The sequence below is a fragment of the Haliotis rubra genome, unplaced genomic scaffold (assembly GCF_003918875.1).
Source record: "Haliotis rubra isolate DU_JTF1 unplaced genomic scaffold, ASM391887v1 Scf8, whole genome shotgun sequence".
NCBI classification, from domain to species: domain Eukaryota; kingdom Metazoa; phylum Mollusca; class Gastropoda; order Lepetellida; family Haliotidae; genus Haliotis; species Haliotis rubra.
In genome coordinates this window covers 997,499-1,069,587 of record NW_025767523.1, presented here as the reverse complement: position 1 = coordinate 1,069,587, position 72,089 = coordinate 997,499, and the positions used below count along the sequence as shown (strand labels likewise).

Sequence of the window (72,089 nt, the reverse complement as noted above, 5' to 3'; positions counted from 1 at the left end):
AGGTATTTTATGTTTGTTCTTTAAATTATTCATTTTGTAACAAGTGTTCATTTCTATCAAATTGCGAAAATCGTCGGGCAGTAGTTTGTTTGTTGTGACTGCATGTGGTCGGTCGTCGGACTGACTGACTGAGTTTGGTTTTAGGCCGCTTTTAGCAATATTCCAGCAACATCACTGCGGGGAACACCAGAAATTGGCTTCACACATTGTACCCATGTGGGGATTCGAACCCGGGTCTTCGGCGTGACGAGCCAACGCTTTAACCACTAGGCTACCCCACCGCCCCGGTCGTCGGAAGTACGTCAGTGGAGTTACTGCCCACGGTGGTAGAAAATGTGACATGCATGATCGTTGGAGAAGTTTCGGCTGTCCGTACCAAAACAGGGGTGTATGTCCTTTTTGACTTGACTTTAATTACAGATAAAATCTCTTACATTAAGACACAGAATTTCCGGTTGGACTCTATCGTGGATTCAAGAACGTAGGCAGGGTTGCTTGAAGACTTTCGGCAGTGACAGAATTTTACCCATTCGTGAGTGCAGTATCAGCATTTTAATGGCAGGTTAACGTCATGTATTTGACCGTTTGCACTACTGTTTCTTATCGGTAAACTGCACGTTTACTGATTTTACAATTTCATTCAATTCTGCATGCGCTGATTTCAGGGTTGATCTATGCGTGTTAATTTGGAAGTCACCTGTTAATAATGATATATTTCGCTGTCCAACTATTGATTACGTCCAGTGAAGCTGATGTCCTTGATATATACGGTTAACTACGGTCAGCTATGTTTAACATTATGTCTTTCGTATATACGTATGCCTTGCTATTGTAATGGCAGGAGGATCTATACGTATGCCTTGCTATTGTAATGGCAGGAGGATCTATACGTATGCCTTGCTATTGTAATGGCAGGAGGATCTATACGTATGCCTTGCTATTGTAATGGCAGGAGGATCTATACGTATGCCTTGCTATTGTAATGGCAGGAGGATCTATACGTATGCCTTGCTATTGTAATGGCAGGAGGATCTATACGTATGCCTTGCTATTGTAATGGCAGGAGGATCTATACGTATGCCTTGCTATTGTAATGGCAGGAGGAGGATATACGTATGCCTTGCTATTGTAATGGCAGGAGGATGCTATACGCAGGAGGATCTATACGTATGCTTGCTATTGTAATGGCAGGAGGATCTATACGTATGCCTTGCTATTGTAATGGCAGGAGGATTTATACGTATATCTTGCTATTGTAATGGCAGGAGGATTTATACGTATGCCTTGCTATTGTAATGGCAGGAGGATCGCCTTCGGTTAATTGTACACTGGAATGCGACAGCCAATAATAAGACTCGGTCGTTCGGTAGGTTTGTTATGGCCCAACCTTTCTCAAACACCATCTATCAAATAGAACCTTGCACATATATTGTAATTGGGACGTATCATATTGTGTCAGTTATTGTGACAAGTAGTCAAACAACTTGTTCCTGTTTCATATAAAAGGGTGTGAGTCGTATGTGATATATAGTCATGGTAAATATCGAAGGAAGTTGAAATTATGATAATATACTATTTGGTTAATCTGAATCACGAGCGTTCTAAATGTAGCTGTCTATGGTCATCTTTTGTGATTTCAGATAAGGCGTTTAGAACAGTGTTATAGCATATAACAAAAGAAATATCACAGAAAAGGTTATGTTAAAAATCGGTATTAAGTTCTATCATAGACGGACGGATAATCTTCATTTTCATACAACAAAGGCTAATATACAAATCAATAATTTAATATGATCCTTGGGTTATTGCAAGTATACGTGATGTCGATATACATGGTGGAGTGGAGAGGGACACTGATTGTTTGTATAAATTGGAAAAAGTCGATAAATGCCTCACAGTAGGACTATCCGTTATTCTGTCTCATTTGCTTCCTATAAGCACATTTGATATGTTACTGTTGCCATGTGCAAACAGCTGCTTAAAATGCAGTGTGAAAACAACGTCATTATATCGTATGTCCGTCCTATTACTGAAAGAACAATGAAACTTGAGTATTTGTTCTCAAATAGATATATCTATATATTTCACTAACGGGAAAACGTAAGTGCAAATAAGGTTCGGAGAAATTCTTTATACGTGACATTTGCTGACGCAGGAAATGTTAACAAGCTCAATGATTCCCAAAGCATCCAAGCACTGACTTCTTAAATCGATAATCCTCCTTCTGTCAGTGGTTAGTCATTTTCTTGTCGAATACCCAGACAGTGAAAGGGTAATTCAAATTGAAAATCTGTCTAGCGGTCTAGGTCCTAAACACTTGATTCGGCAGCAAAGGATATTATTACCGCAAAAACACCATCTCAGATTATATATTTATTGATGGTTTTATCTGATTTATATGCCAACTGCTATCGTTGTCGAGGATCAATTACCTCTCAATCATCCATTAAAGTAGTCAGGCTATAGAACGTTTTTGTGAAAATAGATTGGAAGTAGAACCAACACCTAAATTACATTTCAGAAACATTTATGGTCGAGTTAATGGTCATTACTCAACTGTTGAAAAAATACTATACAGGCGTTCATAATATTGTTCAATAGAGAATCATAAGGACAAAGTAATTCAAACTTTTGACGATAAACCATGAAATGAGAGAGAGAGAGAGAGAGAGAGAGAGAAGTTTATTCAGTAGTATTTGGGCCATAAGGCCTATGATACAGTTGACTAATACAATTTAAATTACACTTGATCATAAACATTTGAGTTTCATATTGATCTTATTTTGAATATCTCATTGAGATAGATAGCTGTTAGATGCTGTACATTACTATTTTGTGACATGAAAATTGCCTGAATGGTTAGTGGGCCTCTGTAGACTGATTGTAGCTTCTGTAGATATAGAGTTCTGGCTTGATTATACTTGTCACAAACAAAAAATACATGGTTCTCATCTTCATTAAGGTTATGATTACAAAGTTCACAGATGGGGTTGATTGCCGTTGTATCTTTATTGGTTATTAGCTTGTTTATCTTGAAGTTTGTTAGCGAAGCTCTAAATTTGAAGTAGACTCTTATTAGTTGTTTGTTCCTGATGTTCGTGATATATGATTCTCTTTCCAGTGAAAACTTGAATGAAGCGTAGTGGGTAAGGAAACTTGAACTGTTTATCTCATTTTGGTGTGATATATCTTTGAGGCGCTGTTTTAAACATGATAAGAAATTATTTACATCTCCGACATCCTGTGAGATCCATACATGTGAGAATCCTGTCTTGAACAATGTTTCTCTAATATCAGAAATCCAGTTTCTTTTTCCTACATCATCGAGTGATTTAAGCATTCGGTAACACTGGTGTGCGTGGCGATCGGTTGTCATTCGTAGAACTTTTATCCAATACTTGATGGCCTTTACTTTTGTTGATATATAAATCAAATGTCTTCCAGTGTCGCCAAGAATTGCCTTGGTTGAAGCAAATTTTCCAACTTTGAGAAGGTGTTTCAAGTAGTTTGACTGAACTTTTTCAATTGAAGCTGAATACTCGCATCCCCACAATTCTGCTCCATAGAAGAGTATTGGTAAAACTTTAGTGTCGAATATCGTACATGCAGTTGAAAACGTTATTTCTCTATTTTTCTGTAGGAATCTATTTATTGCGAGGCATGCCTTACTAGCTTGCTGTGCGAGAGTGTCACATGCTTTTGTCCATACCAGTCGTGATGAGAAGATAAGTCCAAGGTATTTGTAATAGGTAACGGTTCCGATAGGCAGTCCTTTATAAGTCCATTTTTCATTCTGTGCTAGATTTCCACCATTTCTCAAAACTATAATCTTGGATTTATTAAAATTCAGTTGTAATCCTGATTCTGAGCAGTAGGATTCCAGTGTGTTAAGCTGTCTCATCCGCAAAAAAGTAGGAGCATCAACCCATGGTTGTATAACAGGATGATAGGTGGTCAGTCCCGCTGCATTGTTGATCGTCGATAGAGTCTCATGATGTCAAGGAATGGATTGTCTGGTCCAGACACTATTATCATTTACAGACTGCCGTGATAGAGCTTGAATATTGCTAAGTGATGGTTAAACAGTAGACAAACAAAAAAAATAATTGGGTGGAGCCGGGATCTAAACGTACAATCACATATTTTGTTTCAATGCAACGCTATTCAACACAGTACAATGCCTTATGCGACTTGGTCACCGGTGAACAGTGTAGTGGTGGTTTTCAGGTGTGCCCCTGTCCTTGGACATTTTGGACAAACAGAGCGTTTATTGTTCTATTTTGTCTACGTAATGTAGTTATTGAATGTGATTCAGATGTATGAGTTAATGTGAAGCTGACAATATCGGATATGAAAATTTCAGTATTTCAGTTGAGAAAGAATATTATTTTAGTCGGATAGGGTTCTGCAATGAACCTCGTTGGTCAGGAAACCATTAATCAGTAAATCACACATCAACAACTGTGGGTACCATATGTCAATACTAGTATATGAAATAACACGACATTACACACCGCACCGCAACCCACCCCACCGCATCGCATCGCATCGCATATATCTCTGCGCACCTGATTAAGCCAGACCCTGTTAATCGTGAAAGTACGCCCTACGTTTTATTACTACCGAGTACTTCATGTCTACAAATCCCAACCCTATTCAACTCTATTCAATACCGTTATACAGTGTCCGGATCATTTTACTGGGAAGAACATGTGCCAGAGCCCTGTGCCAGAGCCCTGTGCCCTTTGTTTGGAAGGTCAAGAAAGTCTGTCTGGTGAAGTGCTCGGAGTGCTTGCCCATGGAAGTGCCTTTAAGACGATCTTCTACTAGAAAAGCACCGGAACCCGCGCCATTCATGTAATTGCTTCTCGTCTTAACCTCCAACGCTGTTGTTCTTTGAGCACACAATAAAGACTCAGGAACGACGTTTGAACTTCAGGCTCAAGTGTGAAGCAACATTTAGGAAATCCTTAAGGATAATTGTTTCTTGAAAATGATGTTTGATGCGATTCAAATCTATTTACAATTGTAAGGGCGAGAAACTTGATTAGGACTCTTTCACGTGTAAAGACGTATAATAAGAATTTTGTGTTCTTGTACACTTCCTCATTCCTGTTGTCAAGGTTATACGTAATTCATTTGAAGATGTTTTTGAAAGTGCGTATGTTCACCCACATATACTGACTAAGCTATTTTACAGACTGAGTAGTCCTAATTGACATATTCAGATTGTATATTAAACATTATTCGCTCATTTGCATAATTTATTATCATTTATACCCTGATTCCGAGCTGATGAAATGGTTAATGTGACTGAAATATATATGTATGGTGTTTGTATGTGGTGTATATATTTGCAGAAGGTAGGCAATTGAGCAGCTGAATATGTAGACTTAACCAAGCCCTCTTTTACAACCATATATTATTTTTCTATGTAAAGATTACACCATATACATTGTACGACGGATCGGTCACGTGACCGCAAAAACTGACGTCCATAGATGTTTGACGTTCATAACATTGTAAACATTCGTACAGTTTGGCCTTCTTTATATGAAGGTTACACATGTCCATAGTACGATGTTGACTCTACTATTGGCATGTGTTTATGAATCTCTATCAAATAGTCACGTCTTCAGGTGTTCCGGAAACGTAGGTGTACCCTGTCTCACCATTGATGCCCACCACAAACACATCAAAAACAGATCAGTTTTGAAACATAAAAATTGTAAATATTGAAAAAGGGGAAGAGGGACCTCGTTTTTGTCAATTTCGGAAATACCCTTCACACATTTTTTCTAAAACATCTTTGAAGCTTTAAGGCTCTGAATCTTTTCACCGATCAAAAGTCGTTCGAGCAAGAGTGGTAAGTGCCTCCATGAAATCTTCGGGAAGGGAGAATGAACGACTGTGTCTTAAAAAGTGACATGTAGAGAACAAAAACCAGGAGTTGGGATATTACATTAAATGAGCTCTGCGTGTTAGAAATGAGAAGCCATCTTTCTTGTCATACAGTTTGTTAGGTTTCAGTCTCTCCGAGTTTTATGTATTGCTCCACATTTATGACTATGCTATTATGATCATTGTTAAAGGAACAGATCAACAGGGCTGGAGCACGATCGATGACCCATACGACTTGCCGAAGCGTCCTATCGACAAATTTCACATGAATGTTATCAAAGAAGAAGATAATAATTTCACCTTTTTTCTCAGAAAACTTCAGATGATATTTCTTTTAATTGTGGGGAAACCTGCACTGAAATATTGATGATAGTGATGGAATTATTATCAAATGATATACAGTTTCAAACAATAGTGACAAATGCCCCGTTGATCAAGGAATAAAAATGCAGCTTTCCCCAAATTTCTCTTTGAGGTTAGTTTTGCACCAAGGTGTTACATCAAATGTTTTGATACAATTAACCATACCGTCTTTATAATATTGCTAACAAATCAAGCAAACCATTATGTATCAACATAATTTTACATGTATTAAATGTACTTCATAAATTGCCCTTTTAATGAACATTATATAATACCTGGCACAATTTGCCAAAGTGGACACAGGTACGTTGAGGGGGGGAGGGGGGGGGGAAGGGGCATTAATACGGATATTGAAAGCCAGTTCGGTAAAATGGTGATCGGATGTATACAATTATAAAACAACTGAATGCCAATGTGCATTAACATGGAGAGTTCTTCATACCAATAAGCACTGCAAAGTCTGAACAAGCCTCAACTTTTTACAAACCATCGAGATGCAATATTGCATTATTGCTGACTGTGTGCAATGCAACCTTCACTCTCGTGTGCTGCAAGGAGCCGCTTACCATTGCGAAGGCCCGTGTTCACAATTGCAAGGGTACAGCTGTTCATCAGATTTCAAACAGCGTTTTACGACCCTTGTCCAAACGTTGCTTGGTAAGGGCTACACCATGCAAAGCCTCAGTAAAACATTCAAAGACACATGTGGTGGTCATTTGTCATCAACTGACAAAATCCATGTCTGATGCAATTACCGATTTTTAGTTGTGCCAAATGTTCCCGCATTTTTTTCATATTTTTTCAGATAAACATTTGACCTGCACTTGGACTTTCATGTTGCTTGTGCCACCGCTGAGAAAATATTCCGTAATCTTGTCATAAAAAACCAAAATGATCTTTCCGGAATCGTAGAGTTTACTTTTAGCTGAGAGGTCGTATGGCTCTGAAAAGTGTTGTGTTGCTTTTGTTGCTTGTATTGCTCTTAGTTTGCTTATCGTTGTCTGACCTTAGTGTACAGACAGTTTCTTTGAATTAGCTTTGAGTATCGATGTTATAGCCCGACTCCTTCAAACGCAATATAATGGACGGATATGAATAATTTTCTGTAATAACAAATTACCGGCAACGGTGTCGTGCCTTAGGCACAAATGGGACCAAAGCAAAATGTCGGAAGATGTAGATGTCTAGAAGATTTCCAGCCTCACAATTAGATTTTGTGACAGGATGTTGATGTTTTTGGCGGGGTATTAATCTCCACAACCTGCTGCCATATAATATCCTCCTACGAACAACCACTGTAAGATCCAAATTTTAAATAATTTCTTTCATTCAGAAAAAGATAATCGTTCCTTATTCTGACATCAATTCTGTAAAGCACAAAGGAAAAACGTAATCAAAATTAATTACATAAAGGAAGGCAAATCTCTTTGATGAATATAAAGCCGGGATATATTATCAATTATTTAACCACTTGTCTGGAATGTATGTTAAAACCGAGAGATGATCGATATCAGAGAGAATATTTGGCACAAAAGCAGGAAACTAGTTACACAATGTTATACCATTCAGTGAATCCCATGTTCAGTTGGTATGATTTCATTCTGAATATTATATCAGCTACCGAAACTAAAGTTGCTTTTGTTAGTATCCAATTGCAAATATACTTCCTTGGTTTAGGGTTTGTACATCAAAATCTTTAGAACTGCGTCCCTGTCATCGGGGTTTAGGCATAGTCATAGAGTCGGTACAATACTCGGTGATTTATGAGTCATAGTTAATCAGTCCGTATAAAGAATTGTTTTTTCTGAACCTTTTGAAACGTGAAAATATTCACACGAACTTTTTCATTTATGAACATGGTTGGACATATCATACCCGAGCTATTACATCAACAAGAACTTGACGCTAACTCATTCAAATATGTTTTGCCTCGTCGATTTATTTCATGAACTAATAACGATTTCTTCATCCTTCAATCTTTTAACATTTAAAGTTTTCAAAAACGCAAGTTTGACGAAACGGATGACAACTTGCAATTGGAACCAGATCATCGACAACATCTTATTTGACTACACAATTAAGTCACCGTAAACAGTACGATGAGAATTACTGAGTCAGAGCTGACGAGTACTCTCACCAATTTATATAGATGGCATTCTTTTAAATCACCGACACAATAGTCTGACCATTTCACTTTATCTGGATTCATGAGTACCAGTTTCCACAAGTGTTCATTCAACGAATAAAGATACTCAAACTAATAATTATGGCACCTAAACTCAAATTGAATCATCTCAAACAACTGTACTTTAATAGCAATGTACATCATAACAAGTTTCAACTAAAAGTATTTATGTCTTGGAATTATTTCAGTACGGACTTGTAACACGTACATGTAATTATTTCAATACGGACTTGTAACACGTACATGTATCTTTTACTCTTTGGTCCGTATTGCCGTCTTCGCAATCCTTGTGGTCAGATTATGTTGAGAACATCATACAGAATTAAATTTATAATGTTTTTCTTTGGAATAGCTTCAGGCATATCCAGGAAAACAAAACCTGACATTGTCCCTGTTTTATAAATCTAATGATATCATTAATGTCGCTGAAATTCGTCACACTTTTGACACTAATGAGTATGGAATCCCAGAAGTGACATTGTCGCGTTGTCGCATCGTCGCCCTCCCAAAAACAAGCAAAATGAGGCCAATTAACCAAAGCGCGACAATGCGACGAAATGTCAGTCATCGTTCCCCTTTTTTTGATGAAATCGTCATAAACACGTCATAATGAACAATCATGCTTTATGTGTACCGCATCCATCAACATATACAGTGTACGTGCACATTAATAACAATTTGCCAAAAATGCAATAAAAAGATTACTATCTTCTCGCTTCATAGTTTTAAAAAACATTTTGGATAAATACCATCTAACCACCATTGAGTCCTGGAGGGGTTTCAGTGAAGAAACTACCTTATGCTTTTATTGGAACTGTCCCTGAAGCATTATTTCCTGTATGACCATGACTATGTGAGCAATGTATGTCTGTAGTCGAAAGGGGTGATGTGTTACCAGCTCTCCGAGATTAAATATTTGATTTACCTTTGATGTGAGCTACCTTTGTTGTGAGCTACAATGTTTATGCAAAGTATTGCAAACTAGATAGTGCTCGGTTTCGAGTACATCATGTATGGAGGTATTACATGCATGTAAACACATGGGAATATATATTGCACAGTTCTATCTTGTTTAGACCTCACTTCAAATATCTTACCAAATATATACTCGTTGCATTGATCTAATTTGGATAAATGTATAATTAACGATACAACGCTTTGTAGCTTCCAACGCAGTGTCTGTTTCTGCAGGTCGAACATTCGGTTATAATCTACCGAACAAAGAAGCAGAGTACTCATTATAAATTGTAATGAGACACAGAACATGTCACGTCATTGTGAATTTGAACTTTAGTTTAAATATGAGTGTGTCATTTATAAAACAAGATAATTGCTAAATCAATCGTCGCGTAACAATTTTCCACGTGTTTAAATGAGTGTCACATATCGTTGTTGCATATTAGTTTTCGAGTTTCTAAATGTTGTTACTCCGCATTCACCGATCCATGAAAAAATAAACGATAGAGCATTTTCATTAAACATTGTTTACAAGAAGGTAATCGGACAAATCAGCAACATGTTTCATAATCGTCCATCGCCACCGTGTAATGATAATGCAATCGTCAAAGTAATTGTTTGGGAGTTCTGCTCCGAAAATGAACACAACCCATATTTGCAGTATAAATCTAACTTCTTGTCATGGATAAAAATCTTTAAAAAATGAAACCTCTACATAATCCAAAGACACCATTTCATGACTAGATTAATCCGTACAGCACGACGTTTTGGGAAAATTATTCAGCGGTTTAAGAGTTCTGCTCCTGAAAAGGAAAATGGACGTTTTCCAAAGATGGGAATATAGCGACAAGAGGGATAAGAGCAGCAGCGCCCTTGGACCATGCAAGAATACTATGTTGGATCGTATCCCGGATTCACACTGATCGTTCGTATGTTCGGTTTGTCAGCATCGTATCCGGACTGTCTACTTACACAGAGCCCATATCTCAGTGTCATACCAAGCACTAGAAGCAATATCGAGACCCAAACAGGGACAATAGATGCTGGATCATGTAGGACCTTTGGAATCCAAATCCACTGGATCCGACTGGTAGAAGGACAGGGTACAAATTGAAAAAAAATGCTTTATCCTACATTTCACCTTAACAGCTATAATTGCAGCACCTCCAATTAAATATTCGACTGCTGTCATTGAATTGGACAAGGTTGTGAATAAATGAAGGAAGGAACAGACAGCCCGCTTAACTTAATAACACACCGTTGCTGCCAGACATTGCAGTTCAGTGGTCAAACAGGAAGTCATTGACCTTTTGGATTGATGGAATTGCATTCGGGTCAGTGACCCTCTTCCCTAAAATATTTAGATAAGTGAAGTCGTGGAGATTGAACATTTGAGGCTTCCATTCTTAGCCGTCTTTAATTTATTCACGTGTGCGGATTTCGATCAATTTTAGAATTAGTTGTGTTTAGACACCGCGTCGTACAGCTGTAACACCGCTGAATGCGGCTTTAAACAAACAAATACTCACAATATCGTCAGAATTGAACAATAGACTCTGCTTTTGGCAGAGATTTCTTGCGGATGTGGAAAGGGATTTGTCGTTTCTGTTTTATGGATGAAGCTTGAGGTCTGGTTGCATTACACCAATAGTTTGCTCACACTTTGTAATAACAGTGAAGGAATCCACCGTCGTGATGAGCTGAGGCTTTGGACAAGACTTCACATGAAAAATATTGATATATGACGGATTTGTAATATGACGAATATATGCGTTTCGGAGTATATTCCTTCATCAAGAATATGACGTTTTGAATTATATTTACTCATCGGATTTCAAGTGCATATGTAATATTTCGGTTATGGTTAGGTGAGTCTTCATGTGGTTACGGAAAGGTGGTAAGGGTGGCCACGTGGTTAAAGCGTTCACTCGTCCCGCCGAAGACTCGTATTCGATTTCCCATATGGGTACAATATATTAAAATCAAGCCGTTATATTGCTGGAATAATGATAAGAATTAGATAAAACCATACTAACTCACTCACTCTATTTTAGGAGAAGGCTTTGTCGCTTTTAATGTAGTTCACCAATGCGTTATGGCTAAAACTTGTATAGTTGTTCTGATGGGGCTCGCTGGTATCGTTGAATGACATGTCTGGCGGGATGTCACTGTATCTCAAACGCATGGAACATTCCTAGTGATATACATCCATACCCGACATTTTTGGCGAGATTTAGATGTAACCGTGATGGCTGCTACGTGTCCGTACATATTTACCGTACATATTTATTCGATTCTCTCCCTAGTCGTAAAACAACGCATGATAGATTCATCAAGGTGCATTGATAATATGTTCCACTCTCAACAACAACCCCTAGTAACCCCAACCCACCCAAATCAAATTGGTGACCCTGTTGATGAAGTGTCATCTTGCAGCCTACATTGTGGTATAGAATATCAATGGATTGTCTGGTCGGAAAACGCGAATGTATGCATGCAGCGTTATATAAGAAACAGGCAAGTGCGCTGCCCAAACAAGTCAGCATATTCATCGAGTCGCCAATAGGACGTAGGATATCACTGTCAGATGATACAATGACAACATGGGTATGTTTCAAATTCCTAACGGTGTTCGTGAGATCTAAACATAGAACAAGACCGTAGTTCTCTTATTATTCCATTTATCTTTATTCTTAAGTGCAGATCGGAAATTAAAGCTGCATTCTTCTTCCTACTACTGCTTCCGGTGCATTGAAAGAGCGGAAGTGGGATAGCGTGAGGTTGTCAAATAAGACCAATTACCTCCTCCCTAGCCTGGCCACTGCGGCTGACCAGCTGGACAGGATAGCGACGGCTTTGGAATGTAGCGACGTGGGATAAGGGATGAAGGCACACAAGAGAGGCTTTGTCCATGAGTAGTACACTTTATCTGGGATTACATCGTCACTCAGATGATACCTTAGGGCACTGGGGATTGGCAGAAATCAAATAGGATTCTAGTAAATGTTTTTCATTTAGGTCGGTATCTTCTAGCTTCTTTAAACCTAATTCTCACCACAAAAGCAATTGACTCTTGTCAACTCTCATGGCCAATTATGTGCGTTTGCGTTTAGTAACAAACACAGACAGTAAAAATGCGCTCTAGACAACATGTGATAGCATTTTGATTGAGGGTACAAAGTGCATATATGTTATTGTTGATTTGACAATTGCTAGTTATCCCCTGCAACGCTTTTTGCGGGGGTTATTATTTGGACTCCGTCAGTCCGTGCGTCCGTCCACCCGTGCACTTTCGTTTTTTCCAGAGCAGAACTATGAAACCATTCAATGTTTCTTCACCATACTTTGCACATAGATAGGTCTGGTGGTGAACTGGTGTCTTTTGGTAGGTTTGGTTTTCTGAATAAAATCTTTTTGCGTTTCCATGGCAACAAGTTTGACTTCGACTGATATGGGTGGTAGTGCGCCTTTCTGGAGCAGAACTTTAAAAAAAATTCAATACTATCCTTCCACTTTAAGAACGGTATTCAAGAACCTAATAGCATAAATCAACAGCACCACTCTGTTTTCCAGTGTCAACATTACTGAGGTACATCAAACCATAGAAGCACTCAAGCAGTCTGTTGTTGATACAAGCATGCTAGTATATGAATAGTTTACACATATATGTTTTCGTTATATCAATGTGACGAAAACTGTAACATCTGACATAGGCATAACTAGTTGACATATTCAGGAGTATTTTACCATTGCGGGGGATATTGATGGCTCTCTTCTTGTTTAATTTCAAATGAAAGTAATGCTTAATTACGATAATAAAATTAATCAGTTCGAATTCGATGTAAAACGGGTGAAAATAGTTGACAGATCAGACATAATGACTTGGCGAAATTGAGATAAATACTCAAGATCAGCGAATCCTGTCATTTTATCGATCCCAAATGGTGCCATTTGTGCTTTTGAATATCATTTATCGCAGACACATATAACACACTCCAATTTGTCCAGTTTGGAGTATAACAAGCTTATTGTAAACTAAGACTGCTTTGAATCACGGAAAGCGCAAGGTGTTGTCCGAGACTTTGTAACGTACAGAACTTTTCGCTTCTTTTACAACGAGGTTCTTTAACAATAAAATTTGTTTGATACATGCAGTTTGTGTAAACTGTGAGTAAACAAAATATTGTTTCATATCTCAACAAGACACAGTATCAAATGGATTCGTCACGAAACTACATTTCATGTTCCCTTTTTGACATAAGAAGGAGGGAGGCGCATAAAACCGTTATGCTAACAAATGTGTCGAGGTGAGAATTCGCTGAGTGTCTAATTCCCTGTGGTCCATTCATATAACATTCACCACCATTTGTCCTTCACCCCCAATGGATTAATACATGCATCAATCCATACTGGTTATGACCTGGCGTTATATTATTATAAATTATGTATTCACGAGTAAACGAACTGTTCTAACACGAATATCGATGTTAAAAACGTACGCTAAGATGGTATTATAAACAATCACGATTTTGTCCAGGATAGCGAAATGAATACCCCATTTATATAAAAATGTTAATTAGTCCTCAGATTCCCGCATTCATCTTGCCCTCAAAATATTGTCAATATTAGTCGTAGGCGTGTTCTTACTTCATGAATTTGACTGATGTCAACAAGAACAACCAGACAGTTTTGTTGGGCGACTAATGAATTGTTATTATTTTGAAAACGATGTCTGCAAAAACTGTCTGTTTGGTGGTAACAGGTGTACACCCTACTCAAATACACATCTATGTCATGCACTTACCGGTGTAATGGCTGTTTATTTATAATAATTATAAGTGGTCTTCGGGCGAAGGAAATGTGTTGACATTTAATTACTGTATATTTACGATGTAAATTCGTTCAATATTGATTTTAAATTATGTCTACCCGAAAGTGAGTGTGAAATAATTTTCCAATATTTCATTGCACTAGAAATACAAGTAAACATTTGAGATAAAAGAGGCAGATATGAGTTTCGATAAGTATGGTTACATGGTTGCCAACATCGATAGCTTCAATTAAGTCTGACATGTGTAATATATTTATGGTGTTTATCTCTTTGAATTAATTGTTCAAATAAAAAAATGTTACTGTTAAAGATAAACATGTGAACAATTTGGAAATTAATGTATACATCAGGCGTGTGTGCGTGCGTACGTGTTTTTTATGCAAACAACAAAACCATTTCCATAACCATTACCTATGGACCTGATAATTCCAGTGATTGATGTTATGGCCATCGTTCCAATAACACGCAACCAACCAAGTCATCGACAGTCGTTCCTTACAACAAGAACAGGCTGTTGGGGACGATTCTGGACAACCACGAGTCCCCATGTTACTTTACGAAGTTGTATCATAACTGTACTGACATTCGACGGACTCTCTATTGAGTTCTTTTCTATACTACTGCATACTTCATGACGTCACTGTTTATCCTTAGTTGCTGTTGGACAACACCATAGTCACCCAGAAGTGTAGGACCTTTTCTCTGACAGATTAGGTTCTTTACAAATTGTTACATAAGTCGAGCGGCACTTGAGCATTTAATGAAAAGAAGCATAAGACTTTGCACATTTTTTACTGATGCATAGTGAACATTTTCAGATATGGAGGCACTCTAAATACTTTTATTTTGCACATGCGCAGAAAGTTTTGTTTGTTGTTATCGCCGCGTTCAGCAGTATTCCTGCTTTATCGAAGCGGGAAGCTTTTATCATTATATGCACATTTTTTTATGTAAACTTGATCTTAGCTGCTTCGCCACATAGATGTTACTGTTTCGAACAAGAGATCAGAAAGGAGCGAAGCACCTTAACACATTTTAGTTAATCACAGAGGCATTATGCAAAATACATTACATATGAAAGACTTGTGGTTAGTTTTAAACGGAACACCAAATTCATACTTTAAAAACTTGTGGTTAATTAATACCGAGCGATTAAAAGTTGCCAAAAGCCGTCTGCTTCACTCTCGCCCGCTAACGAAACCCCAGACAGGTTACGTAACTCTGTCGCCAGAGGCACTGCAGCGAACCGGAAGTGACGTTATTTGAGGGAGGATTTTCAGTTAGTTGTATATAAAGTGTGTAATAACCTCGTCATTTTGGAAACAAACCTAAATAGCAATTATTCTCAGACTGGCAGATGTTCGATCGGAACAGGGCGCCACCATTTTCAAAAATCGTAACGTCACGGGCTAAAATCTGTTCGAGAATAAATGAGATTATGGTTTGTTTTCATCAAGAAAATCAAAACTGCTTTCTACTCGTAGTTACATATGTATTTGAATCATGACCAAAAGGATTTTGCGTGACACAACTTGTAAAATAACGATTTCTTCCATGGAAGCGAGGTGGGGGTCGAAGTGACAATATTGCCGGATACATTTCTTGTTACATTCACGTGGGTAACGTCCACTCACCACTATGTAGATACTATTCGATCTTCTTCCTGTAAACTGCTGAGCGAGGCTGATAATCGTTTTCACTATCGTCTGGCTCGAACAAATAAGGCCTAGCGATGGTTTCTTCGTTGAAGATTGAATGGAAAGATTGTCGCCGTCTGAATTACTTCCGGACATGTCAGAGTCATGTTATGCTTTGTACCGAAATGCAAACCCACTGAATTAACCATATTTAAATCACTTGACATAATTGCTTTAACACCCGAGTAAAATGGGGAACAAAAGCCAGACCTAGCCAACAGGTAACCCTTATGACAAAAAGTGATTTGGACCGAATCGTCTATGAAAAGAAGTTGTAACTCGGAAGCTGGGCAAAGCAGGTGACAATTAAATGACAGTAGATTGTGAAAACATAAAGCCTTCATTTTTCACAATTGCCACGATTTCAGGTTTAGACGAACCTGTAAACAAGATAATTTACCCCCGGAAATGTATATGAACTCTACAGCGCCCCTCACATGCATATCTCACATTACGTCACGGAGACGCGCCCTTCTGTTTGGTTGAAATTGCGTTCGCGGGAGAGAATTGTGCACTGTTGTCAAAAAGGTCGATTTAAGTTAATTAAATGTCGAAATAAGTAGTTTTTATGACGGGGTTTCATTTATAACGATGCCAGTAAATGATATATGTATTTGTACCCCCCTAGAGTATATGTGATCTTTAAATTGACATTTACATAAACGTTTAATTTTAATCGTTTATCTGAGTTAACATTATGACTATTCAATATAAATAAAACGAACAAAAGTTATCACCGACAACACTTGACCACAATTAGAAACAAAGGCGTGTGTGAGATTTATGATAATTATTTACAAACGTGCATCACGCGACAACTGCGAAATGATCAAAGCTTTGTAACTGTTCTGTTGTAACTATACTTGGTAAAGCAAAGTTTTTCACCAACATATCAAGACGCGAAAAATCATTTTCCAATAGTTTCAGGGATATTCATTGTCATGCTGGTCTTGCATTTGTCGCAATTAATTAAGAAAGAGTCGGGTCAAAATTAAAAATTACACAAATCAGAGATCATTCAAAAAGTGCATAAAGAGTCACATAATGAGACAGGAGTCAGGGTACACGTCATCAATAGCGAGTGTGATTACCCTGGGCATCCATACACGCCAACACATGTCACCACATTAACGTCGTCATTTGGCGGATGACGTCACCGGGAATCCTGTTCCATGAGTCCAAGAGAGTCTGTTCAAGTTCCTGTCGGATCGCTAGAGATGGTACACACTATCTTAGCTGACGATCTCAGAGATGTTCAATGGGGTTCATGTCTGGAGAACGCGCTGACCAAGTCAATACGTTGACGTTAACGTTTTGCGGGCATTCTCGTTCAATTCTGGCAATGTGAGGTTGTTGTGCTGCGTTGTCGTGCTGCAAAATGACTCCTCTTGGCTGTTGTTGAATAAGGGGCACCACAAAAAGTGTCAACACTTCATCCCTGCATCGTTGGACATTCAAATTTCCTCGGATGATAACCAGTCGTGTGGTTCTCAGGGCACATATGCCGCCCCTTACCATGAGGCCTTCTCCATCGAACTTCTTGAACTCGGTTTGGCGCAAGTTGCCCTCCTCTACGTCGATTAACTCGAACTCTGCCATCGTTTCTTAACAGACTGAACCAACTTTCATCTGTAAAGGGCACTCTCTCCCAGTCACGTCGATGCCACCGACGTTCAGTTCGTGCACATTGCAGTCTGCTTTGACGGTGTAGACGGGTCAAGGTCATTCCATGGAAGGGGCGGTAGACTCGTATACCAGGCATACCATATCGTAGAAGGAATGTTCGTCTGCTGATGGCGTGTCCTAATGCTGTCGCCGCCGCCATTTAACTTGGTGTCATCACCGGTTTTCAGTGGTCCGTTCGCATTATTTTCGGAGCGGTGGGGTAGCCTAGTTGTTAAAACGTTCACTCGTCACGCCTAAGACATGGGTACAATGTGTGAAGCCATTTCTGGCTGGAATATTGCTAAAAGCGGCGTAAACCTAAACTCATTCGATGTATTTCCGCAGTTATTTTGCCCTTACACTCGTACTCGTGAACACATATACAAATTCACCACCTGAAAATAACCTGGATTAATGACAAATGTTGGCGAATGCTATATTCTCACCACATCTCAGCACAAAAGGATTATTGTTTGGGATAGTGAAGACTGGGTGTACACTTTACCGCTGACGTTTTATAATGATATCTCCGATACCCGTGCTCCCCTTGTGGAACTGCAAATGAAAACTGGAAATGGCATTAGAAATGACCCAGTTATAAAGTCAACTCATGGAGTGACACTTAGAAGTGATACACATGAGGGGCATGTCAACTTCATTTTTAGATCAAGTACACAGCATTTCAGAGTATGTGCATACTCTTTCATCAGGTGAAGGGAGGCCAAGGATTCATGTCTTATCATTCGGGTCTTAACAAACAAAACTTGGGGCCCCCTAGCCATAGCCACAATGACTGTGCCTCCAGTCATACATTCGTTAAAACGGCGGAAAATACCTTCACACAGGAGACTGCTATTGATCTCAGTCAGGCCTTGCAACAGCTTGTCATTTAGTTGACTCAGTTAGTAGAGGGCCATGTGGAGATGAATTCTCGGCTATGTTTAGAACTTCAAGTCCAACGACATCCACACAGGTCCTGATTTGTCACGCGATGCAGAATTAAATACGTTTAACGGTTATACCGTGTTCCTGATCTGTCGGAATGAAGACAAATGGGTCTCCTTCCAGTGGATTGCAAGACAAAACGGATCTCTTTATATTCATTTTACCCTTAGTCATATGTCATGTTGCAGTAGACATCGGGAACAATCCATAAAATGTCAGTTTATATTGTAAATAAAAGCGACAGTCGTGTAACCGTTTTGCGACTTTCACTGATATATATAAGACAACTGACAACAGACATGACTTTGGCGTCTAAATGCTTAAAGTCTTTACTTCTTTCTTGATCGCTTTGATTAAACATGTTACTCCATAATCCTCCGTGGGTGATATACGGAGATATCTTATATCTGCAAAGAACAAATTAACAGCAAGGAAGATATAAGACTGGTTCATTTCACGAGGAACATTGTTTTTCATGACGTCATTCCTGTCTGGTTCAGACTCGATTATTTACAGACTGCCTCAATATAGCTGGAATATTGCGTTAAACAACAAACAAAGCAAAACAAACACAAATGAAATAACAAGCCAACACCCTGTTCACAAAATGGACTTCATGATCATTATTCAAATACAGGAAAACATGTTTAAAGCTGGTAAATGTTTTTAAGATTCTCGGGGAGGTTGAGAACAGTTTTGATGTATTATATAAGAAATAAACGAAGCGGGAAATGTATGAAAAATGTGTCATCATATTGAAACATTATGTACTAAAATAACTTCTAGTATTATGTTGTTGTTTTTTGTCCTCAGGCAAATATATCCACTTTACACATTTTTGAAAGGATTTACAGCCTTTGATTAGAAACAAATAAAAAACGGATTCAAAATGTAGCAAATAATTTAGTAAATATTTCAGATATTTTTCATAATTTCAAACACATTCAGTTCCAACAGTAACGCTTACTGCCAAAGGATCAAACTATGATCAATACCATTTGAGTAAAAAGGCATAAAACATAGTGATCTGTGATTTGAGTAAAATTGAATCAAAGCGTTGTAGCGTCATAACCTGAAGCATAAAAGGTGACATTTGTAATATTAACTGACAATTATAGATTAAAAGTAATTACCACATCACTTGAAACACATAATATGGTTGCTTGGTGTCGTTTAATGCCCATTTGGATAAAATATAAATTCACGCTGTAATTAGAATTTATTTCCCAACGCAACTGCTGAGGAATGGATTCATTTTACCATAATTTCATCATGGTTGACATTATAATAATCTTTGAATTTGTTCAAATATCAACTGAAACATTAATGTATTTCTTTAAAGTCTATTAGGTCCTTGTTCGTACCAGTTACAGCTTACTGTAACAGCTTATATATTTTTAGAAAAATAGATTATTCCTTAAAAAGAACTCACAGATCATGGTGATTTTTTAATAAAAATAAAGGTTAAGTTACTTTCAGCACACTTCCTAATCCATATATCTTTGAGAGATAATCGGGTATTATAACAAGCATTATCTTGCATTCTATTTTTAAATACAACGCACATATCAATACATGTATATAAACAAAGGCAATTGCGAACTAAAACGCTAGGGGGTATCTCTTAGTGAATGAAGCCTATGTCCATAACACTATCCCGAACTAAACGAGCGAAGGAAGTTGAGACACTGCTTTGAACAGTATTCCATTAATTATTATTATATGGGTATTTATATAGCGCTATAGTCCATCCCATCTGCATGCTCAAAGAGCTTTGTTTTTTCGTTCGATCACTGGATGTCAATCTCAACGGCACATCGTATTGTTCATTCACATCTCCCTGGGGATCATACAACTCGTGCAGCCACTAGCGCACCAAGTTAATGTGGCTTTCCCATCCTTGCGAGGTACCCATTCACAGCTGGCTGGACTGGGACACATTGTCGCAGTACTTTGTCCACGTGTTACTGCACGTTGCTATACCCGCAACTAGGTGTTTGCACGTATTTATGTGGCCACCATCTGGTCATATACCAACGGATTCGTGGGTCCTTTTAAGTGCACAGGGTTGTGTACTGTACACTAGGGGTTGTGACATCATTGAAGAAGTCTGCACACAAAGTTGACTCCAAGGTTTTTACGTCAGGTCACAGGTGGCCTCGATCCCGGTGCCTTAAACTCGCTGAATCACTAGCCTGGCGCCTTCGACAGCTCGCCCACCACGCCCCTAATAGCACTGCGTGTCTGCTTAATGAGGGAAAACAGTCCGAAGTGATGCAGGTCTCATGCATTTAGCAGTTCGGTGGAGCCAAGGAGCACGACTGCGCAAACAATGAGTGAGTGAGTTTAGTTTTACACCGCAGTCAGCATATTCCAGCTATATGGCGGCGGATTGTAAGTATTCGAGTCTGGACCAGACAATCCAGTGTTCAATAGCATGACTATTGATCTACGCAGTTGGGAACCGATGACATGTGTCCACCAAGTCAGCGAGCCTGACCACCCGATCCTTTTAGTCGCCTATTACGACAATCATTGGTTACTGAAGATCGATTCTAGCCCTGATTTTTACGGGTACTGCGCAAACAAATTGAGATGTGCAAACAAATGACATGTTTCTGGCGTACCCGTGGAACACAACCCTGAAGAGCGAATTTCGGCACCTGAGACGACAGGACCAATAGAGTCCCTCCTTCACACCCTGACCACCCGATCCCGGTTGCTGAATATCTGCTAATCGGGATCTGCGCGGGTCTGTTCCTTTCAGACGTAAGGTGTGTTTATGATATCCGAATGTATCACACTAGCATATCCATTTCTTGTTTGTTTTAATTTCAGCCACTGTCAAACATGGGTGTATATTTTTGTACGACAGTGTAGTTCAATTGACTTGCTGGTGTTGAACACGATATTGGAAATGCACCCATACGTGGTATACTTCAAACCATATGTATTTTCACTCTTATAACTAAATGTTCTTTTGTCAAGATTTACATCATACGTAATCAATTCACATTACTGTGTATGACTAATATGGTTTTGTTCAAAACCATCGCAATGTTCATTCAGTGACAACGCTGCACCAGATGGTAGCAACATGTGTTAAGCTTCTGATATTTACAATGTCATTCATTGTCACTGGCTGGATAGATATTCTATAACGTGAATGTAAAACACATGGAGATGGGGACTCACACAGTGCACCAAAGTATGGAAGCGAAAACAGATCTTCAGCGGCAGGGCCAAGGACTTTATAGTAACATTACTTTAGTTTGTCTTTGTGTTTGTTAAAAAAACAGTGTATATTGTATTGTTCTGTTCGTATTCTGTTTTGGTTTTTCTTTTGTATAGTTTGTTTTGTTGTGTTTATATTTATGGTTTCTTTTTTTTTCATTTTTCTTTCTTACTTTCTTTTTTTTTGGGGGCGTTTTTAAATATTTATTGCTTGCGTTCTTTGATACAATATTTATCAAGTTAACGTATTCATTCCAAGAAAAATGGCTGAATCAGCGGATATGGTTTTCAGCAATATCAAGTGGGAACAACACCCTTCACACATCTGTATCCATATAGGAAATCAAACCTGACATTTAGGGAGACGAGCGAACGCTGTAACGTTGTGTCCTGTCCCATGTTTTAGGAAGAGAGAACAGCAGAAATATCTACGCCATATTCTCCGTGAGTGACTTTCCATCCAGAAAGGAGTTGCCCTGTCGCATTGTCGAAAACAAGCAAAAAACTACAACATCCCCAAGCAAAAGCGTCTCACCAGCTGCCATCACACAGTGGCATAAAACAATTTCAAAACATGTATCCTAAATTTTTGTGACTGTTATCGTTCGTTTTTCGTTGTCTCGAAAAATATCGTGTGATCGCATCACTCCCTGTCTCGGCTCCAGCATGTTGACAGTAAACTCTTTCAAAGCCGACACGTGTAGAAACTAGGAGAAGACCCGTCCGAGTTGCTCTGGCATCTTATATTCCCGCAGCTCCAGCCTGTCAGCCCAGTTCAGAAGTCAATATCTTCAGACGTTACTTATTGAATTTTTCATCCTGCCTTCTGACAGGTTTAAGCTTACTTCCGAATAGGACATGAAACAATTAGGACACAGCTTTATGCTGAGAACTGGTGCTTCAGATGATGAATGGATTTTTTACCCCAAAAAACTAAAACACTGGTAGCAAGGATGAATAGATGCTTATTAAAAACTTCACTTCATGTCAGTGGTTCATGATCATAGTTGTTTGTTTTTTAACGCCGCACTTTCAATATTCCATCTACATAACGGCTCAGGATTCATGTAAGCATCATCACACTGTGCAAATTGGTGGCAAATCTCACCACTGCAACGGATGGTCTAGATGTACATAGGGTGATATCAGTCCTTTCTGCGTGTCAGAATGCTACCATCATTGGCCTACTGAGACTCTCTCACACAGTTGAATATTGGTACGACGGGACACATGTTTCACTTGATATCATCAGTGCATAGTTAAACATGTTTCATGTTTCTTGATTTTGTCAATTGGAATTCGTTTTGACTCATGGTAGAGATAGAGATTTTGAAAAAAACACACACAACGTTCCGTTCGTCGTGTCCATGTGATATACCATCTCATTGATTGTTATTATCATTTGTTATTATTATTGGATATTTATATAGCGCACATATCCACGCACTAAGGCCCTGGTATTTTCCCCCGATCATTGGATGTCAATCTCAACGGCACATCTTATTATCAATCTCAACTCCCTGGGGATCATACAACTCTTGCTGCCACAAGGCGCACCGAGTTATTGTCATCCTTACAAGGTACCCATTCACAGCTGGGTGGACTGGGACACATAGTCACAGTACTTTATCCAAGTTTATTGCACGTTGCTGTACCCGCAACTACAAAAAAGTAGGTGTTTGCATGTATTCATGTGGCCACCATCTGGTCATATACCGACCCCTAAAGATCCGGGGTAGAATAGGTCTTCAGCAACCCATGCTTGCCACAAAAGACGACTATGCTTGTCGTAAGAGGCGACTAACGGGATCGGGTGGTCAGGCTCGCTGACTTGGTTGACACATGTCATCGGTTCCCAATTGCGCAGATCGATGCTCATGCTGTTGATCACTGGATTGTCTGGTACAGACTCGATTATTTACAGACCGCCGCCATATAGCTGGAATATTGCTGAGTGCGGCGTAAAACTAAACTCCCTCACTGGTCATATACCAACGGATTCGTGGGTTCTTTTAAGTGCACAGGGTTGTGTACTGTACACTAGGGGTCGTGACAACACTGAAAGAGTCTGCACACAAAGTTGACTCCAAGGTTTTTACACCCGGTCACAGGTAGGCTCGATCCCGGAACCTCATGCCCGCTGCAACACTAGCCTGACGCCTTAGCCAGCTCGCCCATCGCGCCCCCTAAAAACGTAATCCTATAAAACTGACAGCAGGCTGATTATGATGTAGCAGGGTGTACCGATTCAAAGTTTTAGTAATGGTTTGACATGATTTACCATACCCACACTCTGTACCTGGCGTTATTTTTATATTATTCATCAGCATACACTCAATTTCTTCATACTCACACTTGTAACACATCTTCTCAAATACACCTTCTGAGACGCGTTATGATCGTGTCTTCAACAACCCATGCTTGTCATAAGAGGCGACTAACTGGGTCGCGTTGTCAGTGCCGCTGACTTGGTTGACACATGTCATCGTATCCCATTTGCGTAGATTAATGCCGCCATGCAGCTGGAATATTGCTGAGTGCGGCGTGAAACAACAAACAAACAACACCTTCTGAAATCCATTTTACAGTTAATATATACTCCTCAAAAGAAGTTAAGGGTCACAAGTATTTTGGAATATAATTAGAAGATATGGAAATAACCAATTGTGACAACCAATGACAAAACAAAACCTCAAGCTCTTAGGAAAAGAAAACACAAAACAAAAAGTTCATTGTTAAGGCGCAACTTTATTCCACAATTCATCGAAGTCAAGTACCCCAAAATCAGAGTTCACACAAAGCCAGAAATCTTTAGTAACTCGTGTAGCCACCGTTAGCATGGATGAATTCCTGACCCTGTTGACACATGCTGTTAATTAAACGCCTAAAATACTGTTGGGGGGTTGCTGTCCATTCTGCAACTAGTCGTTGACCCAGTTCTCGGGGGTTGATGGCAGGGACGTGATAAGCTTGAATTCTTCGTCCTAGCTCATCCCAGGCATGCTCAATTGGTGACAAGTCGGGTGAATAAGCAGGCCACACCATGTGCTGAACGTTCTGCTGCTGCAGAAAGTCTGTCACCACCCTGGCACGATGGGGTCTAGTGTTATCATCCCGGAACCAGGCCGGAAATGGCATTACCAGAGGTTGGATAATCTCGTTGAGATATCGAAGACCAGTCAAATTCCCATTGACGATGTACAGAGCAGTTCTGTGGTGCACTGAGATACCCGCCAAGACCATCACACTTCCGCCTCCGACAGGTAAACGTTGAGCAACGTTGACGTCAGCATGCCTCTCTCGTTGGCGACGATAAACTCGGGCACGACCATCATTAAACCTGAGTTTGAAGCGGGATTCATCAGAAAAGATTGTCTGTGCCCACTGATCACGGTTCCAACGAACATGCCATCGGCACCAATCTCGGCCAGCTCTTTTGTGCCGCTCAAGTAGTGGTGGTCGGACTGGAGAACGTCGAGGACGCAAACCTCGGACACGTAGACGATTTTGAACTGTCTGATCGGATTCGTTGGTGCCACAGCCAGCTCTCAGCTGATCCCGAAGATGTCTTGCGGTCACAAATCGCTGTCGCAAAGCCATCATCATCAAGTAGCGATCATTGCGGGCTGTTGTTGATCGAGGTCTTCCGGAACGGGGGGTCGATCCTGGACAGCATTTGTTGTCCTGAACCCCTGCCATAGTCTCCAGATAACACTCTGGCTTACATTTAGTCGCCTAGCAAAACTTCTTTGGGTTTGACCATCTTGAAGCCAACCTATTGCCCTTCCTCTGTCGTGGATGCTGAGCTGTCGTCTGATCATCTTCAAATTTCAAATGAAGCCGATCTGAAAATGCTTGGTCTTTTTATTGTGAAAATGTGCATGCATAGAATGACATCAATGGACAGCACGTGTAGGTGGCATAATGGTTGTTTCGCTTATGAGGGTCAGTTTATCAGTTTAGTGTGGCCGAGTTCATGGTTCAAATCAAGAAGTCCGAATTTACGGTTAGATTTAACAGTTACCTAATGGAACAGGTAATGATAACATTTCTTATAAAGTTATGATGTCTTCAGTCCAAATACCACCCAGACAGAAAGTTTCCTGTCCTTATTTGTCTCAAAATTGCCTATTCTTATTTTGATGTACACATTTCGTTTGACCCTTAACATCTTTTGAGTAGTATATAATGACTTTATAATGTCACGTGAGCACAAATTGAAGTAATTATCTAGCAATAAATATATGTTTTAACAATGCTGCAACTGCATGTTATAAGAGGATTTTGAGAGTTAAATAAATTTACCATTAACTTATTGTTTGTATGGACATGTTTAATATGTGGAAGATATTTCTCACTCAGATCTTTATATTTATCACAAACTAATACTACATGAAATTCATCTTCAATAAAGCCCAATCTACAGTTTGCACATTTAATTAGATCAATATAGTCTTGTTTATACATTGACATTAAACTTGTAGAGGGAAAGTCTAAATTTACACATGGCTCTTATAAAATGCTTATTTTCTAATTATGTTACATATTTCTCTGGTTTTATAGCTGACTTAATCGAATTGTTATGACATGAACAGGACGAAGATGAAATACTATTGTGCCATATTGTGAAATACTATTTGAATACTGATTCAAATGCCCTGCTAAGGAGAAACTAAATGAACAATAGCGTCTCTACGGTAAACAGAGCCCATATATGCCACAGCGAATAGGCGACGTTTCTTCGTGTGCACAGATAAACAGTTGTACTGATATGACAATCGATCGCCCCATCCTACCAGTACGGTAAGATGCAATTGACGGACCAATTGGTTGGTGATGCCAAACTCAGCAGATGGAATCCTTAAATGGATAATTCCACCAAGGGTCCCATGTGAGAGAGCATAATTGGCACCAGAACCTAATCTTAACTTGCGTTGGAGTGTTTTTTCGACCACACGTCTCAGTATGCTAGGAAGATCAGATTGGATTAATCTGTTTTTTTGTATACGTTAATCTTCAAAAGTAAACTAGTTATGTGGTTTAATTTCAATCTGAAACGAAGTACGACCGAACTGTTGCCCTGTCAGTAGATTTGATTGTGGGATGGAAGGCAGAAGGCGCTTACTCGAAGAGCCCCTCCTATCAACGAAGCTCTATCCTTAACGCGCAGGTTTAACGGTGATGTAGCGTGGCATTCTCGTCCCAGCTTGTATTGACGGACAGGTGGGATGCAGTGCAAGGCAGACAGGAGTTTACAGCGCTAATTTTCATATAAAGTTGATTCAACGTTCGGGATGGTCTGGGCATTATGAAGAAGTGTTGACATAAAGTACAGTCGACAAACTCTGGTCGTATTTTAGCGTTGTGGATTGGAATGTTGTGTCGGTAAATTGAATTTAGATCCAACAGAAGAAGCGACTCTGCACGGAGGGGTTTGTGACGTTGAGTGACAGGATTGGTGGCAACGTCATCGGCCGTTGTCGTGTATATATCGTCTCTAATCAACGCTTGTCACACAAGCAGAAGGAATTAGCTTCGTCACGCGCAACCGGCGCTGCGACAAATCGCAGATAAGAGCGCGACTCTTTGGGAGTTCAGTCTGCGCGTGTCTGGCCTGGAGGCACTTACAGGCTTGTCATGTGGAGGCTCTTAAAGAGTGAAGATGAGCTAAAGCGAAGACTTTGATACTTGGAGATTAGAGTCTGTTTACAAGACGTAACGTCGACATCGACGTCGGAACGTCAAAATGGAGGTGAGCACTAGCGGTTTCGCCAACGACACTCATCTACCGGAGTCGCTGAGTCCGGGGGTTCAAGTATTTTTGGTGTTGTTATATTCAGCCGTGTCAATTGTTTCCGTCATCGGTAACGGCATGGTGTGCTACATCGTCGTTACGACACGTCGTATGCGAACTGTGACTAACTTTTTCATCGCAAGTCTCGCTGTAAGTGACATCCTCATGGCAACCCTATGTGTCCCGTTCACATTTGTTGCTAACATCCTTCTCGACTATTGGCCGTTTGGAATAGCCTTGTGTCCCCTTGTTACATACCTCCAAGTGGTTGTGGTGTTCCTCAATGCGTATATCCTTCTAGCCATTAGCTTAGAACGTTACATCGCCATCATGTTTCCCTTCAAACCCAGACTGCCTAAAAGAAAGTCGTTGTGGGTGATTGCCGTTTGCTGGGCATTATCGTTGCTGACGCCGCTTCCTACTGCTATAACGTCAATGACGGTGAAGGACGATATCGACAACGTGACATTGTGCCTGGAAGTTTGGCCAGTGCCCAATCAAAAGTTTGCCTACAGTGTGGTCATCATGGTGCTCCAGTATTTTGTCCCCCTCGGCGTGCTGATCTTCACCTATGGTCGCATTGTCCACGTCGTATGGCTAAAAGACGTACCCCCGGGAGAATGCGAGGACACTACGGATCCCAAGAAGAAGGTGAGTTATATTTGTCCATTTGTGGGAATTTACAGTAGTCATTGTGCTTAGTTTTAGGGAGTAAATAAGTTGAGAACCGTGTAGCATTATCTGCATATAAGTCTATGATACTTAAATCTCAAGTTCGGATGTGTCGAATTCAGCTATAAAGAACAAAAAAGTATTCAAATCCACTCTTCAACCCAAATCGAACAGCCAGATCGCCTTGGACTAGTTATATGCGGGTTCGTATGGAAATAAATAATGCAAAAACCATACATGGGTATTCACTCTATCAACCACTGGGTTTTTTGCTCCAGGGTCGTTTACAAAGTGGAGTAACACACGTTTGTGGAATACTTGTAATATTGCTGACATGGTTAGATTTTGATGCCTGTGCGAAAACATGAAAGAAAAAGAAATCACTTTAGTGATTCGTTGAACTCGATACTGCTTGTGAATCCAACCTACAAGGCTTTAGAAATAGAACTGCTTAAACAGTGCGTGAGAATATGTCAGTTTCATGTTGAATTATTGAACTAAACGTGCCACATTCCAACTACAAAAATGTTTTATTATCCCACTGGTATAAAACTGATACATGCAATGATGCCCTTTTAGAATCATATGTTAATGCCAACTCAGGGTTTCGAGTTGGAACCTACTCAAACTGTAGAAACTTAACTTCAAAGGCCCTTGAACGACCTCGCACACACAGAAATGTACGATCTGCTTCCTTGAGTAAACAGTTCAATATAACATTTCCTGATCGATACAGGAGCCTCTGTTGTACACGACATGTATGAATGTTTCATGAAACTGACATGTCCCCACACATAAGCTTCTATATGGAACTGCTTCCTCTCGGGTTGCCAAGATCACCATTCCTTTGCCAATGCTATCCAATGCTTAATCACTCACTGCAGTCGCAGATTGTTTAGCTTCACGGTTGAAAGCTGAAAGTAATACCTGTTTGTTATGTTGGATTATTGGCGACCGTGTCAGGTGACATTATTGATTGTAAGCAGTATATTTTGTAACATTATTAGGCTATTTCCGGCCATTGGCAGGTTCGAATACCGGGATCGTTTGTTCTTTGACTTGTTAGGGACTGCCTTCGTTGAATCTCAGGATTTCATATGGTTGGTAAATGTGTACGATCGTATCGCCAGGTCTCTCCATCAGCTACTTTTCCACATTAAACTTTGCATGCTGTGATGATGTTCTTCTTCTTCATCATCATCATCACCATCATCGTCGTCGTCATCATCACACCACTAACAATAATAATATTAATAATTCACTGTGACGAATACGCCACACAATGACAAATCATACAGTGCCTGGCTCAGCGGATGGATGCGTATTCTCATCTCTAACCAATATAGAAAAATAAGTAACTATGCGATGCCCGAGTTACAGGCATGAAATCGTTGCATCGACGTTTGAATCACGCGTTAAGAACTGATCTGTAGAATAAATTCTGATCAACGTCATTTAAACACAGAAATAACTTCCATCGATGTCGAATCCGTCCAGTGTCCAAGGAAATCTTGGCAGCAGGCGAGTGAGTAAAGTTTCAAACTATATCAGCGCTAAAATGGTCTGGAGGTTTCGACCCGTGATGATCCGGATTAGAATTGATTTTCAGTAACCCATGGTTGTCGTAACATGCGACTAACGGGATCGGGTGGTCAGGCTCGCTGACGTGGTTGACACATGTCATCGTATCCCAATTTCCCAGATCGATGCTCTTGATGTTGACCACTGGATTGCCTGGTGCAGACTCCATTATTTACAGAATATTGCTGAGTACGGTGTAAAACTAAACTCACTCACTCTCTCTGGAGGTTTCGTTGAGTTGAGTTGGTTACACTGGCAATATTGCAACCATTTTGTGACCAGTAAGCGTGCGCATGTTCTGTTTTACATACTACATATACTTACAAAAATAGGCTACTATAAAAATAAACTTCCGCCCTGTCACATGTTTGAATATACAATACAAATCTTCACAGGGTGTTTGACAAACCTCGTGTCATCTTACTGCTCTTCCAATTATATAATTTACAGAGATCAGAAGGGAGCAAGAAAGGGATGTTGGGGGTGCAAGGATCAGCTTCTTGTACAGAAAATGATTTTGGAAGAGGCTAAAACATATCACCGCAACTTCTCCATGTGCTGGATTGACTACAAGAAAGCATACGAGTCTGTCCCTCATGAATTGGTTCTGAAGTCTCTTCATTGTATTGACCTCCCGTAGCGACTACTTGATTTACTCAAGACTTTAATGAGTTGCTGGTCGACTCAACTTGAGATGTCCTCGCAAGGGCAGGTGCAGACTTCGGAATCTATTCCAATCAGAAGGGGAATTTTCCAGGGGGACTCCTTTAGTCCTTTCCTTTTTTGTTTGTCTCTAAATCCTTTGAGCTTTCTGCTCAATAGGGAGGAGGGTTACCATCCCGGAGCTCCTCAGTACAGATCCCCAACACCACTTACTCATCTCCTTTTCATGGATGACATTGAGCTCCTTGCCAAAGGAGATACTAATTTGAAAAAGCAGCTTCTCCTTGTCGAGTCTTTTTCTAATGATATTGGCATGACATTTGGACTCGATAAATGTAATACTCTTAATTTGAAACGTGGCAAGGTAACTGATGATGGATCGGTCAGGTTACAAGGGGGAGGAGTTATTGAGCGTCTTGTGGAAGATCAGGCCTACACCTATCTTGGAATGCAAGTTCGAGACAAGCTCCAGAACGCCCAAATTCAAGACAAACTTCGGGCCGATCTCGCTTAAAGAAAATCTGGAGCTCACAGTTAAATGCTCGAAACAAGGTGATGCATGTGAAGACTCATGATGAAGGCAAGGAATTCAACAACTATTTTAAGCATGCCAAGGTTGTTGGACAGAATCTGAAATTTGAGGAGGATTTTGCTGATGGCGATGTGCTGCTGGACTGTACAGCGATGGGAGTAAACCAGGTGAAGTCCTTCACCAAGTCTGCCCAGAGTCGGCCATTTGTGGAGAAGCTTTCTGAGAAGCCATTGCATCGTGTGTACATGCAGTGTGTGGAACAGAATAGCAATCCCACCGACTCCTTCGACTGGATGAAGTCGGCTGGTCTTAAATGTGAAACTGAGGTCTCCCTTGTTGCTGCTCAGGACCAGTCACTTCTCACTCGTAATCGCCTAAATGTGATTCTTAAAGAAAATATCAATATGAAATGTCGACTATGTAATGAATTTACAGAGACTGTCCAACATTTTGTCAGTGGATGCCCTTCTTTGGCACAAACAGCATATCTTAAACGACATGATGGCATGGCTCGTTGCTTTTACTACCGTCTCCGCCATGTCTGTGGCTTTGACTCCGAGGTCCATCCATGGTACGACCCTGAACATGTCCAGGGCGTCATGGAAAATGATGCTTTCAAACTTCTGTGGAATAGGCCCATATACAGCCTCAGAAGAATTCCTGCCAACAAACCCGATCTTGTCCTTTTTGATAAAGCCAATGAATTTATTTATATCATTGAATTTTCTGTCCCTTTTGACACCAATGTGATTGGCAAGATTCAGGAATAGCATGATAAATATGCGGACCTCGCCTTTGAAATGTCTCGCTTGCATCCCAAGTACACTGTCGTCAGGCTCCCCATTGTTCTCGGTGCCCTTGGTTTGGTACCTCCTGATCTCTTGGCGCAGATGTGCATTCTTGAGGGAGATCTGGTGACGATCCTCGCCGCTTGATTTTGCACATTTTGAAGGTAAATTTGGTATTTATCGTTTCTTTGCCATTATTAAAAAGTCAGTGGCTAGAAAGAAACTCTATACAAATTCATACACGTTACTAACATCGTAATGTCGTACGCAAGCAGGCATTCGTAACTTTCGGCCCATACTCGTTAACGTTCCCCGTGGCACGACGGAAGAGATTGTACGAGCTTTTCAGAAACGCTGACGACCCTATTGCGGCAAGCAAGCGTTCATTAAAGTTGGCAACAGTATCGGTTGCCGGAAAGGGTCCGCTGGTGATCTTGAGCTATGTGACTTTATAGGTCATGATATTCCCTCTGGTCACATCCGTCGTGCGTGATGACACTTACAATGTGTTGGCTACCACAACAAAACAAACCAGTTGAAAATGTTTTAAGAGTATGAAAGTAACTAAGCTTGTTTGGCAGTTTCCCCTTCGGCCGTGTTGCGTAAAGATGAAGGTTCCCGATTTAAGCACTTAAGAAAGGTCTTGACACTATTCAGGCTCTCGGAAAGTAGTTGGGAGCTCTACAAGCATCATTATGAGTCTCTAATACTGTTACTTGAAAGAAACTCCTCAACAGAAACCCCAGTAACAAATATCGCCTCAAGAAATAAAGGGTCTATGTGGGTTATTACGTCTTTCTGGTCACGGACAAGACAAATGTTTTGCATATTAACAAAAATGAACCATTATATAACTTTTACACAACAGCCTGTGTTGTGGAATTTTAGGGTGTTCCCATACTTTGTTTTTGTAGTATATCTTGCCCGCCCTGTATTCTAGATAAATATCACAGTACTTAAATGACTTAACAGATAAATCGTTACGGTGATAATGTTTCGGGGATATTGTGAATACTAGAAGTCTTCAGTTCTTCCACATCTTGTGTTATACATGTTGTTGTTTTCTTAGCATTTATTCCGCTGACGGTCTTGCGAGGACAGACCACAGATGAATATGACGAAGACAAAAGAACCGATTCCAACACAAGCTTAATTTACATGACTGTTCAACCAGGTGCTCCCATCCACTGATAAAAGCCAAATATCTAAACAAAAATATCGAATTCTGTCCGGATATGTTTTTCCTAACGAGAGAGCTTATGGGAATAGTCCAGGAATTAGGGAATAAACTAATACGTACTGTGTATGTCGGGTCCTTCAGAAGCGACAAAGATGTCCTGCATGTACAGAACACGTCCAGTTACCAGCTTGTTCCTGCATTACCGAGCGGAGACATAAACACACTCGGGAACCCCTCGAAGGAGACTAATGTGGAGAGTTTTACACTTTAAGAGACAATGCAATTATAATCAATGCTGTTAAACTCTGGAGAATGCCTGTGGAGATTTCCGTTTCTCTGTAAGATCGATACAATGCGATGTTCATATTATTATCGTGAAGGTTCATTAAACTCTTTATCGCATTTTCCTGTCAAGTGTTTGATCGTTGTTTGCTGTCAGCGTGTGGGGCAGCATAATCCATAATACAATATAAGTTTCCGGTAAATAATTGCTAATTGCAAAATTTCCCATTTCGCAGCAGTTCAGATTTCTGTGGATGTAAGTGCATCGTGCATTTCGTTGTTAGCAAACTCTGTTTATGATATTGATTATTTGTCATTATGCATAAACATCTGCCTATTTTTGTGTTTTAAGTAAAAGAAATAATGCCGTTAAATCGCGGAAATGACACACATATTCTTCATGGTCATTTAAATGACATTCCTTTGTCAGATGAACACGGATCTGGGCCAAGAGATCAAATTTCATTACACCCTCTGATTTCATACATAAAATATATAGCTGGAAATGTCTTTGTTTTAAATTGGGACTGAAACCCGAGTCATGTTTCCAGCTCCATAATCTATCATTTGTCCTACATGAGGGACAAATCATGTCATGTATGGTATTCTTCCGCATACACGTATACACGTTTACGTATTGTATGCGCTTGTTACGACACGCGTAAGCTTAGAACAGTCATTTCATTATTTAACAGAGAACAGGATATCGTACGACAATGTAAAACTAGATCGCCGGAGAATAATCAGTCTCGAATATCTACGAATGGATCACTGACAAGCAGTAATGACACAAGATGTTGCCATAAATGGTAAACAGGGTGCCATACAAGAACAGCAGCCACTATTCACACAAGTTCTGTACAAGTGAAATTCCAATGCAACGGTCATAGTATGGGTTAGGATCGTTGCCATGGTACACATCAAAATTGGTAAATACCTATGAATGTAGACCATAAAATTTATTGAATGGCTAAACCAGGTTTTTGATCGTGAAACTTTGGTTAGAAGATTCAGTTGACAACAAAATGTGTCCTTCCGTGCACATGCACTAAAGTGCCCGGCAACAGAAATGTAGATGCCAGAATTTGGAACTAATAGCATAGTGGACGACATAAATGACAATTCACTATAAGAGTTAAATTAAAAATGTCACTTTCAAAGAATAATCTGTCTAGAATATCTTCCAAAACAGATTCTGCTGAGTGTAAAATGCATAAAGTTGATGAGAAATAGATGGAAACTCTGTGATGAAAATCAGTTACGACGGCGCGTATTCACGAAAGGGTAAGCATGTCCTGCTCTGCCTGCAATACATTTCCGGAACTCTTCAGTCTGGCAAGTAATGATTATGGCCGTCCATACATTTGGTCTAACATTTCATACCGATGTACCATTCCACTGTGAAATCCCTTTACTCCGGAGACCATCTTTCCGGACAATCAGTGTATGTAACGTCCATATGTAAGAGTCCATGATTCGTTAATCCGGCCATTTCATATCCTGGCAGTTTCTCTTCAAGATGGAGATTTACGGGATTTTACTGCAGATAGGTTCAAATATTGAAAGCTGAAGCAGCGTATTTTAATAGTAATATTGACTGACCAGTCATTTAAGGGGTCCGAAAATCATTTTGCAGCATTTTGTATCTAAGAAACTACAATCGTGGGTTCGAATCGCTGTTTGCTCTGATTATGCTTGTAAATTTGTCTTCACCACACATACGACGGTGGATTTTACTAAGTGGTAAAAGTTTGAAACCTGTATCATTTTCCTACAAATGAGTGAGTTTTACGCCGCATTCAGCCATATTCCATCTATATGGCGGCGGTCCCCTCCAAATGAAGCCGATACGGATTGAGATAACTGAATACCTAATCATAAAACAAAATCAGTGAGTTGTACGTCATTTATAAAGTGGTGGGTGCAAACAACACCTGTCGTAAATAACAGCACTCATTTAGCACCGAATGCAAGTTATTTATTAATAATACAAACCTCTAATGCATAAATATTGAAATGGCCATTGTCTGCGGAAGGCAAATGTTGCATTTCAATTAATATCATGTTGTGTTTAAACAAATCAAAATATACTCTCCCAAAAAAGAAACGCATCATGAAAATAGCAATTGCATGTAGCAATGAATTAAAACGTGATTTATTTTACAAAAGGTTTTGCTCTGTTTATGAGTCCTATGGTGTTTATGTTTTGAAACATCACAACAAAACGCACCATCCGTAAAATACCCGTATTTAACAGCATGATTTTCAATTTCGGCATGTAGTGTCACAGAATACACAATTCACATGCAATGCACGTGAAAGTTGGGGATCAGATAGTCTCAATGATGGGTATAAAAGGTTGATCGCTGTCTGTCGATTATTCACTTTATTTGGAATATTATTGACGAACGCAAAATGTCACGTCTAAGTGAAGCCAACCGTCATATCGCCATTGGTTTGCCTGAAGCTGGCCAGTCTCAACGTGCAGTTGCCCGACAAATGAATGTTCACCAAAGCACCATTTCACGGCTCTGGGAGAGATATCGCCGGCAGAATTCGGTAGCAGATGCCCCTCGTAGTGGGCAACCTCGAGCGACCACTGCGGCGCAGGATCGCTACATCCGGGTACATCACCTGCGTCATCGAACAGCTACGGCGACCAGTACCGCTCGACAAATACCCGGATTGAGGAGGCTTTCTGCACTGACCGTCAGGAACAGGTTGAGAGAGGCTGGTTTACGTGCCAGAAGACCTTATTTTGGCCCTGTGCTTCGACAATAACATCGTCGACATCGAGTTCAATGGTGCACCAACGTTCAGGCCTGGAACCTACCGAATTGGCGTAGAATCTGGTTCAGTGATGAATCACGATTTCCATTGGAACGACGCAATGGAAGAATGCGATTGGGCAACACAAGATTCTGAGACTTTTTGTTCGATGCCGAGGCGATGACGTGCAGTTCCGGATGCCCACGGTGGTCACACGAGGTATTGACTTCAGCGCCACCACACGTCTCCACGTGACACTCAAACTGACTTTCCTCGAGTTGGTGCCAAAGACGGATAAGTCTGCATTCCCAGTGTGCAATTTCGCTATATTTCATTGACTCATAAAGCCTACAAGATGTTTCAAAATAAACATAAAAATACAGTTGAAATTCCTATATGCGTTTCTATTTTGGGAGAGTATATATTGTAATTAAGAATGCATCAAACCGTTTGAATTGCACAACAGATTGCCACATATTGTATCCAGAATCTTAAGGCAATATATGAAGGTAATGTTACAAAACGGCCGTTCCTTTGAGCGGTGTTCTGAATATATACCAATACGTCATGTGTTTCTATACAACGTCTGTAATTCACGTGCATTAGGAGTACCGGAACATTTTCATCATGGGTTTGAATCCGAGATTCGCCAGGTTTCGTCTGTACCATACCCACGCTCATGTGTTTCTCCTCAAAGTTTATAATTGTAAGGTTTGCAATACTTCGGGTGTATCAAGACACGTGATCTAATTGAAATACTGTCCAAAACAACGTTGAAACACGTTCATGTCGCTCACTGTATGACGTCTCTGAGTACGGAACGTAAATACGGTATTGTTGTCTGACGATCACGATCGGAAATGGTTTATATTGTCTGTCTCATAATGGTAATAAGTTTATACATCGTTATTGTTACTATGGTACATATGATTATGATAAGGTTGATCCCTTCACCAACCTATTTGCATCCTACAATCTTAAAGCTAAGAGGATTTGTGCCTGGACATAACATTTCGCCGCAATGTCAACTGTCTTAAGTATCGGAGTAGCTGTCAATGGACGAATCAGGCATTTCAAAGTCATTTGAGCAAACTAATTACATGAGATTAAGAAAGCCCACACGCGAATGACAGCTGGGCAGTTTTCCTCATCATCGTATGTTGAAACTGAATCATGTGGATGGTACATCATTGACGTGTGTCCGAAGAATCTGTTCACTGATTATATAAGCTTTTATTCCTCAAAAAGAGAGTACAATGAGAGGCATTATACATTAAATTACATTATACCTACATACATTTTGGGGGGTTATTATTGTTATTATTATTATTGTTATAAAACTAATACTTTCGATGATACTTCAGTTCAGCAAAACAACAATCTGGCCCCATGCTCACGGTCGTCATATGCATTTGTATACTCTTTGTCTGCAATGACCAATGAAACTATGTATGTATATGTATGAGCATTGTATGTTTACAAAGATTGCATTGTTTGGCTTTGTTTAGCTCAGAAACGCGTCACGCAAACGGGATGACTGCATCGCTTATCAACACAGGTGATCACTAAGCAATACAATATTTTTGTTATGATGGCTTCCCGAAATGAAATATGAATAGTACGTACACAAAGTACGGGACGTAATGAGCTATTCTTGAGTTGAATGTTTACAATACCGTGGCGTACCACCATGTGATTAATCACAATGAATTTGACATCATGCATGAACAGCATATGCACGGGCTCACGAAGTCCAATAGGGTAACTGACAATCACTTATGCAACTGAGCTAAAACAAAATTAAAATGAATCTCGATGTAACCACCAAATGGTGAGTTCGATAGAGAGTAGGGACGTCAATATCCAGACTTGCGGGCTTTGGGCCTAATTCAAAATGTATTTTTAACAGTAGGAGATGCGGCTAGGGATGCAGTGAGACTTGGGTGAGGCAGACGTACACCTGGACTAGATCGTCTCACTATACAGCTCGATCGATGTAAATGGGCATATGTTATCAATCGAAAATCCTTTGCAATAGGTCCTGTAAGTCTCGCGAGGCGCTACTTCAGCTACTAAACTGGTTCCCTGTTCCCTTTACGCGCGCCAACTTGCGATATGGGAGACTGGGCCCAGCTTACTTCCGGTACCAGATTTCCGGTGACAGGCGTATATTCAAGAACCAGTTCTGGTTCCAAATTGCGCGACCGCGAAATATGACTTTACTAGACCGGACCAAGTGTACAACCATGCTTGGCTGTCACATCTTTTGGCAGTCGTAATAGTTGGCGAATTTGGGGATAGTTAGATTGGAAATATGTTATTCCTACAAGGAGTACCGGTTCCTTACTGTCAACTGACAACCATGAGACCATTCGAAAAGGTATGAAACGTTGTTTGTCACCGGAAGTACTAAGAAGGATGACCCTACAGCAGAATGACCCTTTGTTCAGGCGTCCTGTACAAGGTATGATACCTGGCGGCAAATACTGGGCTGGGCTAGTCAACACCAGGGACGGTCTTGTTTACAAACTAATGAAAACAGTCTAGGAGAGAATAAGGGGTATTAAAAAACGTTGGTAGAATAGGCAGTGTCTCACATCGTCGTTGAGCGATGGTCAATGATGAGTCCAGTTCAATGACGTCCATTAGATCATTCGACAAGTACCGGGGCTGCTTGGAATCCGATCGAATACCTCTTTTCTATGTTGCTTGGACGTCTTTTGTTTTGATTTTAAGACTAACTGGTGGTATTAAAAGAGACGGACTTAGTACCACGCTTGGATCATGACAGTTCAATTTAAAGGGGCATTTTGGTATTTAGGATTTCCGAGAAAATCCCGAACTCGAATATTCAATAGATTGCTATGATAGAATGCCCTACTTGGGTACCCGAAAAGTTCCGGGTTAGAATTGGTCTTCAACAGCCCATGCTTGGCGACTAACAGTATCGGTTGGTCAGGCTCGCTGACGTGGTTAACACATGCCATCGCATCCAAAGTAGATCGATGCTCATGCTGTTGATCACTGGGATGTCTGGTCCTGACTCGATTATTTACAGACCACCGTCATATAGCTGGAATATTCCTGATTGCGGCCTTAAACAACAACCAAAACCACCAATGCCTACTTGGGAACTACAGGTGAAGCCTTATAATATCCTCACTTACTTACTCAACCACTCAACCACTCAACCACTCGCTTACCCATCAACCCACCTATCTTCTGATATTCCTTCTCTCCCACACTGACTGACATAAAAGTTTTGATCTTCAGTACACTTCCTCACTTGTTTGTAGTATATTACGGCTCTGGACTCTCATATCTAAATTCCGATAATATTAATGCTTTACATAATGTTTCTTTACGTCTAACTTTAACATCCCACGGTTGCTCGGGGTGATAAATTCTGGACGTTGTAAAATTGGCATGCTTTTAAGCTAGCGTTCAAGATAACACCCCGGTGTCATTATTCAAAAATAATCCAACGATTATTTCTTCAAAGAAAAGCAAATGGTGCATTTGGCAATACCGTTTCTTTACGTTCGTGCATGGTGAATCAGAGAAAGATATGGAAACCATTTTTCATGCAAATAGATTTCCCAAGACATTCAGAACATGCAAAAATGGATAATTGTTTCTGAATCAAATTTAGAAAACTTTGAACACATTTTGTGTTAGTTTGAAATTAAAACGGATGTTCAAAACAGAGAACATTTCAAATATTTTTTAATCACTCTGAAGGATATTTCCTGAGGCTAGGATTTCTTCATAATTCCCTCGAGTACAACACGACTTCAATATTTACTAACTAGAATCGTCAACTGATCTGTAAATTTACCCAAATTGAAAAGTATGACACAGTAAAAACGAACTTAATCAATTTCAAAATCAATACGAGAAAGGTTGATTTTCATGAAATAGAATTACTTCGGCATTGATCGATCATACAGATCCCCTAATTTCCAAACTCATTGCAAGTTGTCAAAGACCCGCTGGGTAGTTCTTCCAACAGAAGCATTACTACGGTGCGCGCTTTAGTCTACATGATGTTGCTACAGGAGGCCAAAATACACCAAGTGTTTTTCGCAACGTGAATCCTCAGATTTTCAATAACTGTGACCATTGATCTATTTCTTCCAACAAAGAAAAGAACATCTTTTTGGTAAAGACAGCTGGAATTCGAACTTCTAGCTCATTATGTACCTTAAATGACCATTTAATGAAACTATGTTAAGTGGAGCACTTTTAGAAACATTTGATTCGAGAAAACCACTTTAAGAATAACTTTTCTTTAAGAATAACTTTTCTCGAATCAATGTAGGTTTCATTCGAAGCGTCCTGTAAGGTAAATTCTTTCATTTGAACGTGATGGCAATCAGTAAAAGTTCAGTTTGACTGTGTTGTGAATACATATATTTTGACCCTCCATGTGGGTTCCATATTAGACCTAAAATGCCTCAATATCAATATTCAAATACAGAGGTGTATAGGCACTTGTACCCAGTAAACCATACCACGGCTGCCATGCGTTAGGGTTCCAGACAAAGTATGCAACTGTACCCTTCTTGTCTCCGTTAGGATCCTGGGACAGAATATGCAACTATTTCCCCAATTTGTCTCCCGTTAGGATTCCAGACAATGCGTGCAGCTGTACCGCTACTTGTCTCCCGTTAGTATTCTGGGACAGAATATGCAACTATTTCCCTAATTTGTCTGCCGTTAAGATTCCAGGCAAAGTATGCAGATGTACCGCTACTTGTCTGCCGTTAGGATTCTGGAGCAGAATATGCAACTATTTCCCCAATTTGTCTCCCGTTAGGATTCCAGACAATGCGTGCAGCTGTACCGCTACTTGTCTCCCGTTAGTATTCTGGGACAGAATATGCAACTATTTCCCCAATTTGTCTCCCGTTAAGATTCCAGGCAAAGTATGCAGATGTACCGCTACTTGTCTGCCGTTAGGATTCTGGAGCAGAATATGCAACTATTTCCCCAATTTGTCTCCCGTTAGGATTTCAGACAATGTGTGCAGATGTACCGCTACTTGTCTGCCGTCAGGATTCTGGAGCAGAATATGCAAATTTTTAATGTACTTCCTTCTTGTTTCCCGTTTGGAGTCAGGGACATACTATGCAACTGTTTCCCTAATGTCTGACTATCTGCTTGTTTCATGGATAAAGTTTCCACCAACTTTTGTGCTTGGTTATCTGCAGCTGGCATAGATATAGCTTGACTTTGGCGTAAAACATTAACTCAGTCGCCATATGCTGATTTAGACCGCATCAGTAAATCTCAGGCTCTTTGCAACGAGCTGCTGCTTGTTAATCTTTGGGAGTACACTCTCGGCGATCGTTTACTTTGTTTGTGAACGAAGTAAACGATTTATCGTTCGTTATATATCACACACAATCCCAATGTGGCTTGATAGAAGTTTATGTAAATATAAAACGTCAACCCAAGAAAATAACCAGTATTGATTATCTGCCGAGACAGATTCCACTGGGAGTAAAAGGCAAAATAGCGTGGTAAATCATATGAATGGATCACTGAAAATCATTGATGACACCGGGTGTCCTGCCCTGCCGGTTATACCGACCAGTCAGTGAGCAAGCGAGTGTTGCCTGAAACCGCACAACAATACTGAAAGCATGCAACAGCGATCTGTTTTAAAAACCGGACAATCGAAAGTCCAGAACTGGTCATGTACCGCTTTTAGGAATATATCAGCCACTTTGAACACCAAGAATCCTTGGACATTGAACCGGGAGAAGCCATCAATGGTCAGACACAGCAATCAACGCCAACTCCGAGTGTGTTCTTGGAGGAAAAGTGGGTTTTTTTCAGTACAAGAAGTCTAAGCCTGTTTGATGGATCTTACTGGGCCCCCCTGCCACTCTTTCTTAGCTTGACAAAAACATTGGATGCTTTAAAGTTGTATCAAGCATAATATCGTTATGTGTAATTGTGAAATTCAATATTTTTAGAATTATTATTATATAATGACATAGATAATCTTTACAATCAGCAACCTGAAGATGGTTCATATGAAGATGGTTGTATTTGTTTTTGTTTTCAAAATTGTTATTGTTAAATATAGAAGGGTAGTGCATATTGGCATGGAACGGTAACATTAAGATAAATGTAAAGTTTGCACATTTCCTTAGGTGTGACGTTTCGTTCGTTTGATCGTCTCAATTTCTTTTCTATTTCCGCTTTCCAAGTAAATCCATATAGTAATGTTTGAAAGTGACTTCAAACAATTCAGCCTGGCATTCAGGACATTTATCCTGAGTATTTGATTGAGTCGATCCCTGTAAGTCTACTATTGAAACCTTTACGCTTTAAGTATTACTCAACGTTCTTTGAAAAGAAAAAAACACAAAGTGAAAAAAGCAATACAAGTGACTGGATGTTTCACCTTCCTTTCCGCCTATGCCACTCATTATGAGACTATCTTCCTTATACCTCACCGAGGTAAACCTAACTAATCCCGACACAAAGTTTCATTAACCCTCTTCGATGTAATTCAAAGTCATTTTGTGACGCCAGAACCACGCGGGGACACTCGATAGCGGTTTCAGTCGCCCAGCAAATCACTCTTGACACGTTGTCTTACGCGAAAAGAGGGGATCGGTAATTTGATGGACTTGGAAGGAAAAGGGGAACTTTAGATAGAATCTTAAATTGATTACCGACTATGACCTCAGCTCATAACGTCGTAATTAAGATGAATGGCCTCTGATACTACTGGAAGCAGAAAACAAACAATCCCATTATTCAAGAGCGCATGACAAGAGGCAACTCTTATCTCTTATCTCAGCGTTTTCCGTGTGTGGAAAATGTGAGAACGAGGATATACATTGATAGTTACTCAATGTCTAGTACATCAATATTGCACGGGAAATCAGCTTTGAAGTGAGTATAATATACAAAGGTACCTACAGTGGATGATGTATATATATATATATATATATATATATATATATATATATATATGGAGGGTGGCATTATGAAGGTGGCGATCTTGGTAATGTTTGGTACCTTTTGGCTTCAACGGTTTGAATGAAATAGTATTATCAATTCGAGCATAAGGAAGTTTATTTCTGATGGAGTCAATATCAATGATCATGAGTATAAGGACCACATATCAATGGACGTTACTTCCTGCACCTTATATCCCTAAATTAAATGAGGATTTTCTTCATCTTCTTGTTTGCATGTGTGTATAGCAGAAATTAAGTTCCAAAGATTTGTGGTATTGACTTTGTTGTACTCACAAATAACGACAGTACCAATTTTTCGTGTACTTCTGTGCTTCTAATGGGAATGATTCCAATATCTGATACTGAGTAGTGTATTGTATATCAGAGCCAATCTATGTTTGTTACTGTTACCAAACCTCAGTGTGAGCCCAGGGCATGTTGTTTCAGTTGCTTTCATTATCCCTTAAACATCGTCTCTACAGAAGCCTCAAATTGAACTCGACACTCAATGTGCAGTGTGGTTCGTTGTTGACAACAGGACTCACATAAGTACGACCAATGCCTTTTTCAGGTTCTTTTTTATCAAGTTGTTCTTTTAAAACCTCTTTATGAAACAGGAACACTCGTCTAAATCCAGAAAGCACCAAACGAAACCCGAATATTAATGCAGATGGAAATGACAAACGCAGTTTCAATTAAGTTCAGTATTCCACCTCTGTAGAAAATGTTTGGCAATAGTTTCGTGTCTCTTTTTCCCATTTTGTAAATCCTATATACCAAATGAGCTACAATTCACACTAATGTATATGTGAAAGACTACAATAAGTCAAAGTTCATCTGAGATAAAATGGTTCAGAACAGAAAAATGAAAAGGAAGTTGGTGAACCCGCAGAACCTTTTTCACATCTAACAGAGCACGGCAGTAATCAGAGACCGTTTTAACGTAGATCCATGATAAGAAATGATTGCAGTATGAGTAACATGTAGGTCGTGGGACACGATGTTGAAAAGCATTTTTTAACCTTTCAGAATGCAAAATTAAATGCATTGAAGCTTTACGGTGATGGGTTTTTTCCACAATGATTTTCTTTCACATAAAAACATCACCACTAAAACCTAAAGTTTTTAGACAAGTCAAGAAGAGACTTTAAGGAAAAGTAAAGTAAAGTTCTTTATTCATTTGGCTTTTACCATTATTCATCAATATATAAATCGCTCCTGGAGATGGGTCCATGTGACATCCGCCCAAATAATAGCATGACGTTTTTTATTACAAACGATCATTAATTATATGTTATTCATTTTGTCTTGTTAACATAAGATGTCAACGCAAGAAAATAATCAGTCTGCTCAAAAAGATTCGCAACCACGTTACAATCAGAAAAAGTACTCCAAAACTTTATCTCACTGCAATGAGTGTCTCATGAGTTAGTCAGAATCAAGGGTAATATATTCTGTTGACGAGTTTGTCTGATCACTGGATATCGAAATCGAATATTTTAAAAAGCAAACAACTTAAGCCACGCAATTATTTTATTGGGGATGTGTTATACATCTTGTCGTTTCTAAACGTCATGGCATGTACACCCAAAATATTATCATATTTGTGTTTAGGGGCTGTCCCTTGGTGAGAAAAATAAATTGCGAATCGAGGCATTGAAAGAATGAAGCGGAATCGTTTCAGAAATTTCAAATTTGTTTTGAAAAGTAGAGGAATCTAGTAGAATATTGCTCGACGTGGGAAGAAGCCATCCCATTTATCATATAGTCTTGTTCGCAATTTTATCATCGTTCTAAACATTTAGGTTCGGAGAGCGAGCTGCCCATGTTTCGCTCATATGGTCGCGTTGTGCAAAAAGACACAGAAAGGATGGTCCTTGATGTAACGTGTCTGGCATTATGAAACAAGGTCTGGTCCGCTCACAGTCAGTATAAGTATAAAGGTGCCATGATTAACGTGACGCTAAACTCCAGTTGACCCACCAACAGGTCCCTTGCGTGACGAATCCATATCTTCTGCACTTGTGTGGAGGAAGACAGATTTATCCCTGTCTAAGTAACAGACAAGGCTTAGTCATTAAGCCGCCAATGCCCCATTTTCATATCCTTGCCAACAAACCAATTTTCTGACGAAATGTATTATGTGGTATTGATAGCATGTTTTCTCTTCAACATATCTAATCTATGATGTCCTGATGTCTATTGATACAGTCCAGTCTAGACGCTTGTAACAGGTAGAAGAGAATCAGTTGAAATAACACGTAACCAAATCTGGCTTAAGTATGCCTCCAAAGCAAATGGTGGATTGTGGTGTTAGCTTAAGTGAGGCACGTTCACATTTGTGATTCTGAAGCCAACTGACCGTTCATCATCATACCTGATATAAACCTTGAGTATACAAGAAGAAATTGGATTGCATGAATTTTTACCGCCAGACATCTCGGTGCCTAAACTAGCACTTTATCAAGTATGCATAAGTTTAGTAACAGTATGGAAGTCGTCCATACATGTACCACATCTGGTAATAACCAGTAACATTAAAAATTGTGCCAATAAAAGCTGAATTTATAAGTTGACAATGATGTAGCATGGCGTTAATCTGGTGAATCTGCAGACATTTATTGCTTCTTCATCTGATCTAATAGTAAGTACTCGGGGCTTCCAGTAATATGCTAAGACGTTATGTCAAGTGTGATTACCATAGTTTTCACTTCAGTATTGAATCCTATACACAGAGAACCTTACGAGCTGTCTATGGAGTCATACATATATGTAACGGACATTTGGCACAAGAAAGTGATATAATGGCTCAGCGTCTCACATTTCCCTGTAACATAAACTCGTGACATATGGTGATGTATGCACACTGCAGCAAGGCAATTGAACCCATCTGGCGATAGAATGTAAGTCTACCTCATAAACAAATATCTATAAACATTATGCATCAAATATTTTTGCATGAGTAAGAATATGTAATAATCTGTGTACGTTTATAGTTATGTTTAGAATTCATATAGTTTGTTATTCATGAGGCTTTCAAATATATAATTGTGATGGTATGAGGAAAGTAATGAAAAGGTGCGGCCAGGAAGGACAACTCTCAGTTGTCATGTCAGGTTGGTGGCAGTTGCCAGTTGCTCATTCTTTCAACCTCTAGTTTCCTTGGTACTTTATAGTATCGTCATTGTTTCCCTAGGTTTGAAAGTTGATTTAGAGTAACAGCAATACCGAAAGAACATTCTCTGGAATAGATCTTTTTATCAAAAAGGAGACCGTTTCGCTAAGATCATATTAAGAGATGACTCAAGGCTTTGTTAGACTATTCCTATGGCATATGCATAGTGGATATTATTCCGATTCAGTGACGAATTACTGTGTACGTATGTGGTCATGTTTTGAAGTCATGTACTTTTCATGAGACTTTTAAATATATATCCACACGCGTACTTTAAAGCGTCAGTGGTGATAGGATAGTCAGAATGAACGTTGTATGTGGGAAGTAATGGACAGGTGCGGCAAGGAAGGACAACTCCCAGTTGTATTGTCAGGTTGTCAGTTCAAGTAACCTGGACTGTTTCTTATTTTTTCAGCCTCTTGTTTCTTTATGACTTGTCAAGTTGTGGTTGCATAGTATCGTCATTGTTTTCCAACGTTTTAAAGTTGTTTTTGAGTAACAACAACGCTGAAGAATGTGTACTGGAGGAGATTTTACTTGATTTGGAGGCATGTGTTACCGGAGCAGAGCAAATGATTTAGCACAGGGGTAATTAACACTACAGTGCCATAAGATTCTTTGGAATATATCTTTTATCAAGAAGGAGCCCGCTGCGCTAAAGTCATGGTAAGAGATGTTTCAAGGCTTTGTTAGACCATTCCTATTTCTTGAGGTTGTTGTTCCGATTCAGTGACGAATCACTGTGATCAGTGATTGTCGGAGAAAGTAATCCATCATCACTGGCATAGCAAAATTGGTTCCTGATTACTCTGATGAAAAGTTGAAGATGCTGAATACATGTTTTACAAGTCGACAATAGACGGTCATAGCACAAGGAATGAGTAAAATAATTGCCTGGGTTATACACTCTGAAATAACTTTCTTAATTTGAGAATCGGTTTGAATACATGTAGCAAGGTTTTGATGTTGGGCGGAGATGGGGGGATGTTAGGTAGGGGTATAGTATCAACTTGTGATACAACGTGTATTTCCCAGCAACATAAGAACCGGGTACAACCTTTATACGCTCAAGTCACATTAGACAACTGTAAAATTCAGTGTCAGTCTAATCTTAACTAACACTTTGAACCGAAACCAATGTATTAATCGACCTGAAGATACATTTGTCCAAAACCTCAGGTTTTCAGGAGCGGACACATATATTTAATCTTCAAGCGAAAAACGTTACCACCATCAGGACGGTTTCAGAGAGTTTATGAGAGCTTACAATGAAACCAGTCCTCTAATTTTATGCTGCAAACAGCACACGACACCGGGTGTTCTGTTACTCGCAACATATGCTTCCACATAAAATGGACATCGAGTGAGGAACAAACAGGCTGAAGGAGGGTGACATAACGTCCAAGAACCGAAGCAAGAGTTCGAATCCTTGAATGACGTGTAACCATTGTTGTGTCAAGACGTTTTCTTCACTGAATTCCCATGATGGTAATGGTTAACATGGGCGATCTGAGTCGATTTTGTTATTTCTTTACCACTGACAGTAATGACTCGCTCACCCACTCTCTCTGTAATGAACCTGTCATCCACGCAAACAGTGTGTGACTTGTGGATAGATTTTCTCGTTTGTTACTTCTGCTTCAGGAATACCTGGTGAGCGTACAAGCTCAGACAAATGGTAAGACTGAACAGTTACATATTGATGATTGAAACAGTATGGTTCTGCTTGCAAGCTGTAAACAACATTGTAGCGCTGTCCAATACTGAGGACACCACTCATAAACTTCACAAACGCTAGTTATTGCGTATCGAAACCAACCTTCAGCAGGATGAGTGTACACTTCAACCATGCAGCCAACCCACCTCCCTAACTGGCAATAAATCACCAAAGTTGTCAACGAATAAACAACTCACGAGACGATCAATCCTGCACTACACAGAGTTGATCTTCACACACCTTCTGTCAACCTTATTGGCTTTATCGCTCAATTTCCCAGGAGCAGGAGCCACGCTTATGTAAAGGCCACCGTATCTGTGTTTCTGATCACTAAATGGGTGTCATATATCCGCCAGCTAATCTTGACACATGTTCATGTATCAAGACTGTTGGCGTAAAGGCCTACTTTGAATAGAAGTTCCGCTGCAAAGCAAACCGATCTACACATCATATTCGTTCCCTTGGATTCTGACATAATAAAATGTAATCTCTGATTTTGCCTCACATCCTTCAATATTCCAAAGAAAATTTAGCACCTGTCATTCCACCACCACTGACTAATCGATGCATATTCAGTCCCATTGCCGTCGTGTCCTCCTGTCCACTTCTGATTTTTCAAGAATAAACATTACTCGTCAAGGGATCTCTTAAGGAACACCAATAGAAGGACACGTGTGAGTTTCGGAGTTTTTCCCTTTTTATCGTATGAAGAAGACATTATTGACTCTGGGCGTAAAGTAAGAGATTGATGATTTTACTCTCCGTAATGTGTAATGCAAATCTTCTGTGGTGTTTGTCATGCACATTTAAATGGGTTTAAGCTAAAGAAGAATGCACTCTAAGGACAGAGTGGTTTGGAATTACTGGAAACGTGATACAAATACTGATGTGCTCGATCTTCAGTCCTTTGATCACACTGTTAATATTGCACTGAATCATTCCTAAAACGTAAATTGTTATATTTTTATTAACATATTTTTTTTTAAATCTGTTCTAACAGGCTACACTGTGAATCTATAAAAGATCACTTGCTGTTCGCAAGGAATCTACTTTCCTGTGCCCTAACAAAAATGTAGACAAATATATATATCTGTACCTTGTACGTGGACTAACCTCGTTGGTGACATACATCTTATGCAACAACATGTGTGACTGTAAACTGTCCCATCAAAGCATATATTGTAGCGTGTATGTGCCGCCTGCAATTGTCACACACGTTCATAGGGAGTAATTCCTGACTCTGACAATTTCAAAGAAGGTCGATTATTCGGAGTGGACTATTAGTTTTGTCTTACTGATTCTATGCATTATAAATATATGTTAATTCCTTGTGTATGTATGAACGTCTATAACATAGGGGCGTCTTCGGACTATCGCTAGCTGCCAGTTGGCAGAAGTTAGCATGCTGTTCAATGTTTCATAGTCTGTGATTAGCAGGCTACATAGCAGGTTTCAACAAACATGTGATGATCAGGCCTAGATTTTCGAAGCTCTCTTAGCACTGAGATAGTTGTAAGTGCCATACATTAACATTAACTATTTTAGCGCTAAGAGAGCTTCGAAAATCTAGTGCCATACATTACATTAACATTAACTTACGACTATCTTAGCTCTAAGAGAGCTTCGAAAATCTAGGCCCAGATTCAAAGTTCAGGATCTATTGATAACAAAATGCTCCAAGGAATCGAGCTCAAAAGGGAGTATCAACTTGCTGGAAACTTTCATCGGAATTCTTGAGTACAAGTTATGAGGTCAGACAAATTCGTATACATACTGCTCATCGAAGGCCCCGTTTCACAAAGCTGTCGTAGCGCTACGACTGTCGTACCTCCTATGTTGTAACATAGACTTACGACAGTCGCAGCGCTACGATAGATGCTCGACGACCACGTGTACCGCCGCCCGTTACAAATGGCTCTATGTGGCCAACACGAATTACTGGGATAATTGTCAATGGTCTTGTGTCATGTTCTCTTTGTGTTTTAAATGTAGAAAGGAATGGTATACATGTATAGTGATTTAATGTTTCTTTCAACAATATTGCACGTGCAATCAGCTTTAAATTTGGTTTAATATACAAATCTACCTATGTTAGGATATATGAATGCAGGGTGGCATTAAGAATAAGGCGATTTTGGTTGTGTTTGGTACCTTTTGGCTTCAATGGTTTAAATACAAGTCTTAAGACACAATGGGTCTGGTTACTGCCCGTCGCCGAGTATTGCTAGCTCTAACCATTGGTTATTGCGCTGGCCCATGATTCCATTGGTTCTTCTTCCTGGTACCAATAGTTCTTGTAGCTTGTAATTATTGCCTTGCGTGTACATGATCGAGCAACACACCTACCTAACAGTAACTAGTTTTTGAGGTCTCCAATTTATTCGTGTTGTGTGAATTAGTTCCCACTCAGTCGAGTACAAGATGTACGCTGTCGTTGTGAGTGCACAAATAAGTGTGTTTCTGATGGAGTCATTGAGCAGATATGTGATATATAATGATGATCATGAATATATGGACCACATAGCTGTTTACAATTGACAGTACTTCCATTATTTCTTGCATCTTTTATCTATAAAACTTCTTACTAAAAAGCAAGGATTTTCTTCATCTTCTTGTTTTCATGTGCTTATAACAGAAATGCAGTTCAAACGGTTTGCGGTATTGTTGTACCCACAAATAACGACAGAACCAATTTATGGTGTACTTCTGTGCTTCTAACGGGAATGATTGCAATATCTCATATTGAGTAGCATGTTGCATATCAGATCCAATATATTTGTGACTGTTACCAAACCTCGGGGTGGGCCCAGGCCATGTCGTATAAGTTTCCGTTATTAACATCGTCTTTTCAGAAGCCTCAAATTGAATTCGACACTCTATGTGCAGTGTGGCTCTTTTGTCGACAAGACGAATCACATAATTACGACCAATACCATTTTTCATTTTGTTTTTTCAAGTTGCTCTTTTAAAATCTCTGAATGAGAGAGGAACTCTGCTCTAAATCCAGAAAGCAAAGAAAAACCACGAAAATTCATGCAGATGGAAATGACGAACACAGTCTCAATTAAGTTCAGTACTCCACCTCAGAAATGGAGAAAGTGTTTGGAAATAGCTGTGTTTCTCTTTTTTTCTGATAAAATTGGCTACAATTCACACTAATGTATATGGGAAAGATATTTCAATAAGTCAAAGTTGATCTATGTTAAAATGGATGAGAACAGAAAAATGATAAAGAAGTTTGTAATCCCGCAGAACCTCTTTCGCATCTTACAGAGCACGACAGTAATCACAGAACATTTTAACATAGATCTATCATTAGGAACAATATCTAATGATTGTAACACGAGTGATATGTGGGAACACGATGTTGACAAACTTTCAGCTTTCAGAGTGCAAAAAAAGTCCATACACTGAAGCTTTACAGTGATGCTTTTTTCCACAATGGTGTTTTTAGACAATTAAAAAAAAAGAAATACGAAAAGAGAAAAAAACTTTAAGGAAAATGATGTTCGTTATTGGCTTTTACCATTAGTCATCAATATACAAATCACTGCCAGAGATGGGTACATGAGACATTCGTCCAAATAATAGCTTGACGCTTTTCATGACAAACGGTCATTGATTATCTCTTATTCAGTTTGTCTTGTTAACATAAGATGTCAAGAAAAAAATCAGTCTGCTGAAACAGTTGTGAAGATTGTATGAATGGATGACTGCTATTCAGTGATGACACAAGTTCTTGCGCTTTCCGTTCAAGGTACTATTCATGTACGCCTTGTTGCAAATTGATGGTTTTCGTTGGTTTAAAATCAACGATGGAAAATGTTCATTCCTTTTAAATCTGACACTGAATGTGTTATATGTTCTTTAAACCTATTGTGGAGTCTGTAGTCGTATAACCCAATAACAAGGTTTTTCATAATGTCATTCGTTAGTATCAATTGTATCACCAATACAAACAACAGAAACACAACCTCATTACAATCTGATATTCAAAACTCTATCTCATTGCAATGAGATCTTCATGTAACTTTTCTCATGAGTCAGTCAGAATCGAATCTTCTTCCTTCTGAGTACGAGTTTGTCTGATTACTGGATCTTGAAAACGATCTCGAAAACTTAAGCAACACTATTACGGAATCGTTTCAGGAATTTCAAATTTGATTTTGTGCAAGTCATGGAAAAGTACACGGAAGCTGCTTGAATATTGCTCCACGTGAGAAGAAGTTGATTGTTCGAATGTTGAAGTCATACCATGGGCAATTTTATCATCGATCTGAATATGTACGCTCAGAGCGCAAACGGCCCATGGTTTGATCTTATGGTTGCTTTGTGCCAAAAAGACACTCACAGGAAGGTACTTAATGTTAACCTGCCTGACATAATGAAACAAGGACTCGTCCGGTCAGACAGTCAGTATAAATATAAAAGTGCTATAATAAACTTCACCATCAACTTTCTGTACAAGCAGGTCCCTTTACGTGACGAATCCATTTCTGCTGCACTTATGCTGAGGAAGACAGATTTATCCCTGTGTATGTAACAGACAAGGCTGTCATTAAGCCGCAAGTACCCCATTTTCATATCCTTGCCAACAAAACAATTTTCTGGCGAAAGGTATTATGTGGTATTGATAGCATGTTTTCTCTTCGACATATCTAATCTTTTATGTCCTGATGTCTATTGACACGGTCCAATCTATCTAGACACTTGAAACAAGTAGAAGAGAATCAGTTGCAATAACACGTAATTAAAGCCGTCTTAAGCATGCCTTCAAAGCAAATATCGGATTGTAGTGGTAGCTTCAGTAAGTCAGGTTCACAGGTCTGATTCTGCAGCCGACTAACCGTTCATATTCATGTCTAATATCAACCATAAATGTACAAGAAGAAATTGAATTGAATGAATTTTCACCTCCAGCGTCTCGGTGCCTAAACAAGCACTTCATCAAGTATGCATAAGTTTAGTAACAGTGTGGAAGTCGTCCATACATGTACCACATCTGGTTATTAACCAGTAACTTTAAAAACTGTGCCAATATAAGCTGAATTTATAAGTTGACAATGATGTAGCATGGCGTTAATCTGGTGAATCTGCAGACATTTATTGCTTCTTCATCTGATCTAATAGTAAGATCTAACAGTGAAGCCTCGTTAATCCGGACGGTTGCGTTTCTCAGCAAATTTGTCCGGATTTCGAATTGTCCGGACTACTGAATCAAGACCCAAGTTCAAGCAAGAGTTGCTTCCCTTACTATTACAAAAACGACACGACTCTGGGTAAAACAAATAAGCATTTAATGTAAAGGTTATAAAACGATGAATAGCTGGCACAATAAATCATAGCAAAAAGTTTTTCATAGTTGTCTGTGTTCTTTTAACCTTTTTCATTGAATTCTTCACATCAATAATTTTACCGAGTGACATCTCATCGCCGATTGTCTCAAAATATGTCACCAGACTTTCCAGGTATTTCTCCAAATTATATGTCCAAATAATTCACCAAAGTGTTTACTTAGGAAATCTAAACTTGCTTTTGCATGTTCTTCCTTGTATCTTGCAATCTCTCTCTTTTCGAATGCGGTAGTCTCATTTCGTTTTCTTTTAGCAGGTTGACTCGCCATGTTTGCTGACAGGTGTCAATCAAACTGTAAATGTACAGCTTCAGTCGGGAGCTTTTATGTGTAATTAAAACAACAACCCTTTCTCAAAAGTTAACAAGAGTTCATCTTGTCAACTCCATGACACCGAGTGTATATTGTTTGAGGCCAGTTAAGTAAACATCGCCGGGAAGTGTTGTTACAGTTCGTGAACACGACTTACAACGTCCGGACTGTGAAGCAATTTCCTGTTTATTTTACTGATTGGTGACAGCTACTTACCGTCCGGTTCCGGAAACCGAATTTCCGGATTATCGAGGCAAATTATATAAGCATAGATTGGTAACAAGCTGAAATCGTCCGGGAGATGAGACATCCGGATTATCGGAGTCCGGACTAACGGGGCTTCATGGGGGCAGGTACGGCCAGGAAGAACTGACAGTTATCTTGTTAGGTTGTTAGCCTGGACAGTTTGCTCATTATTCCAACCTCTTGTTTCCTCGGTACTTTATAGCATCGTCATTGTTTTCCTACGTTTTAAAGTTGTTTTTGAGGAACATCAGCACCGAAAGATGTGTATTGGAAATATATTTTATTTGATTTGAAGGCATGTTTTACCGGAACTAGAGCCAATGAATTGGCAAATAGGTAATTAACTGTACATTGTCAGAAAATTCTTTGGAATAGATGAAGCAGGAGACCGTTGCGCTAAGATCATATTAAGAGATGACTCAAGGCTTTGTTAGACTATTCCTATCCATAGTGGTTATTATTCACTGGTACGTTTGTTGTTATGTTTTGAAGTCATGCACTTTTCATGTAGCGTTCAGTATATCCAGCTTAAAGCAACATCGGTGATCGGATGGTCACAATGAACGTTGTATGTGAAAAGTAATGGACAGGTGCGGCCAGGAAGGACAACTCCCAGTTGTCTTGTCAGGTTCTCAGTCCAGGTAACGTGGGCAGTTGCTCATTTTTAAAAACCTCTGGCCTCTATTACTGTATAGTCCAGTTGTGGTTGCATAGTATCGTCATTGTTTTCCTACGTTATAAAGTTGTTTTTGAGTAACACCACCACCAAAGAATGGGTATTGGAACGATTTTACTTGATTTGGAGGCATGTGTTACCAGAACCGGAACAAATGAATTGGCAAATAGGTAATTACCAGTACAGAGTCATAAGATTCTTTTGGAACAGATCTTTTATTAAGCAGGAGACCGTCGCGCTAAGATCATATTAAGAGATGATTCAAGGCTTTGTTAGACTATTTCTATGCCTTATTGTTCCGATTCAGTGACGAATCACTGTGGTCAGTGAGTGTTGGAGAAGGTAATCCGTCATCACCAGCATGGCAAAATTGGTTCCTGATTACTCTGATGAAAAGTTGATCATACTGAATACATTTTTTACTTGCCGACAATAGACGGTCACAGCACGAGGAAGGGGTGAAAAAATTGTTTAGCAATACTCCAAGAAATAACTCTGTGGTGGGAGCACAGTATCAACTTGTCATGCATCTTGCAATTTCCAGCGACATAGGTACAACCTTTGTACCCTCACGCCACATTAGTCAACTTTAGAAGTCAATGTCGGTCTAATGTAAACAAACACTTTGAACCGGATGCAATGTTTTAATCAAATTGAAGTTACAGTTGTCCAAAACCTCCTCTACTACTAACCTTCTTTATTACTACAAACATCTTTTTGCGTATACAATGGACATCGAGTGAGGAACAAACCGACTGATGGAGTGAGACATAACTTCACACATAACATAGCAACACTTTTAGAATCTCAGAAACGGACCGAGTTCCGTTCTGTCAAAACATTTGATTTTTTAACATTGTATACCACTACCCCACATAACAAACTAAAGGAAAAACTTCATCCTTGGATTCATGGGGCTTTTGTAAACAAACGTGGTGAACTAAGGTATACCTACATATCTATCTTCAGAGGTTCAGGACCATTTGTCAAAAATAAAAGCAAATGTCATTTGAAGTTTACCGAGAAAACAAGAAGTGAATTCTCGACTTTCTCATTGATAACATCTTTGTGAAATTTGGGGGTAAAACATTTCCCCAAGAAGTAGGCATCCCCATGGGCATCAATTGTGCTCCCCTCATTGCGGATCTGTTTCTTTATGCATATGAATCAAAATTTCTTCTTGGGTTGGCAAAATCAAAAAAGGTAATTTGGCCAAGAAGTTTAACTTAAGATTCCGGTACATCCATGATCTAATATCGTTCAATAACCATCAAATAGCCAACTTGAGTAACAAAAAATCCTCTACAAGGCTGTATGACAAAAGGGATGATTTTAACTAACTTTCCAATAGTCAACTCCCCTTTCATGTCGAGCAATATTCCAATAGCTCCAGCCTTTGGTGTTTACATTTAACAGCTTTTGAGGTACAATCGAGCGTGCTCTTTTTATCAGGATTTCAAAGAGCGTCATGCAACTCTTGTTCAGAAGTTGTTTGATCAAGGTTACAACATTCTAGGCCTCTGTAAAGTTTTCAAGAAGTTTTATGACACGCATGTGGAGGAAATTCCCAAACTTGATGCATCAGTGACACAAATGATGTCCGAAACAATTCCCTATTTTGACTTATCCCATACGCTCCCGAATTATTTCAAGTGAACAAAGGACTAGACTTAGGGACAGGATACGCTCACCTGGTATCATCACTATTTCATAGTGATTCATAAACACATGCTCTACCATCGTATCCCATGGTGACAATCACTGGATTGTCTGGTTCAGACCCGATTTGTTTACAAACAACATCATACAGCTGTAATACTGCTGAAACAATTATCTGCTCATGATATAGTCACAATTGTACAATCGACCTTGCTTTGGGCAGAGATTTCTTATGAATGTTGAAAAGGTTTTCTCGCTGTGTTAATCGACCTGAAGATACATTTGTCCAAATCCTCAGGTTTTCAGGAGCGTACACATATATTTAATCATCAAACGAAAAAAATGACCACCATCAGGACGGTTGCAGAGTGTTTAGGAGAGCTGACAAACGAACAATTCCTCTACTTTCATGCTATAAACAGCACACGACACCAGCTATTCTCTGTTACTTTTAACACCTTCATGCACATAAAATGGACATCGAGTTTTTCATTCAAAGAGATTCATTCATTCATTCATCCATGTAACCATTGATGTGTCACGACCATGTTTTCTTCACTGGATTCCCATGATAGTAACGATTGGCACTGACGATCTGGGTCGATTCTGTTATTTCTTTACCACTGACAGCAATGATTAACCCACCCCCCACCCCCAACCCTCTATACTGAACCTGTCATTCACGCAAGCAGTGTGTGACTTTTCACGGATAGATGCCCACGTTTGTTACAGCTGTTCCATCTGCTTCAGAAATATCTGGTGAGCAATCAAGCTCAGGCAAATGGTAAGATCAAATAGTTACATATCGATGATAGAAACAGTATGGCACTGCTTGTAAGCTGTAAACAACATTGTAGAACGTTCAGTACTGAGGATATCACTCATAAGCTTCACAATGGGGTATCGAAACCGACCTTCAGCAGGATGAGTGTACACTTGAACCATGCAGCCAAAACTCACCTCCCTAACTGGCAATAAATCACCAAAATTGTTCATAACATTGATAGAGTGGAAATATGTCATCGAATAAAACAACTCACGAGATGATCAATCCTGCACTACACAGAGTTGATCTTCAAACACCTTCTGTCAACCTTATGGGTTATACAGCTCCATTTTTCCAGGAGCTCTTATGAAAAGTGTACTGTATCTGTGTTTCTGATCACTAAATTGGTGTCATTAACCACCAGCTAATCTTGACACAAGTTCATGTATCAGGCCTGTTGGCTTAAAGGCATACTTTGAATAGAGCAAAGCAAACCGATCTACACATGATATTCGTTCCTTTGGATTCTGACATAATAAAATGTAATCTCTGATTTTGCCTCAAATCCTTCAATATTCCAAAGAAATTTTACCACCTGTCATTCTTCCACCACTGACTAATCGATACACATTCAGTCCCATTGCAGTCATGTCCTCCTGCCCACTTCCGATTTTTCAAGAATAAAAATCGTCCATATTTCTCGTCAAGGGATCTCTTAAGGAACACAAATAGAAGGGCACGTGTGCGTTTGGGGATTTCTTTCGGCTTTTTTCGCTTGAAGAAAACCTGAATGGCTCTGGGCGTAAAATAAGAGATTGGATGATTTTACCTTCCGAAATGTGTAATGCAAATCTTCTATGATGTTTTTCAGGCACATTTAAATGGGTTTTACGCTAAAGGAGAACGCACTTGAAGGACAGAGTGGTTTGAAATTACTGGAAACGTGATACAAATACTGATGTGCTTGAGTTTCGTTCCTTTGCTTTGATCATACTGTCAATATTGCACTGAATCATACTGAAAACGTTAATTGCTTTGTCTTATTCATCAAAATGAAATAAAAAAATCTGCGCTAACATTATGAAACTGTAGAATATCACTGGCTGGTAGCAAGGAATCTACTTTCATATACCCTTACAAAAAATTAGGGAATCTTAAAAATATATATCAGTACCTTGTAAGAAGACTAAGAGTGTTGGTGACATACATCTTATGCAAGAACATCTGTGCCTGTGAAACTTACCATCAAAATCAAACCGCCCCGCAGTATTGCCACACGTTCGTAAGGTGTAGTTCCTGATTTTGACAATTTCAAAGAAGGTCGATCAATCGCAAAGGACTGTTGTCTTTGTCACTCTTACTGATACACATATATGTTTATTCCTTGTACATTTCTATGTGTATGGACGTCTGCAACTTAGGGGCGTGTTTGGGCTATAGGCATACTGGTATCTGACAGAAGTCAGAATGCATTGGCCAATATATTCAGTGTTTCACAGTATGTAAGTGAATTTAGTTTTACGCCGCACTCAGCAATATTCCAGCTATACGGCGGCTTCACAGACTGTGATTAGCAGACAACTGAATAGGTTTCAACGAACCTAAAATGTTGACGATTAGATTTAGATTCAGCGAAAAAAGGTCAGGATGGTGTATGGGTGGCATCACTATGAATTAGAGATCCTTACATCATATTCACCAAGAAGGGGTCACTGAAAACTACCGTCATGCAAACACTGACTCCCTTGTTGTCCCTTTTGGGGAAATGGCGTGGAGATCGACCTTTTGTCACCGTCCTCCAATCGCCAATGCCCTTCTCCAGCAGTGCAACATCACAGAATGCCACGACCAGTAATGAGACCAGACCTTCAGTCATTAAAACACATCTAGAACATGATGGGTGTGGGTGTGGCTGTGTATGTGTGGAGGGTTGAGTCATCAGCACTGACCGCTGGCAACTTTACCTGAACCTGGCAATGCACTGCTTGAAGAGTGGGACAGACCCACTCATATAGCCTTTGGAAGATCTAGACTTACACGCTCTATGGCTCATGACGTGAATGGGTGTTTGACGAATTGTTTTACGAACTACTGTCTAACTTTCCCACATAACCACTATCGTCCTTCAAAGTCGTTGTTTGTCATAAGATCATTGGTTTATACTTCACTACCAGTTGTAATGTGTCCCTAATGCGTACATTATTATCACGCAGGCATTACTAGAAACTGATATCTCTTACAGTTTTGAAAACTGTAGGTTTTGTCCGATTATCCCTTACTATGTTAAGAATCTATGTATAAATCGTAATGAATTGTCTAATGCCATACGCTGTTGTTTCAATAACTCAAGAATTTTAAACGAGATATAACTGTATTACCAGTATGAACGAGGTTAGCACAAGACCTGTAATCAGTTCGTCATAATCTCTTATAACTTCGAGGTGAAAGTAGAAATCATATGATCTGACTCATAGTTTTCAATTTATCGGTATACCATATTTAAATCAACAGCATGTGCCAAGTAGCGTGTCCAACCATAATTAGGGGTCACGAAGGCGGTATTAGACTGCTAAATACCAGTCCGTAACTTTCTGAAATGACCGGTCTGGTTAAGTCATTCCAGAATTATTTTGGTAGACATCGAGAGACAATATGATGTTACGTCCTCAGCATCCCATGCTTGTCATAAGAAGCGATTGATGGGATCGGTTGGTGGTATCCCAACTACGGTATCAGTCACTGGGTTGTCAGGTTCAAGCTCTCTTTTTTAACAGACGGCCGTTGTGTGACCGGAAAGTGCTGAGTGCGTCGGTAAGCAACAACAACAAAAAACAGTATGAATTATTATGCTAACCCGTGCTATGAGACCTCCCTTTTCACATTTCCTTTGCAAATGTAAGGAGGCGAGTGTTACCGTTAGTTACGGCAATACATGCTTACAGTTTTCCGGGAAAAATTGTTGACATCGCTTCTCTTCAGTGATCCATTATTTTCATCTCAATGTTGCCTTATACGCCATGTCAATCAGTTCTAGCAGATTATCGTGACTGGTTAGTCTCAGTCGCTGACGTAAAAATTTATGAAATATGCTCATAGAAACGAAGAAGGGAACACATGAAAGTACAAGTATTCCTTTATTTATTTCCAAAATTTCACTCACAGTTCAATATATACCTTGTGGAGAAACCTGGAAAAGAATAAAGGAACACTTGTACTTTCATGTGTTCCCTTTATTCGTTTCCATGAGTATCCAATCTAAAGAAATCTTGCCATGCAAATGTCATCATGTTGTGAATATATTTGCCGTTAGGTAAAGCAGTCTTCTAAATTATAGATTGAATGATGTACGTATATTTATCGTTCCCAGATACTGACATTTTACCGTGTTGATTAAGGCTATAAATTCCAGTTAATGACAGCAAAGTGCCCTGGTGTTTGTCACAGGGCTATATCAGGTGGTAATTGGGTGTCGGGGCGTTTTTTCCCTATTTCCTATGAAGAGAATCTCATTTTTTAATTATAATACGATTATGGCGGATATATATAACTATCATGTATACAAAATACCGATTCTATACATCATTTATCTCATACGGGAAGTTTGTAATTGACAAGTGAACGACAGGAATGCCAATCTAAAGCTATGGGGGAATATCGTAAGTGTCGAATTGTCACCAAATGCAATAATATTATTCAATTAGGGATCCAGAATCTGTTTCCGATATGAGAACCACAGCGCCAGTGTGGTCCTTTCATCAATATGTTTTGATATTTTTAATGGAGATTGTCAGAAAGAGGTATTTTTCATATTAGGCTTGAAATAATTATTTAGTTATTACTTGTGCTTTCGTCAACGAAAGCTGGATAATGTCTTACTCAGGGAGTCTATTTCAACTATAAATCATTTTAATATCCTTTTGTGATTTGAATTAAGTCTTAAACATTCAATTATGCAAAAATCATTGGTAACAAGATAGGATGTGGTATTTTCAGAGATACCCATGCCCACTCAATTCTCAGCGCCAGAGTAATTTAGTTGCATAACATAGCCATGCATAATCTTGTTCCTACGTGTCTCTGCCTGTAATCCTTCTCAGACATATGGCCATTTTAAAATCACTTTTTCATACACATTATTTCGAAATGTTTACCATATGTAAGAGTTGCAACTAGACATTCTGGTTTTGTTTTAAAAAGTCTCCAGTGGTCGTACTGAGTAAGTGGCGTTTAATACCGATTTACAGAGTAGGACATTTCTGAGAGACACCATATGAAGGCCTGGTCCCCGTTTCACAAAGCTCTCGTAGCACTACGACTATCGTAAGTCAATGTTACAGTATAGGAGGTAGGAATGCTAAGAGGAAAGTTACGAGATCTTAGGCTTACGAGGGCTTTGTGAAACGGGACCGAGCCGTGAGCATTTAGTTCTATTGAATTATCAATAAATTTATATGTAGGTATTACACAGTTGTACACAAATGAATGTTCACGTACAGTAGATAATAACAAACTAGTAATACAAATAAGAAGCGAAATCAAATCTATAAAGACCATTTTGAATGTAACAATGGCCCATGAGAACGGCAATTCTGGTCGTGATGGTGTACCAAATGACAAGTGTCACCCTGAGACATCGGATGTATATCATTATGTGTATCATCAATATCTCATACCGTCATCTTTGGTACAACTTAGATATGAATTTGTAAGGCTGCAGTCACCATAAGAGTCATCGTTTAATTCGTAAGATTATGGTGAAGTTGAGGGGCAGACGCGAAGGTATAATACCACAAGTGATGTTTCTTTAATGATATGATTTATATGAATATGTTCAAAGCTCACCACGGAAGACCAAACCTGTGGCAAACTGACAAGGAAACCTTTGACTTGTTTGGACCATATTAAACTCCAAATCCTGAAACCATAAAACAGGGCTGTGTGTACAATCCAACTGACGCAGGGTGGAGGTCTGGGTGAGCTTGGTGGTTAAAGCGTTCGCTCGTCACGCTGAAGACCCGCGTTCGATTCCCCATATGCCGATATGTCGATTCCCCATGTTCGATATGCCGAGTTCTATTACCAGGCCCCGTTTCACAAAGTGATCGTAGCGCTACGACTGTCGTATGTCTATGTTTAAGTATGGGTATTACGATCACTTTAGCGCTACGATCGCTTTGTGAAACGCGCCCCGTTGTAGTTCTGTATCACATAAGATCATTTTACTTGGATTAATCGTGTAGTGGACCTTAAGTGGGGTTTAGCTATATATACACAAAGAACTTAATTAAGCACCCCTTGTATTTTTGCAATGTTTTCAACACGAACATAAAACTTCTCGTGATGACCACGATGGAAAAACCATGAATTTGTCTGACCCGTATGATCCTTTGACTCATAAGAAACGACAAAATGATTGGAATCCATGTTGATTTTATGATAATAATTGCTCATTTTACAAAAACACTGATTTTCATACAAAACCATGTCTGTACAAGAATGGCCCTGCAATGTTTAAAGTTTAATTTATTGGTGAATGTGAACATTCAAAATGTCATTTTGCGTGTCTTACACGTTTCAAGGTCAATACCGAGTGTAACCACCATGTGACTGTATGACAGCCAGCACACTCCTCCGCATACCCCCCTGATCCTCAGATGGGGCAGTCTACGGCATTTCACGGGTAAAGCAGCGTCCAAATGGGCCAGGTTCTGTACAGGAGGATCCCTTTGTCGCACATGACGACCAATCATGTCCCAGATATGCTTCAAAGGGTTAAGACCGGGGCTCATTCAGGCGTGAGATATGTAATCATAACATCATAACAAGTTAATTACAGTTATGATAAGAGTAATATCTCAAATGCTTACCCATATGGTTAAAGAATGTATATGCGATACACAAGCAGTACTCGTGCCTACACACTTCACCACTATGGTCAGTCCTCGTCGGGGTTGAATTATATCCTCAGTACATATGTTTGGTCGTAAGAGGCAACTGAATAGGCTTGTTGACTTAGTTGATTGCGAGTCATCTCACCGATATCAAACTAGCAATTTCTTGTGAAGTTACCCAGACTCCTTCATGTGCAGGCCGCAGTGGAAATACTGGAACATTACGGCGTAAAGAAACATTAACATCACCCAATGAAGGCGTGTGTATGGGTGCATGTTTGTGTACCAACATCAAGCATGACCACAGCACGACTCACCATCAGATTTACAATGACCATCAAGAGTTATCGTCCTCATCTTCACGACTGTTCAGTTAACTGTCAATGCAGTAACTATCAGGTTCTGAGCACCCTTGTTCTGCTGCTTGAGTCTATCTATCATATGATATCGATATCGCACGTCTAGTCAGTCATATGATTGCCAACGATTTGTCGTCACTCGTAATCACGCATGAACGGCGCCATCTCGCTGAACTAGAAGTTACAATGTTGATGAAGTAGAAATAAATAATCGTAAAATTGTAGGTTGACATACATCTTGCATCAGACACCAGTTTCCTACAATGCCCGCGGGATGGGATATCGATCGCGATGTGTGTGAAATATATAAGGATTACGTCTGTGCCATTACGTATGTTACGTACTCGAAACCTCTTTGATCGATATCCTGCTATTTATTAGATGATTGGATTTGTTGTAACATTCTCGGAAAGAGAGAAGTTAATTTTAAGGAAAGGAGGATTATTTCGTCATGATAGTCCAGACATCTTCAACTTTCGTGAGCAATTGGTGTCATCATTGATTTGCAGTGATGCATTCTTATTATTTTACGCCAAATGGAATCTATTTCGGTAGATGGATCGAGGCTGATTATTATGTGAGCGCATTGAAACCACTTTCTACAAAGTATCCAAGTTGATGGTGCTTTCGTCTACGAAGGTGATATTAGGTCCGTGCATCTAAACAGCGATATACTCTCGTGATGTTGGGACCCCTACTAAAGATAGTCTATAAAAGCATGTATTTTTATATAAAAATGCAGAATTATTGCAATATTTTATTAAAATGAACATATGTGATGTATTTACATTTAGTCGTTTCCGCATTTTACACATCATTTACATTTTTATTAGCGCTCGGATAGGGACAGAAATAGATGTAGTATTCAGTACTTTATATGATGACGACGAGAATTAGCTTGGTATAGTTTATGGAGCGAGTTATTCTCGGCCCTTCATATTCACTTCAATTTCATGGAAACATCATGGGAGTGTTGTCTGTTGTGGTTGATACATACGTCTTCTATGATTTACGCATTGAGACCTGATGTTGTGTTAGTTTCACAAAATACACTTTCAGAATGTCCAGTGAATACATGGCTTAGAATCAGCAGACTGCAACAACCGTACACGTATGTTATCATAAGGGTTTTATTTCAAGGACGTTAATTACTTTTTAAAAGATCGGCTCTGTTCTCTCCTCTCTTTCGTATTATGGGGCCTACGTCATCCTCTTCAAAGTCTGCCAGCTGACCCCAACTTCTCGTTTTGATTCACGGATGTTCACCTGAACAAATATTGATGGTTTTGATTTAATGCGAAATCATAAAACATTCTTCATAAATCAAGGCCCAAGTTATAAATAATCAGCCAGTCTGAAAATATCAAATACCATGTCACCTGTCCATCTGTCTTGTGCTGGGTGCTAGTTACTAACTTTGACACATTTAAATGAAGAGTTATTTTATTCAATGTATTATGGTACCTCAGTAACGACATATAATGGCTGAGTCAAACATATCGATCATTATTAGGTAATATTATGTAAAACTGACCCGGAACTATTGTCGATTACTCAAGAACATGTCGTTTCTTAAGTCGATAATTCGATTATGGATGATATTTTTATTTTCTTCAACGTATAACATAAGTCTCGTTTACGTACAGGTGAGTAGTGCCATCTGAATAAATGTGTATATTGTTTACATATTCTTGGTAAGAATATGCTTTTTCATTTTTAATAATGTTTGTTCCCAGGCGCTGCCGTTTTTATATTCAAGGATAGGGAATGTTTGAAGGGTTGTATTTGTTTTGTTTTTCATCTAATAAACAACAATTCTAATGAAATACGTCAGTTCCTAACTCACCGTTACGAATATTTACTTGCTTACTTGATAATGACCCTACTATATTGTTGCTTCTGTTCCAGGTAATCAAGATGATGATAACGGTTGTGAGTATCTACGCCATTTGCTGGCTGCCGCTCCACGTCATCACTTTATGTGGCGACGTAGACCACACTATCTACAACGCCGAATACATGAGAGTGATGTGGGTTGGAGCTCACTGGCTGTCCATGAGTAGCTGCGCCTATAACCCGTTTGTTTATTGGTGGATGAACAAGAAATTCAATGAAAACTTCCGCCTTGTGCTTTTGAAACTCCACTGTATATGTGTCCGTCCTCCAAAGTTACAGTCAGGAAGTGACTTCGTGACCTTTCGGAACAGTCGCAGTTTCAGCGTTCCGGTTTCCGAGACGTTGTTGTCCACCATCAACTCCATCGACGACCGCCGTGATCTCGGCTGACTGTGTTGTGCTTATTTATGTCTTGCGTCCGTTTGTGTGAGATACCCAGAAGTCCTACAGGCCTGAAAACATATTCAAATTCTGCGCGTGTCGTGTTCACAACAGGAGGCTAAACCACTCAGACACATGCGTCTAACTGACAATTTCAAATATACTACTCACACTTTGCTAAGGATCACAAAATTCACAACTTTACTTAAACGTAGATTTATAATTTGAAATTGTATCCATTTAACATTGGATAAATAATAATATGGTAACCCCTCTTTACGCAAACAGTCACTTTAATCTAACCTTATGCACTTGATACATGAGTTACCATAAAAATGGTTTCATGTCGCCAAGCAACCATTTTGCAATCATGGAACGAGTCATTGACAAGTACACAACACCTGTCAATAGCAGGTATGGGATCCACAGGATGAAATGACATACTGAAACCTAAGATCCATGCTTACAATAAGCTTAGATATTTGAACCAAATTTGACCCCACATCATGGTTTTCTGTTGAATCCATGATTTGATCCTTAGCAAAGTGTGAATGGTATATTACCATATGGATCCATCGCTTTTAGGCCGTTTAATGATCTTTCCGATCCTGAACTAGTATGTATTTGGTTGTACAAATATAATTCAGATGAACAGCATGTAGCGATAGGAAAAGGTATCCTGAAGTTTTGTTTTACTTCTTAATGTAATGTTGAGGAAATATGAAACATCCGCGCAAAATATACCCAGTCTTTACTGTCCTCAGAAAACAGATCCCATTTGGTGTAAAGGGCTCAGTACTTGTGGAAAGTATATGAATGGATCACTGAGTTTTAGCGATGACACTAAGTGTTAGTGGAAAGGGCAATGAAGCCTTGCTCTACAGTCACAGAATTGCCATTGCATAGAATCAGATGTTACTTTGGCCCGAGAGTGTTATTGTCCTGGACTTTGATGTTGTGTTATGATGCAGTGCTACTTAGCGTGTCTGGCGGTTTTTGTGTGCCTGCGTCGCCTACACCTGATTCTAGTATCTGGTTTGTTGAATGTCAACTGATATTGTCTGCTCCACCCTATCACTTTGTTTAATGTGGCTGCGTATAGGATTAGCATCAATCACAGGATTTCCATAGGCATTCATTTTGTTGTCAGTGGCTTGTACGTGAATATTAGACTGAACTGTTTCCATAAAACTTCGAATATGAAACAGACAGGGATTAACCTAATTTGGGTAAAGGCGACGTTATCACGATAATTGTAATATGTACATTTTCTGTTCTTGTTTTATTTTCTCTTTAACCAGACCCTTAGTTTATAAGGCCTGGACTGTGTGTGCTTGTGTTATTGGGAGGGGTTAAGGATGTTTCGTTACTTCTTCATTTAATAAGAACGAGATAATTGAGCATGGATATTTATTCTTCGAGCGGTTTCATTAGAGTTACATCCCTTGGCGGGAGCATTCGTTATTGTCATTGCGGAGAGCTTTAATTGTTAAACTTAAATGTTTACCAGTAACGTCACAAAGGGCTCATCTAAGGGGTTGCGTTCCGAGCACGTTTCAAAAATGTAAGTTCGTATCCCGATTAACTTGATTATGTTTCTCAGGTTGTAAGCATCAGACCCGAGCTGGTGGTTCAACTAAAACGTCTTAGACCTACGCCATCTCGTTCTTCCGCTGACATGCCGTGGCATGACTGGAATACTGTTCCAGAATTCATACATTCATTTCAAAATACAGAACGTAAACGGCAGAGAATAATCAGTCTGGATTATCTGTTCAAAAAAGTTAAAAGGCAAACCAGTCATCAAAATTTTATGAATGGATCACTGAAAGTCAGTGACACCAAGCCTTCGCGAATGGTTAAGCATGTTCTGTTTAATCTCATCCGCCATTGCAACAAAGCTCCTCTCATATGGCAGTGGCCTGTGAATAGTCGAGTCTGGAACAGGGAGACCCACATTCACGCGCCGAAATTCCTTCTACGTATTATTATAGGGAACATTGGAACGTCAATGATTTTAATGAAACATCGTGTTTTAATCAGTATAAAAGAATAACGTTTTTCCATTTAATCGATATTTTTATCTTTAAAATATGTTTAGCAATTTGTAACCCTATTGTACTAATAATTGCAGCCACTACGCACTGTTTTAGGAAACATTATTCTGTTCAGATGTCGTAGAATCGTAGATCTGTCAACATACTGTCACCAAGACATTGAAAGGGGAGGAGGGGTTCTATATCAATTTCCGGCGCCATCATAAAAGCAATGACGTTAACTTCATGTTTCTAATCTCTGAGTTCAATGTTCGGGTCGTACTGCTAGTTGGTTTTCAAAAAGCATTGTCTATTTCCACTAATATCTACATTATTTTAGTCGAGGACCGGGTCGGCGGAAATTAAACACATTTTCTTTTCCCTTGGCCCTCATAGTAACTCGGTAGTGATTAGGCGATGCGCAACACGAAAATAGCTCATGGCTCATGGCGTGAAAAGCCTTTTTCCTCTCGTTTCAAATAGCACTCTATTAAATATTTATTGTGTTGTATGAGAGTGTTGTTCGAGACGGCCAGGGTACACCGGTTGTGATTTTAGATTCAATGCTGATCCCGATTGTGATCCTTGGTCAGTCAGGTTCTGATCACGAGCTTCACCTCAACGTCTGAGTGATGACTCTTTGAGCTTCCGTATTCTGACATGACGTAACATGATTGAAATCAAGTTCAGTGCGCCGTTAAATTTTACTCGTGTGTTATGTGACTGTTCTGTGCGTTCAAAACGACAGAGCACAATTAGCGTTTATGTGACGTCACATTTATGATGTCATGAGTATCATTGTCCTACGTCACTGACCACAATTTGTTTATAAATATTTATCGTGGTGCACTGTTGATGTACAGGACATTCACATGTTACATTGTTTATAGGAAATAGTGCTGTTGAAATGTTTAATGGGCACCTCGTTATTGTTACAAAGTCTCACACAAGAATAATGTCCAATTTTGAGAGTCATGTCTACATGTAATTTCGGGTGTCCTACACTGACAGAGTAGTTGTGCGTTATGAGTTTATTATATATTGTTACTGATCACAAGTCGCAGCAAATAAATCTTGACTATATTCGTTACCAAGACTTTCTCATATTATACAATATTTGCTTAGGTGTTACGGCTTGCGTGAGTGAATTTTATTTTACATAAACTGAAGGGCTAAAGAAACGCTGTCATAGATTAAAAACCCTATTGTGAAATAACCAAAAAAAATCCATAAAACAAAGTGAACAGAGGGAAGTAGCTTTCATCCGGCGAGTACCCTCTGCCAGTCACGTCGCTGCCACCGTCCGGGCCCATCTAAGTCTCCTTCGACGATGTTCGGTTGTCAACTGCTGTCCCAGTAAAGGTATGTAAGCCCGGATTCCATAGGACCTCAGTCGTCTGGCTGTTGTGTGTCCGCTAACACGGTAACCCAAGCCATGCGCCGTTGATAATGTCACCGTCAGGAAGCGGTTTCTAAGATGCAGCGCTAGCGTGCGAAAATACTGGTCCTCCTGTGGCCTTGTGACTCGAGGTCTGCCTGGGGTCAGTCCTGTCTGACGTTACGCTGCATGTGTCTGGTGACGGTGATGTGATGACAACCAAGCACTCTTGCAACATGGGTGTGGGAGGCTCCCATTGCGATCATTCCGATCGCCCGTTCTCGTTGTCGCAAATTAAAAAGAACCATTCTTTTGGTGTGTTTTTTTGATGGAATGAATGTCTGGCAACCCGTTTGCATTTAGTTTTTTCACTTAAAACCAGTACAGCTATAGCATAATTGCCGGTTGACGATTGTGCCAACATCAGGCAAACCAATGACTGATATCATGAACAACGATCCACGCCATCGGGACAGGATGCCATGAGCTCGGACTTGAGTCGTGCAACATGCATCTTTTTCGGACCTCCAAACGTAAACCTGACGGAGTATTTGGTGAAGGGGTGACAGGGAGTGTGTTGACCAGAATACACGCTGTCATTTACGAAGTGGTCAAATGAATTAAATGTTATATTTTTATTACACTTTCTCATTAAAGTACAGAGTCTAGTACTTCTTGGGGTGAGTCCCATCAAGGGTTCGAACCCACGCTCTCAGAGTTAGGTACCTAATCGCCAGCAATATTCAGCGATATAGGCCATTCAACCACAAAAGAACATAATGAATACACAATGCCATTTTGAAAGAGGTCAAATGTAACACAGGTTGTATTTGGGCTTACACTTTCTCATTAAAGTACATATTCAGACTAGATCGATGACTTTGTATTACATTTAAGTCGCGGCATGTAGCTCAACGTGGGAGGAAATCCCAAACTGATGCTGGTTTCAGACGTTTACCATGTTTGATGAAACCCAGGAACATGGTGCTGACAAACCTAGAAATATAATCAGGATTCAAGAGACGCACCTCTGTAATGCGAAGTGTAGCCCACACTCACCTGTTAAGAAATAATATGCGTGTGCGTGTACCAGGCAACGAGATTTATCTACAACTTAATAATCTACATTGAATGACTAACATGAATTCTCCTCGACTGTTTGGCGAAAACCGGATTAGTTTGGACCTAGAGGTGCGGGATAGACATCGGAAGTAGAATCACCCTGCAGGTAGCTAACCAGATCAATGACATATTATATGATATTGCACAGCGTTAGGTAGGACTGTACGGAAATGAATGTGACGCAGTTACGGAAGAATTTTCGCCACAAACAGTTTTTAGTTTCATTTTCTAAATTGTAGATACACTGATTTGCCTTTACGCCGATTTAGGTTGTAACTGAGAGTATTATTGCTTTTCAGTTTAGTATGGAATAAAAGCGGTACGAGATCCTTCCCATCAGTTGTACCAATCCGACGATATTGTAAACATCTGTGTATGGATCAGTGTTTAGCTGAAATACACGGGTGCATCGGTACATAAACATGATAGAATGTCTCTGGGCATTATTGTTGGTCCCTGATGGGAGTAGGTTGGAAATGACGCCTCCCTATCTACCATAAAACTTTTAAAACTTCGCTTAAGCTTTAGATGTTGTAAGGCTGGAGCTCTTTGAATTTTCTTCGGTCTGAGTGTAACATTGAATATTGGAAAGATGAAGCTCTCCCTCTTGTTTGTGTCTTTTTAGGTGATCTTTATGCATATATGGATTATCTATGCAGCAAATTGCGCCGTTTCACCGGTCCCTCAAATCTGTTGTTTTGGTAGGCATATTTCACCATTACTGAAGATTTCAGATCTTTGATATATCTATAGCTTGATAAAATTCCGCTCGTTTGATTCTACCTATACGATAAATAAATATAGTATGCACTAAAGTTGCATATATCTCTGCTTCAGATACAGTTAAATAAACATACATTATTCAGAATGTTAATTAATATGCATTTTTCAATACATATTTATGACTTCGACTTTAATTTCTAAAACACACAATTATTGTTGAGTGATTAGGTGCTCATAAAGAAATTTAATACTTTAACAGAAAATATCGTTTACCGAATTCGCCTGCTCGCTATGGTTATGCCGCACTGAAGTTGCCAGACATAACACAATATCGTCTGTTTTATAGACATCAGGGCAGCACGCATGACTTGCCACGGACAGGTTGGCCACATCGAAATCGATACTTAGAGTGAGTGAGTTGGGTTTTACACTGCACTCAGCAATATTCCAGCTATATGGCGGCCGATATCAACTGTACAAGACTTTATATGAAGTACAATTACTATGTTCCACTGACATATATGCATAAAGAAGTTAGTTATGATACCCCGCTGATCAGACAAATGACCGAACATTGTGGCGACATAAAATGTTGCACAAGAGCGCAATAGATCACTACAAATCATAATTGCAGAATTTGGAATGGCGAATGTACAGTTTGTTTTCGTTTCGTTGTTGTTGAACGCCGCATTCAGAAATATATGACCGAAGACTTGTCAATAATTGGCATCCTGATCACCCGATCCATTTGGTAGCCTCAGCAGATAATTTGTTTGGAGCATATTTTAACAAAGCTCAGCAAAAGCAAAAGGGTACCGTGTCCGTGTCGCTTTAACCCTGAGCCACCAACTGGGATTCTGCGTGAGAACAGGTCCCTTGCAACCTATTCTGGTCATAAGAGGGGACTTAATCGATCCAGTTCTCTGGTTCGGTGATTGGTACGACTCTGTGTCATCGGATGCCGATAGCGTGGATTGTTGCTGAGAATCAGTTGATTGTCTGGTTGTGGTCATCTTAATAAAATTCTGTGGCGTGATGTCGCTATAAACAAACATAACATGAGCTATTTTTGAGCTAGCTTTGTAGTTAAAGTGCTTGCTGTTAACGCCGAAGGGCCGGCTCCATTGACAAAATGAGTACAATGCCAACGATAGTTGAAACCAGCAGATAACAATAACCCATAAACATTCAATCGTACTAATTACGTTTTTAATCCATCCATCACTGTCAAATATTTTTCTTGTCAAGTTTTGGCAATGTTTTAATGCAAAAAAAATGACATCTCTAAAAAGGTTTTGAATTTGGCATTTCTCATGAATGATGAATGGCATATAGGGTTACATTCTATCAGCAATCGGTAGACGAACATATGCGACT

The 72,089-nt window shown here is 39.5% G+C and overlaps 1 protein-coding gene across 1 annotated transcript; it reads left to right on the top strand.

Moving 5' to 3' along the window:
• Positions 1-26,822: 26,822 nt before the first annotated feature.
• Positions 26,823-65,662, top strand: LOC124261438 (RYamide receptor-like). The gene is made up of 2 exons (XM_046695756.1): positions 26,823-28,223; positions 65,085-65,662. Exons 1-2 carry the CDS (start codon positions 27,525-27,527, stop codon positions 65,460-65,462), a joined length of 1,077 nt encoding a protein of 358 aa, XP_046551712.1. The 5' UTR covers positions 26,823-27,524; the 3' UTR covers positions 65,463-65,662.
• The last annotated feature ends 6,427 nt before the right edge of the window (positions 65,663-72,089 follow it).

Coding starts and splice junctions, on each gene's coding strand:
- LOC124261438 (XM_046695756.1), top strand. CDS start 27,525: ATGGAGGTGAGCACTAGCGGTTTCGCCAACGACACTCATCTACCGGAG. Junction 28,224..65,084: donor CTACGGATCCCAAGAAGAAG/GTGAGTTATATT, acceptor CTTCTGTTCCAG/GTAATCAAGATGATGATAAC.